The sequence below is a fragment of the Nerophis ophidion genome, linkage group LG17 (genome assembly GCF_033978795.1).
Source record: "Nerophis ophidion isolate RoL-2023_Sa linkage group LG17, RoL_Noph_v1.0, whole genome shotgun sequence".
NCBI classification, from domain to species: Eukaryota; Metazoa; Chordata; class Actinopteri; order Syngnathiformes; family Syngnathidae; genus Nerophis; species Nerophis ophidion.
In genome coordinates this window covers 17,538,719-17,609,481 of record NC_084627.1, presented here as the reverse complement: position 1 = coordinate 17,609,481, position 70,763 = coordinate 17,538,719, and the positions used below count along the sequence as shown (strand labels likewise).

The window sequence follows — 70,763 nt, the reverse complement described above, 5'->3', positions numbered from 1 at the left end:
AGTTTTAAGGTTTGGTTTTTTCACTAGATCGCAATTTCTGCCAGTCCTGATGTGTGTGCCAAGTTTGGGGAGTTTTGAAGCATTTTAAGGGGGTCAAATTGCAGCTCAAAGAGGCAAAAATAGCATTTTTTTGCGAACATTTTGCTTTGAATGAGTTTTTGCAAGATTTCTGTTGATTTTGGTTATAGACATTTTTTATTGGAAATGTAGGTCTTAGTCAGACCTACACAGAGGTTTTTGTTTCATGTCTCTACGACATTCCTGACGGAAGTTACAAGCGATTTGTTTTTGTTTTTTGCTAGGGGGCGCTAGCGCGCAATTTTCATTTTTGGGGTTTGGTTGCTTAATATGTTGGGGAGGGACACCGTACCGACGTGTGTGTCAACTTTAGTGAGTTTTGAAGCATGTTAAGGGGGTCAAATTAGGGTATTGTCTGTGTTGTATTCCTAGGGGGCGCTAGAGCACAATTTTGAGTTTTGGGGTTTGGTTTTTCCACTAGATCGCAATTTCTGCCAGTCCTGATGTGTGTGCCAAGTTTGGTGAGTTTTGAAGCATTTTAAGGGGGTCAAATTACAGCTCAAAGAGGCAAAAATGACATTTTTTAGGAAAATTTGCGCAGGGGTTCTTTGAAGGCGCGTAAAATCAAAACCTTAGAACTTATCACAATTTTGTCCGACCACTTTTTTTAAAAGGGTTCAATCTCTCTCCTGTGCGAGTTTGAAGCCGAAACGACAAACGCACTGGGAGGAGTTTCGATTTGAAAAAGGTGACGGGTTTTTACAAAACTTTTATTTTGAAGGGGTAATTGCCAACTTCCTGTTGATTATTTCTGCTAGCTGTCAATTACTAAAATGTAGGTCTTAATGAGACCTACATAGAAGTTTTTGTTTCATGTCTTTCCGGCATTCCTACCCGAAGTTACAAGCAGTTTTGTCTGTGGTTTCTTCCTGGAAGCAGTTTTTTCTGTGTTTTATTGAAAAATTGCGCTAGAGCACAATTTTGAGATTTTTTTTTTTTTTTTTTCATTAGATCACAATTTCTGCCAGTCCTGATGTGTGTTCCAAGTTTGGTGAGTTTTGAAGCATTTTAAGGGGGTCAAATTGCAGCTCAAAGAGGCAAAAATAGCGTTTTTTGGCGAAAATTTTGCTTTGAAAGGGTTTTGCAAAATTTCTGTTGATTTTAGGTATAGGAGTTTCTGATGGGGAATTTAGGTCTAGGTCAGTTCTACATAGAGGATTTTGTTTCATGTCTCTACGACATTCCTACCGGAAGTTACAAGCAGTCTGTTTTTTTTTTTTCGTAGGGGGCGCTAGCGCGCATTTTTAATTTTTGGGGTTTGGTTGCTTAATATGTGTTTTTGCCAAGCCTTACCGATGTGTGTGCCAAATTTGGTGAGTTTTGAAGCATGGTCAGTGGGTCAAATTAGGGTTCGAAGCTGCGGAATAATAATAATAATTAAAGCTGCAAGCAGCGTTGGTCGGGTCCGCCGTTGGCCGCCGCCGCCGTGTCCCGAGTCCCGATCTTAGTCAGGTTTGGTTTTTTCACTAGATCGCAATTTCTGCCAGTCCTGATGTGTGTGCCAAGTTTGGTGAGTTTTGAAGCATTTTAAGGGGGTCAAATTGCAGCTCAAAGAGGCAAAAATAGCATTTTTTTGCGAAAATTTTGCTTTGAATGAGTTTTTGCAAGATTTCTGTTGATTTTGGGTATAGACATTTTTATTGGAAATGTAGGTCTTAGTCAGACCTACACAGAGGTTTTTGTTTCATGTCTCTACGACATTCCTGACGGAAGTTACAAGCGGTTTGTTTTTGTTTTTTGCTAGGGGGCGCTAGCGCGCAATTTTAATTTTTGGGGTTGGGTTGCTTAATATGTTGGGGAGGGACACCGTACCGACGTGTGTGTCAACTTTGGTGAGTTTTGAAGCATGTTAAGGGGGTCAAATTAGGGTATTGTCTGTGTTGTATTCCTAGGGGGCGCTAGAGCACAATTTTGAGTTTTGGGGTTTGGTTTTTTCACTAGATCGCAATTTTTGCCAGTCCTGATGTGTGTGCCAAGTTTGGTGAGTTTTGAAGCATTTTAAGGGGGTCAAATTACAGCTCAAAGAGGTAAAAATGATATTTTTTTGGAAAATTTGCGCAGGGGTTCTTTGAAGGCGCGTAAAATCAAAACCTTAGAACTTATCACAACTTTGTCCGACCACTTTTTTTAAAAGGGTTCAATCTCTCTCCTGTGCGAGTTTGAAGCCAAAACGACAAACGCACTGGGAGGAGTTTCGATTTGAAAAAGGTGACGGGTTTTTACAAAACTTTTATTTTGAAGGGGTAATTGCCAACTTCCTGTTGATTATTTCTGCTAGCTGTCAATTACTAAAATGTAGGTCTTAATGAGACCTACATAGAAGTTTTTGTTTCATGTCTTTCCGGCATTCCTACCCGAAGTTACAAGCAGTTTTGTCTGTGTTTTCTTCCTGGAAGCAGTTTTTTCTGTGTTTTATTGAAAAATTGCGCTAGAGCACAATTTTGAGATTTTTTTTTTTTTTTTTTCATTAGATCACAATTTCTGCCAGTCCTGATGTGTGTTCCAAGTTTGGTGAGTTTTGAAGCATTTTAAGGGGGTCAAATTGCAGCTCAAAGAGGCAAAAATAGCGTTTTTTGGCGAAAATTTTGCTTTGAAAGGGTTTTGCAAAATTTCTGTTGATTTTAGGTATAGGAGTTTCTGATGGGGAATTTAGGTCTAGGTCAGTTCTACATAGAGGATTTTGTTTCATGTCTCTACGACATTCCTACCGGAAGTTACAAGCAGTCTGTTTTTTTTTTTTCGTAGGGGGCGCTAGCGCGCATTTTTCATTTTTGGGGTTTGGTTGCTTAATATGTGTTTTTGCCAAGCCTTACCGATGTGTGTGCCAAATTTGGTGAGTTTTGAGGCATGGTCAGTGGGTCAAATTAGAGTTCGAAGCTGCGGAAGAATAATAATAATAATTAAAGCTGCAAGCAGCGTTGGTCGGGTCCGCCGTTGGCCGCCGCCGCCGCCGCCGTGTCCCGAGTCCCGATCTTAGTCAGACCAACATAGAGGTCTTTGTTTCATGTCTCTACGACATTCCTAACAGAAGTTACAAGCAGTTTTGTCTGGAAAAAGGTGACGGCTTTTTACAAAACTTTTATTTTGAAGGGGTAATTGCCAACTTCCTGTTGATTTTAACTCAAAGATGCCACCTATCAAAATGTAGGTCTAAGTGAGACCTACACAGAGGTTTTTGTTTCATGTCTGTCCGACGTTCCTACCAGAAGTTACAGGCAGTTTTATCCGTTTCCTCTTCCTAGGAGCAGTTTTTCTGTGTTTTTTTTCAAAAATTGCAATAGAGCGCAATTTTGAGTTTTAAGGTTTGGTTTTTTCACTAGATCGCAATTTCTGCCAGTCCTGATGTGTGTGCCAAGTTTGGTGAGTTTTGAAGCATTTTAAGGGGGTCAAATTAAAGCTCAAAGAGGCAAAAATAGCGTTTTTTGCGTAAATGTTGCTTTGAATGAGTTTTTGCAAAATTTCTGTTGATTTTGGGTATAGACATTTTTTATTGGAAATGTAGGTCTTAGTCAGACCTACACAGAGGTTTTTGTTTCATGTCTCTACTACATTCCTAACGGAAGTTACAAGCAGTCTGTTTTTTGTCTCTTCCTAGGGGGCGCTAGCGCGCAATTTTCATTTTTGGGGTTTGGTTGCTTAATAAGTTGGTCTGCTGCTCCATACCGATGTGTGTGTCAATTTTGGTGAGTTTTGAAGCATGTTAAGGGGGTCAAATTAGGGTGCGAAGGTGCGAGCGCGCCTTGGGTTGCTGTCCCCGAGCCCCACGGCAGGAGAAGCCTTGCTGCCACTATTTAATGCATTGTGAAAGTAATGCAGTTGTTGTATTGAAGTGAAAATATCTAGCTTCCTGTTGATTTTTGCCAAAGTATGTTAATTATTCAAATGTAGGTCTAAGTCAGACCTACATAGTGGTTTTTGTTTCATGTCTCTACAACATTCCTACCGGAAGTTACAAGCAGTTTTGTCTTTGTTTTCTTCCTAGGAGCAGTTTGTCTGTGTTGTATTCCTAGGGGGCGCTAGAGCACAATTTTGAGTTTTGGAGTTTGGTTTTTTTATCAGCTCGCAATTGTTGCCAGTCCTGATGTGTGTGCCAAGTTTGGTGAGTTTAGAAGCATTTTAAGGGGGTCAAATTACAGCTCAAATAGGCAAAAATGACATTTTTTAGGAAAATTTGCGCAGGGGTTCTTTGAACGCGCGTAAAATCAAAACCGGAAAACTTATGACAATTTTGTCCGACCACTTTTTTTAAAAGGGTTCAATCTCTCTCCTGTGCGAGTTTGAAGCCGAAACGACAAACGCACTGGGAGGAGTTTTGATTTGAAAAAGGTGACGGGTTTTTACGAAAACTTTTATTTTGAAGGGGTAATTGCCAACTTCCTGTTGATTTTTTCTGCTAGCTGTCAATTACTAAAATGTAGGTCTAAGTAAGACCTACATAGAAGTTTTTGTTTCATGTCTTTCCGACATTCCTACCGGAAGTTACAAGTAGTTTTGTCTGTGTTTTCTTCCTAGAAGCAGTTTTTTCTGTGTTTCATTCAAAAAATTTTGTAAAGCGCAATTTTGAGTTTTATAATTTTTTTTTTTCATTAAATCACAATTTCTGCCAGTCCTGATGTGTCTGCCAAGTTTGGTGAGTTTTGAAGCATTTTAAGGGGGTCAAATTACAGCTCAAAGAGGCAAAAATAGCATTTTTTGCAAAAATTTTGCTTTGAAAGGGTTTTGCAAAATTTCTGTTGATTTTAGGTATAGGAGTTTCTGATGGGGAATTTAGGTCTAGGTCAGTTCTACATAGAGGATTTTGTTTCATGTCTCTACGACATTCCTACCGGAAGTTACAAGCAATTCTTTTTTTTTTTTTCCTAGGGGGCGCTAGAGCGCAATTTTGATTTTTCTGGTTTGGCTCCCTAATATGTTGGGGAGAAACTCCTCACCGACGCGTGTGTCAATTTTGGTGTGCTTTGAGGCATGGTCAGTGGGTCAAATACAGCGCTTTGGCGAGTATCGTTGCGGAAGAAAGAATAATAATAATAATAAGAATAATAAAACGCAGCAGATTCAATAGGGTCCTTGCCTTAGCAAAGGACATGGATGTCCTTTGCTGGCAGGGCGGACCCTAATAAAACGCAGCAGGAACAATAGGGTCCTTGCCATGGCAAAGGACAGAGTCCTTTGCTGGCAGTGCGGACCCTAATTAAAGCTGCAAGCAGCGTTGGTCGGGTCCGCCGTTGGCCGCCGCTGCCGCCGCTGTGTCCCGAGTCCCGATCTTAGTCAGACCTCCATAGAAGTTTTTGTTTCATTAGTCTACGACATTCCTAACATAATTTACAAGCAGTTTTATCAGTTTATTTTCCTAGGGGGCGCTAGAGCACAATTTTCATTTTTGGGGTTTGGTTTTTTTATTGGATGGCAATTTTCACCAGTCCTGATGTGTGTGTAAAATTTGGTGAGTTTTGAAGCATGTTAAGGGGGTCAAATTATAGATTTGCGTTTCTGGATGTTGTTGATAAATGGCTTTTGCTTGGCATTGTATAGCTTTAACTTGCACTTCGAAGCATTTTAAGGGGGTCAAATTTCAGTTCAAAGAGGCAAAAAAGGCATATTTTGCGAAAAAAATTTTTGAAGGGGTTTTTGCCAACTTCCTGTTGATTTTAGGTACAGAAGTGTTTATTGGAAATGTAGGTCTAAGTCAGACCTACACAGAGGTTTTTGTTTCATGTCTCTACGACATTCCTAACGGAAGTTACAAGCAGTCTGTTTTTTGTCTCTTCCTAGGGGGCGCTAGCGCGCAATTTTCATTTTCGGGGTTTGGTTGCTTAATAAGTTGGTCTGCCGCTCCATACCGATGTGTGTGTCAATTTTGGTGAGTTTTGAAGCATGTTAAGGGGGTCAAATTAGGGTGCGAAGGTGCGAGCGCGCCTTGGGTTACTGTCCCCGAGCCCCACGGCAGGAGAAGCCTTGCTGCCACTATTTAATGCATTGTGAAAGTAATGCAGTTGTTGTATTGAAGTGAAAATATCAAGCTTCCTGTTGATTTTTGCCAAAGTATGTTAATTATTCAAATGTAGGTCTCGGTCAGACCTACATAGTGGTTTTTGTTTCATGTCTCTCTGACATTCCTACCGGAAGTTACAAGCAGTTTTGTCTTTGTTTTCTTCCTAGGAGTAGTTTGTCTGTGTTGTATTCCTAGGGGGCGCTAGAGCACAATTTTGAGTTTTGGGGTTTGGTTTTTTCACTAGGTCGCAATTGTTGCCAGTCCTGATGTGTGTGCCAAGTTTGGTGAGTTTGGAGGCATTTTAAGGGGGTCAAATTACAGCTCAAATAGGCAAAAATGACATTTTTTCGGAAAATTTGCGCAGGGGTTCTTTGAACGCGCGTAAAATCAAAACCGGAAAACTTATCACAATTTTGTCCGACCACTTTTTTTAAAAGGGTTCAATCTCTCTCCTGTGCGAGTTTGAAGCCGAAACGACAAACGCACTGGGAGGAGTTTCGATTTGAAAAAGGTGACGGGTTTTCACGAAAACTTTTATTTTGAAGGGGTAATTGCCAACTTCCTGTTGATTTTTTCTGCTAGCTGTCAATTATTAAAATGTAGGTCTAAGTAAGACCTACATAGAAGTTTTTGTTTCATGTCTTTCCGACATTCCTACCGGAAGTTACAAGCAGTTTTGTCTGTGTTTTCTTCCTAGAAGCAGTTTTTTCTGTGTTCATTCCAAAAATTTTGTAGAGCGCAATTTTGAGTTTTAGAAATTTTTTTTTCATTAGATCACAATTTCTGCCAGTCCTGATGTGTCTGCCAAGTTTGGTGAGTTTTGAAGCATTTTAAGGGGGTCAAATTACAGCTCAAAGAGGCAAAAATAGCTTTTTTGGCGAAAATTTTGCTTTGAAAGGGTTTTGCAAAATTTCTGTTGATTTTAGGTATAGGAGTTTCTGATGGGGAATTTAGGTCTTGGTCAGTTCTACATAGGGGATTTTGTTTCATGTCTCTACGACACTCCTACCGGAAGTTACAAGCAATCCATTTTTTGTCTTTTCCTAGGGGGCGCTAGAGCGCAATTTTGATTTTTCTGGTTCGGCTCCCTAATATGTTGGGAAGAAACTCCTCACCGACGCGTGTGTCAAATTTGGTGTGCTTTGAGGCATGGTCAGTGGGTCAAAATACAGCGCATAGGCGAGTATCGGTGCGGAATAAAGAAAGAATAATAATAATTAAAGCTGCAAGCAGCGTTGGTCGGGTCCGCCGTTGGCCGCCGCCGCCGCTGCCGTGTCCCGAGTCCCGATCTTAGTCAGACCAACATAGAGGTCTTTGTTTCATGTCTCTACGACATTCCTAACAGAAGTTACAAGCAGTTTTGTCTGGAAAAAGGTGACGGCTTTTTACAAAACTTTTATTTGGAAGGGGTAATTGCCAACTTCCTGTTGATTTCAACTGAAAGATATCAATCATCAAAATGTAGGTCTAAGTGAGACCTACATTGAGGTTTTTGTTTCATGTCTGTCCGACGTTCCTACCAGAAGTTACAAGCAGTTTTATCCGTTTCCTCTTCCTAGGAGCAGTTTTTCTGTGTTTTTTTCAAAATTGCAATAGAGCGCAATTTTGAGTTTTAAAGTTTGGTTTTTTCACTAGATCGCAATTTCTGCCAGTCCTGATGTGTGTGCCAAGTTTGGTGAGTTTTGAAGCATTTTAAGGGGGTCAAATTGCAGCTCAAAGAGGCAAAAATAGCATTTTTTTGCGAAAATTTTGCTTTGAATGAGTTTTTGCAAGATTTCTGTTGATTTTGGGTATAGACATTTTTTATTGGAAATGTAGGTCTAAGTCAGACCTACACAGAGGTTTTTGTTTCATGTCTCTACGACATTCCTGACGGAAGTTACAAGCGGTTTGTTTTTGTTTTTTGCTAGGGGGCGCTAGCGCGCAATTTTCATTTTTGGGGTTTGGTTTTTTCACTAGATCGCAATTTCTGCCAGTCCTGATGTGTGTGCCAAGTTTGGTGAGTTTTGAAGCATTTTAAGGGGGTCAAATTAGGGTATTGTCTGTGTTGTATTCCTAGGGGGCGCTAGAGCACAATTTTGAGTTTTGGGGTTTGGTTTTTTCACTAGATCGCAATTTCTGCCAGTCCTGATGTGTGTGCCAAGTTTGGTGAGTTTTGAAGCATTTTAAGGGGGTCAAATTAGGGTATTGTCCGTGTTGTATTCCTAGGGGGCGCTAGAGCACAATTTTGAGTTTTGGGGTTTGGTTTTTTCACTAGATCGCAATTTCTGCCAGTCCTGATGTGTGTGCCAAGTTTGGTGAGTTTTGAAGCATTTTAAGGGGGTCAAATTACAGCTCAAAGAGGTAAAAATGATATTTTTTTGGAAAATTTGCATAGGGGTTCTTTGAAGGCGCGTAAAATCAAAACCGTAGAACTTATCACAACTTTGTCCGACCACTTTTTTTAAAAGGGTTCAATCTCTCTCCTGTGCGAGTTTGAAGCCGAAACGACAAACGCACTGGGAGGAGTTTCGATTTGAAAAAGGTGACGGGTTTTTACAAAACTTTTATTTGAAGGGGTAATTGCCAACTTCCTGTTGATTATTTCTGCTAGCTGTCAATTACTAAAATGTAGGTCTTAATGAGACCTACATAGAAGTTTTTGTTTCATGTCTTTCCGGCATTCCTACCCGAAGTTACAAGCAGTTTTGTCTGTGGTTTCTTCCTGGAAGCAGTTTTTTCTGTGTTTTATTGAAAAATTGCGCTAGAGCACAATTTTGAGATTTTTTTTTTTTTTTTTTCATTAGATCACAATTTCTGCCAGTCCTGATGTGTGTTCCAAGTTTGGTGAGTTTTGAAGCATTTTAAGGGGGTCAAATTGCAGCTCAAAGAGGCAAAAATAGCGTTTTTTGGCGAAAATTTTGCTTTGAAAGGGTTTTGCAAAATTTCTGTTGATTTTAGGTATAGGAGTTTCTGATGGGGAATTTAGGTCTAAGTCAGACCTACATAGAGGATTTTGTTTCATGTCTCTACGACATTCCTACCGGAAGTTACAAGCAGTCTGTTTTTTTTTTTTCGTAGGGGGCGCTAGCGCGCATTTTTCATTTTTGGGGTTTGGTTGCTTAATACGTGTTTTTGCCAAGCCTTACCGATGTGTGTGCCAAATTTGGTGAGTTTTGAAGCATGGTCAGTGGGTCAAATTAGGGTTCAAAGCTGCGGAAGAATAATAATAATTAAAGCTGCAAGCAGCGTTGGTCGGGTCCGCCGTTGGCCGCCGCCGCCGCCGCCGTGTCCCGAGTCCCGATCTTAGTCAGACCTCCATAGAAGTTTTTGTTTCATCAGTCTACGACATTCCTAACAGAATTTACAAGCAGTTTTATCAGTTTATTTTCCTAGGGGGCGCTAGAGCACAATTTTCATTTTTGGGGTTTGGTTTTTTTATTGGATGGCAATTTTCACCAGTCCTGATGTGTGTGTAAAATTTGGTGAGTTTTGAAGCATGTTAAGGGGGTCAAATTATAGATTTGCGTTTCTGGATGTTGTTGATAAATGGCTTTCGCTTGGCATTGTATTGCTCTAACTTGCACTTTGAAGCATTTTAAGGGGGTCAAATTTCAGTTCAAAGAGGCAAAAAAGGCATATTTGCGAAAATTTTGTTTTGAAGGGGTTTTTGCCAACTTCCTGTTGATTTTAGGTACAGCAGTGTTTATTGGAAATGTAGGTCTAAGTCAGACCTACACAGAGGTTTTTGTTTCATGTCTCTACGACATTCCTAACGGAAGTTACAAGCAGTCTGTTTTTTGTCTCTTCCTAGGGGGCGCTAGCGCGCAATTTTCATTTTCGGGGTTTGGTTGCTTAATAGGTTGGTCTGCCGCTCCATACCGATGTGTGCGTCAATTTTGGTGAGTTTTGAAGCATGTTAAGGGGGTCAAATTAGGGTGCGAAGGTGCGAGCGCGCCTTGGGTTGCTGTCCCCGAGCCCCACGGCAGGAGAAGCCTTGCTGACACTATTTAATGCATTGTGAAAGTAATGCAGTTGTTGTATTGAAGTGAAAATATCAAGCTTCCTGTTGATTTTTGCCAAAGTATGTTAATTATTCAAATGTAGGTCTAAGTCAGACCTACATAGTGGTTTTTGTTTCATGTCTCTACGACATTCCTACCGGAAGTTACAAGCAGTTTTGTCTTTGTTTTCTTCCTAGGAGTAGTTTGTCTGTGTTGTATTCCTAGGGGGCGCTAGAGCACAATTTTGAGTTTTGGGGTTTGGTTTTTTCATCAGCTCGCAATTGTTGCCAGTCCTGATGTGTGTGCCAAGTTTGGTGAGTTTTGAAGCATTTTAAGGGGGTCAAATTACAGCTCAAAGAGGTAAAAATTATCTTTTTTAGGAAAATTTGCGCAGGGGATCTTTGAAGGCGCGTAAAATCAAACCCTTAAAACTTATCACAATTTTGTCCGACCACTTTTTTTAAAAGGGTTCAATCTCTCTCCTGTGCGAGTTTGAAGCCGAAACGACAAACGCACTGGGAGGAGTTTCGATTTGAAAAAGGTTACGGGTTTTCACGAAAACTTTTATTTTGAAGGGGTAATTGCCAACTTCCTGTTGATTTTTTCTGCTAGCTGTCAATTATTAAAATGTAGGTCTAAGTAAGACCTACATAGAAGTTTTTGTTTCATGTCTTTCCGACATTCCTACCGGAAGTTACAAGCAGTTTTGTCTATGTTTTCTTCCTGGAAGCAGTTTTTTCTGTGTTTTATTCAAAAATTGCGCTAGAGCGCAATTTTGATTTTTTTTTTTTTTTTTTTTCATTAGATCGCAATTTCTGCCAGTCCTGATGTTTGTGCCAAGTTTGGTGAGTTTTGAAGCATTTTAAGGGGGTCAAATTACAGCTCAAAGAGGCAAAAATTGCATTTTTTTGTGAAAATTTGGCTTTGAATGGGTTTTTGAAAATTTTTTGTTGATTTTGGCCCCAGAAGATACAATTATGGAATTTAGGTCTAAGTCAGACCTACATAGAGGTTTTTGTTTCATGTCTCTACGACATTCCTAACGGAAGTTACAAGCAGTCTGTTTTTTTTTTCGTTTTAGGGGGCGCTAGAGCGCAATTTTGATTTTTGGGGTTTGGTTGCTTAATAAGTTGGGAAGGCCCACCGTACCGACGTGTGTGTCAACTTTGGTGAGTTTTGAAGCATGTTAAGGGGGTCAAATTAGGGTGCGAAGGAGCGGAATAAACAATAATAATAATAATTAAAGCTGCAAGCAGCGTTGGTCGGGTCCGCCGTTGGCCGCCGCCGCCGCCGCCGTGTCCCGAGTCCCGATCTTAATCAGACCTCCATAGAAGTTTTTGTTTCATCACTCTATGACATTCCTAACAGAATTTACAAGCAGTTTTGTCAGTTTTTTTCCTAGGGGGAGCTAGAGCACAATTTTCATTTTTGGGGTTTGTTTTTTTATTGGATGGCAATTTTCACCAGTCCTGATGTGTGTGTAAAATTTGGTGAGTTTTGAAGTATGTTAAGGGGGTCAAATTACAGATTGGTGTTTCTGGATGTTGTTGATAAATGGCTTTCGCTTGGCATAGTATAGCTTTAACTGGCACTTTGAAGCATTTTAAGGGGGTCAAATATCAGTTCAAAGAGGCAAAAAAGGCATTTTTTGCAAATATTTTGTTTTGAAGGGGTTTTTGTCAACTTCCTGTTGATTTTAGGTATAGAAGTGTTTAATGGAAATGTAGGTCCAAGTCAGACCTACATAGAGGTTTTTGTTTCATGTCCCTATGACATTCCTAACGGAAGTTACAAGCAGTTTTGTCTGGAAAAAGGTGACGGCTTTTTACAAAACTTTTATTTTGAAGGGGTGATTGCCAACTTCCTGTTGATTTTAACTAAAAGATGCCAATTATCAAAATGTAGGTCCAAGTGAGACCTACATTGAGGTTTTTGTTTAATGTCTGTCTGACATTCCTACCAGAAGTTACAAGCAGTTTGATCTGTTTCCTCTTCCTAGGATCAGTTTTTTCTGTGTTTTATTCAAAAATTGCAATAGAGCGCAATTTTGAGTTTAAAGGTTTGTTTTTTTCACTAGATCGCAATGTTTGCCAGTCCTGATGTGTGTGCCATGTTTGGTGAGTTTTGAAGCATTTTAAGGGGGTCAAATTTCAGTTCAAAGAGGCAGAAATTGACTTTTTTGCGAAAATTTTGTTTTGAAGGGGTTTTTGCCAACTTCCTGTTGATTTTTGCTATAGAAGTGCTTCATTGGAAATGTAGGTCTAAGTCTGATCTACATAGAGGTTTTTGTTCCATGTCTCTACGACATTCCCAACGGAAGTTACAAGCAGTCTGTTTTTTGTCTCTTCCTAGGGGGCGCTAGCGCGCAATTTTAATTTTTGGGGTTTGGTTACCTAATAAGTTGGTCTGCCGCTCCATACCGATGTGTGTGTCAAATTTGGTGAGTTTTGAAGCATGTTAAGGGGGTCAAATTAGGGTATTGTTTGTGTTGTATTCCTAGGGGGCGCTAGAGCACAATTTTGAGTTTTTGGGTTTGGTTTTTTCATTAACTCGCAATTGTTGCCAGTCCTGATGTGTGTGCCAAGTTTGGTGAGTTTTGAAGCATTTTAAGGGGGTCAAATTACAGCTCAAAGAGGCAAAAATGAAATTTTTTATGCAAATTTGCGCAGGGGTTCTTTGAAGGCGCGTAAAATCAAAACCTGAAAACTTATCACAACTTTGATCTATACTTTTAATCAGAAGGGTTCAAACTCTCTCCTGTGCGAGTTTGAAGCCGAAACGACAAACGCACTGGGAGAAGTGTCGATTTGAAAAAGGTGACGGGTTTTTACAAAACTTTTATTTTGAAGGGGTAATTGCCAACTTCCTGTTTATTTTTTCTGCTAGCTGTCAATTATTAAAATGTAGGTCTAAGTGAGACCTACATAGAAGTTTTTGTTTCATGTCTTTCCGGCATTCCTACCGGAAGTTACAAGCAGTTTTGTCCGTGGTTTCTTCCTGGAAGCAGTTTTTTCTGTGTTTTATTGAAAAATTGCGCTAGAGCGCAATTTTGAGTTTTATTATATTTTTTTTTCATTAGATTGCAATTTCTGCAAGTCCTGATGTGTCTGCCAAGTTTGGTGAGTTTTGAAGCATGTTAAGGGGGTCAAATTACAGCTCAAAGAGGCAAAAATAGCATTTTTTTGCGAAAATTTTGCTTTGAATGGGTTTTTGCAATATTTCTGTTGATTTTTGCCCCAGAACATACTATTATGAAATGTAGGTCTAAGTCAGATTTACATAGAGGTTTTCGTTTCATGTCTCTACGACATTCCTAACGGAAGTTACAATCAGTATGTTTTTTTTTTTTCATAGGGGGCGCTAGCGCGCAATTTTGTATTTTGGAGTTTGGTTGCTTAATATGTGTTTTTGCCAAGCCTTACCGATGTGTGTGCCAAATTTGGTGAGTTTTGAAGCATGTCAAGGGGGTCAAATTAGGGTGCGAAGCTGCGGAATAATAATAATAATTAAAGCTGCAAGCAGCGTTGGTCGGGTCCGCCGTTGGCCGCCGCCGCCGTGTCCCGAGTCCCGATCTTAGTCAGACCAACATAGAGGTCTTTGTTTCATGTCTCTACGACATTCCTAACAGAAGTTACAAGCAGTTTTGTCTGGAAAAAGGTGACGGCTTTTTACAAAATTTTTATTTTGAAGGGGTAATTGCCAACTTCCTGTTGATTTTAACTGAAAGATGCCACCTATTAAAATGTAGGTCTAAGTGAGACATACATAGAGGTTTTTGTTTCATGTCAGTCCGACATTCCTACCAGAAGTTACAAGCAGTTTTATCCGTTTCCTCTTCCTAGGAGCAGTTTTTCTGTGTTTTTTTCAAAAATTGCAATAGAGCGCAATTTTGAGTTTTAAGGTTTGGTTTTTTCACTAGATCGCAATTTCTGCCAGTCCTGATGTGTGTGCCAAGTTTGGTGAGTTTTGAAGCATTTTAAGGGGGTCAAATTGCAGCTCAAAGAGGCAAAAATAGCATTTTTTTGCGAAAATTTTGCTTTGAATGAGTATTTGCAAGATTTCTGTTGATTTTGGGTATAGACATTTTTTATTGGAAATGTAGGTCTTAGTCAGACCTACACAGAGGTTTTTGTTTCATGTCTCTACGACATTCCTGACGGAAGTTACAAGCGGTTTGTTTTTGTTTTTTGCTAGGGGGCGCTAGCGCGCAATTTTAATTTTAGGGGTTTGGTTGCTTAATATGTTGGGGAGGGACACCGTACCGACGTGTGTGTCAACTTTGGTGAGTTTTGAAGCATGTTAAGGGGGTCAAATTAGGGTATTGTCTGTGTTGTATTCCTAGGGGGCGCTAGAGCACAATTTTGAGTTTTGGGGTTTGGTTTTTTCACTAGATCGCAATTTTTGCCAGTCCTGATGTGTGTGCCAAGTTTGGTGAGTTTTGAAGCATTTTAAGGGGGTCAAATTACAGCTCAAAGAGGTAAAAATGATATTTTTTTGGAAAATTTGCGCAGGGGTTCTTTGAAGGCGCGTAAAATCAAAACCTTAGAACTTATCACAACTTTGTCCGACCACTTTTTTAAAAGGGTTCAATCTCTCTCCTGTGCGAGTTTGAAGCCGAAACGACAAACGCACTGGGAGGAGTTTCGATTTGAAAAAGGTGACGGGTTTTTACAAAACTTTTATTTTGAAGGGGTAATTGCCAACTTCCTGTTGATTATTTCTGCTAGCTGTCAATTACTAAAATGTAGGTCTTAATGAGACCTACATAGAAGTTTTTGTTTCATGTCTTTCCGGCATTCCCTACCCGAAGTTACAAGCAGTTTTGTCTGTGGTTTCTTCCTGGAAGCAGTTTTTTCTGTGTTTTATTGAAAAATTGCGCTAGAGCACAATTTTGAGATTTTTTTTTTTTTTTTTTCATTAGATCACAATTTCTGCCAGTCCTGATGTGTGTTCCAAGTTTGGTGAGTTTTGAAGCATTTTAAGGCGGTCAAATTGCAGCTCAAAGAGGCAAAAATAGCGTTTTTTGGCGAAAATTTTGCTTTGAAAGGGTTTTGCAAAATTTCTGTTGATTTTAGGTATAGGAGTTTCTGATGGGGAATTTAGGTCTAGGTCAGTTCTACATAGAGGATTTTGTTTCATGTCTCTACGACATTCCTACCGGAAGTTACAAGCATTTTTTTTTTTTTTTTTCGTAGGGGGCGCTAGCGCGCATTTTTCATTTTTGGGGTTTGGTTGCTTAATATGTGTTTTTGCCAAGCCTTACCGATGTGTGTGCCAAATTTGGTGAGTTTTGAAGCATGGTCAGTGGGTCAAATTAGAGTTCGAAGCTGCGGAAGAATAATAATAATAATAATAATAATTAAAGCTGCAAGCAGCGTTGGTCGGGTCCGCCGTTGGCCGCCGCCGCCGTGTCCCGGGTCCCGATCTTAGTCAAACCAACATAGAGGTTTTTATTTCATGTCTTTACGACATTTCTAACAGAAGTTACATGCAGTTTTGTCTGGGTTATTTCCTAGGGGGCGCTAAGCGCAATTTAGATTTTTGGGGTTTGGTTTTTTATTAGATGGCAGTTTTTGCCAGTCCTGATATGTGTGTAAAATTTGGTGAGTTTTGAAGCATGTTAAGGGGGTGAAATTACAGATCGGCGATTCTGGATGTTGTTGATACATGGCTTTCGGTCTGCATAACACAGCTTTAACTAGCACTTTGAAGCATTTTAAGTGGGTCAAATTACAGCTCAAAGAGGCAAAAACATCATTTTTTAGGAAAAGTTGCGCAGGGGTTTTTTGAAGGCGCGTAAAATCCAAACCGGAGCAGTAATCAAAACTTTGATCTATACTTTTAATCAGAAGTGTCCAAACTCTCTCCTGTGCGAGTTTGAAGCCGAAACGACAAACGGGCTCAGAGGAGATAACTTTTGAAGAAAGGTGACGGGTTTTCACAAAACTTTTATTTTGAAGGGGCAATTTTTAACTTCCTGTTGATTTTTGCCGAAGGATGTCAATTATTAAAATGTAGGTCTAAGTCAGACCTACCTAGAAGTTTTTGTTTCATGTCTTTCCGGCATTCCTACCGGAAGTTACAAGCAGTTTTGTCTGTGTTTTCTTCCTGGAAGCAGTTTTTTCTGTGTTTTATTGAAAAATTGCGCTAGAGCGCAATTTTGAGTTTTATTATTATTTTTTTTCATTAGATCGCAATTTCTGCCAGTCCTGATGTGTGTGCCAAGTTTGGTGAGTTTTGAAGCATTTTAAGGGGGTCAAATTGCAGCTCAAAGAGGCAAAAATAGCATTTTTGGCGAAAATTTTGCTTTGAATGAGTTTTTGGAAAATTTCTGTTGATTTTGGGTATAGGCATTTCTGATGGGGAACCTAGGTCTAAGTCAGACCTACATAGAGGTTTTCGTTCCATGTCTTTACGACATTCCTAATGGAAGTTACAAGCAGTCTGTTTTTTTTTTTTCGTAGGGGGCGCTAGCGCGCATTTTTCATTTTTGGGGTTTGGTTTTTTTATTAGATGGCAATTTTCGCCAGTTCCGATGAGTGTGTGAAATTTGGTGAGTTTTGAGGCATGGTCAGTGGGTCAAATTAGGGTTCAAAGAGGCGGCGGAATAATAATAATTAAAGCTGCAAGCAGCGTTGGTCGGGTCCGCCGCCGCCGCCGCCGTGTCCCGAGTCCCGATCTTAGTCAGACCAACATAGAGGTCTTTGTTTCATGTCTCTACGACATTCTTAACAGAAGTTACAAGCAGTTTTGTCTGGAAAAAGGTGACGGCTTTTTACAAAACTTTTATTTTGAAGGGGTAATTGCCAACTTCCTGTTGATTTTAACTGAAAGATGCCACCTATCAAAATGTAGGTCTAAGTGAGACCTACATAGAGGTTTTTGTTTCATGTCTGTCCGACGTTCCTACCAGAAGTTACAAGCAGTTTTATCCGTTTCCTCTTCCTAGGAGCAGTTTTTCTGTGTTTTTGTCAAAAATTGCAATAGAGCGCAATTTTGAGTTTTAAGGTTTGGTTTTTTCACTAGATCCCAATTTCTGCCAGTCCTGATGTGTGTGCCAAGTTTGGTGAGTTTTGAAGCATTTTAAGGGGGTCAAATAACAGCTCAAAGAGGCAAAAATAGCATTTTTTTACGAAAATTTTGCTTTGAATGAGTTTTTGCAAGATTTCTGTTGATTTTGGCTATAGACATTTTTTATTGGAAATGTAGGTCTTAGTCGGACCTACACAGAGGTTTTTGTTTCATGTCTCTACGATATTCCTAACGGAAGTTACAAGCGGTTTGTTTTTGTTTTTTGCTAGGGGGCGCTAGCGCGCAATTTTCATTTTTGGGGTTTGGTTGCTTAATATGTTGGGAAAGGACACCGTACCGACGTGTGTGTCAACTTTGGTGAGTTTTGAAGCATGTTAAGGGGGTCAAATTAGGGTATTGTCTGTGTTGTATTCCTAGGGGGCGCTAGAGCACAATTTTGAGTTTTGGGGTTTGGTTTTTCCACTAGATCGCAATTTCTGCCAGTCCTAATGTGTGTGCCAAGTTTGGTGAGTTTTGAAGCATTTTAAGGGGGTCAAATTACAGCTCAAAGAGGTAAAAATGATATTTTTTTGGAAAATTTGCGCAGGGGTTCTTTGAAGACCCGTAAAATCAAAACCTTAGAACTTATCACAACTTTGTCCGACCACTTTTTTTAAAAGGGTTCAATCTCTCTCCTGTGCGAGTTTGAAGCCGAAACGACAAACGCACTGGGAGGAGTTTCGATTTGAAAAAGGTTACGGGTTTTCACGAAAACTTTTATTTTGAAGGGGTAATTGCCAACTTCCTGTTGATTTTTTCTGCTAGCTGTCAATTATTAAAATGTAGGTCTAAGTGAGACCTACATAGAAGTTTTTGTTTCATGTCTTTCCGACATTCCTACCGGAAGTTACAAGCAGTTTTGTCTATGTTTTCTTCCTGGAAGCAGTTTTTTCTGTGTTTTATTCAAAAATTGCGCTAGAGCGCAATTTTGAGTATTTTTTTTTTTTTTTTTCATTAGATCGCAATTTCTGCCAGTCCTGATGTGTGTGCCAAGTTTGGTGAGTTTTGAAGCATTTTAAGGGGGGCAAATTACAGCTCAAAGAGGCAAAAATTGCATTTTTTGTGAAAATTTGGCTTTGAATGGGTTTTTGAAAATTTTTTGTTGATTTTGGCCCCAGAAGATACAATTATGGAATTTAGGTCTAAGTCAGACCTACACAGAGGTTTTTGTTTCATGTCTCTACGACATTCCTAACGGAAGTTACAAGCAGTCTGTTTTTTTTTTTTCCTAGGGGGCGCTAGAGCGCATTTTTGATTTTTGGGGTTTGGTTGCTTAATACGTTGTGGTGTCACGGTAGACCGACGTGTGTGTCAACTTTGGTGAGTTTTGAAGCATGTTAAGGGGGTGATGTTGGGGCGCGACGGTGCGGAATAAAGAAAGAAAGAAAGAAAGAATAATAATAAGAAACGTTACAGATTCAATAGGGTCCTTGCATGGCAAAGGACATGGATGTCCTTTGCCATTGCAGGGCGGACCCTAATTAAAGCTGCAAGCAGCGTTGGTCGGGTCCGCCGCCCCCGCCGTGTCCCGAGTCCCGATCTTAGTCAGACCTACATAGAAGTTTTTGTTTCATCACTCTACGACATTTCTAACAGAAGTTACATGCAGTTTTGTCTGGGTTTTTTCCTAGGGGGCGCTAAGCGCAATTTAGATTTTTGGGGTTTGGTTTTTTATTTGATGGCAGTTTTTGCCAGTCCTGATATGTTTGTAAAATTTGGTGAGTTTTGAAGCGTGTTAAGGGGGTGAAATTACAGATCGACGATTCTGGATGTTGTTGATAAATGGCTTTTGCTTTGCATAGTAGGGCTTTAACTTGCACTTTGAAGCATTTTAAGGGGGTCAAATTACAGTTTAAAGAGGCAAAAAAGACATTTTTTAGGAAACTTTGCGCAGGTGTTCTTTGAAGGCGCGTAAAATCAAAACTTGAGAACTTATCAAAACTTTGCTGGAGCACTTTTTTCAAAAGGGTTCAATCTCTCTCCTCTGCGAATTTGAAGCTGAAACGACAAACGCACTGGGAGGAGTTTTCGTTTGAAGAAAGGTGACGGGTTTTCACAAAACTTTTATTTTGAAGGGGTAATTGCCAACTTCCTGTTGATTTTTTCTGCAGGCTGTCAATTATTAAAATGTAGGGCTAAGTGAGACCTACATATAAGTTTTTGTTTCATGTATTTCCGGCATTCCTACCCGAAGTTACAAGCAATTTTGTTTGTGTTTTCTTCCTCGGAGCAGATTTTTCTGTGTTTTATTAAAAAATTGCGCTAGAGCGCATTTTTTGATTTTTTTTTTTTTTTTTTTCATTAGAACGCAATTTTTGCCAGTCCTGACGTGTGTGCCAAGTTTGGTGAGTTTTAAAGCATTTTAAGGGGGTCAAATTACAGCTCAAAGAGGCAAAAATTGCATTTTTTGGCGAAAATTTTGCTTTGAATGAGTTTTTGCCAAATTTCTGTAGATTTTGGGTATAGACATTTTTTATTGGAAATGTAGGTCTAAGTCAGACCTACACAGAAGTTTTTGTTTCATGTCTCTATGACATTCCTAACGGAAGTTACAAGCAGTCTGTTTTTTTTTTTTCATAGGGGGCGCTAGTGCGCAATTTTCATTTTTGGGGTTTGGGTGCCTAATAGGTTGGGAAGGTCCACCGTACCAACGTGTGTGTCAATTTTGGTGAGTTTTGGATTATGTTGAGGGGGTGAAATTGGGGTGCGAAGGAGCGGAATAAACAATAATAATAATAATTAAAGCTGCAAGCAGCGTTGGTCGGGTCCGCCGCCGCCGCCGCCGTGTCCCGAGTCCCGATCTTAGTCAGACCAACATAGAGGTCTTTGTTTCATGTCTCTACGACATTCTTAACAGAAGTTACAAGCAGTTTTGTCTGGAAAAAGGTGACGGCTTTTTACAAAACTTTTATTTTGAAGGGGTAATTGCCAACTTCCTGTTGATTTTAACTGAAAGATGCCACCTATCAAAATGTAGGTCTAAGTGAGACCTACATAGAGGTTTTTGTTTCATGTCTGTCCGACGTTCCTACCAGAAGTTACAAGCAGTTTTATCCGTTTCCTCTTCCTAGGAGCAGTTTTTCTGTGTTTTTGTCAAAAATTGCAATAGAGCGCAATTTTGAGTTTTAAGGTTTGGTTTTTTCACTAGATCGCAATTTCTGCCAGTCCTGATGTGTGTGCCAAGTTTGGTGAGTTTTGAAGCATTTTAAGGGGGTCAAATTGCAGCTCAAAGAGGCAAAAATTGCATTTTTTTGCGAAAATTTTGCTTTGAATGAGTTTTTGCAAGATCTCTGTTGATTTTGGGTATAGACATTTTTTATTGGAAATGTAGGTCTTAGTCGGACCTACACAGAGGTTTTTGTTTCATGTCTCTACGATATTCCTAACGGCAGTTACAAGCGGTTTGTTTTTGTTTTTTGCTAGGGGGCGCTAGCGCGCAATTTTCATTTTTGGGGTTTGGTTGCTTAATATGTTGGGAAAGGACACCGTACCGACGTGTGTGTCAACTTTGGTGAGTTTTGAAGCATGTTAAGGGGGTCAAATTAGGGTATTGTCTGTGTTGTATTCCTAGGGGGCGCTAGAGCACAATTTTGAGTTTTGGGGTTTGGTTTTTCCACTAGATCGCAATTTCTACCAGTCCTAATGTGTGTGCCAAGTTTGGTGAGTTTTGAAGCATTTTAAGGGGGTCAAATTACAGCTCAAAGAGGAAAAAATGATATTTTTTAGGAAAATTTGCGCAGGGGTTCTTTGAAGGTGCGTAAAATTAAAACCTTAGAACTTATCACAACTTTGTCCGACCACTTTTTTTAAAAGGGTTCAATCTCTCTCCTGTGCGAGTTTGAAGCCGAAACGACAAACGCACTGGGAGGAGTTTCGATTTGAAAAAGGTGACGGGTTTTTACAAAACCTTTATTTTGAAGGGGTAATTGCCAACTTCCTGTTGATTATTTCTGCTAGCTGTCAATTACTAAAATGTAGGTCTTAATGAGACCTACATAGAAGTTTTTGTTTCATGTCTTTCCGGCATTCCTACCCGAAGTTACAAGCAGTTTTGTCTGTGGTTTCTTCGTGGAAGCAGTTTTTTCTGTGTTTTATTGAAAAATTGCGCTAGAGCACAATTTTGAGTTTTTTTATTTTTTTTTTTCATTAGATCACAATTTTTGCCAGTCCTGATGTGTGTGCCAAGTTTGGTGAGTTTTGAAGCATTTTAAGGGGGTCAAATTGCAGCTCAAAGAGGCAAAAATAGCATTTTTTAGCGAAAATTTTGCTTTGAATGGGTTTTTGCCAAATTTCTGTTGATTTTAGGTATAGGCATTTCTGATGGGGAATCTAGGTCTAAGTCAGACCTACATAGAGGTTTTTGTTCCATGTCTTTACGACATTCCTAACGGAAGTTACAAGCAGTCTGTTTTTTTTTTTTCGTAGGGGGCGCTAGCGCGCATTTTTCATTTTTGGGGTTTGGTTGCTTAATATGTGTTTTTGCCAAGCCTTACCGATGTGTGTGCCAAATTTGGTGAGTTTTGGAGCATGGTCAGTGGGTCAAATTATGGTTCGAAGTTGCGGAAGAATAATAATAATAATAATAATAAAACGCAGCAGATTCAATAGGGTCCTTGCATGGCAAAGGACATGGATGTCCTTTGCCATTGCAGGGCGGACCCTAATAAGAAACGTTACAGATTCAATAGGGTCCTTGCATGGCAAAGGACATGGATGTCCTTTGCCATTGCAGGGCGGACCCTAATAATTAAAGCTGCAAGCAGCGTTGGTCGGGTCCGCCGTTGGCCGCCGCCGCCGTGTCCCGGGTCCCGATCTTAGTCAAACCAACATAGAGGTTTTTATTTCATGTCTCTACGACATTTCTAACAAAAGTTACATGCAGTTTTGTCTGGGTTTTTTCCTAGGGGGCGCTAAGCGCAATTTAGATTTTTGGGGTTTGGTTTTTTATTAGATGGCAGTTTTTGCCAGTCCTGATATGTGTGTAAAATTTGGTGAGTTTTGAAGCATGTTAAGGAGGTGAAATTACAGATCGCCGATTCTGGATGTTGTTGATAAATGGCTTTCGGTCTGCATAACAGAGCTTTAACTAGCACTTACAAGCATTTTAAGTGGGTCAAATTACAGTTCAAAGAGGCAAAAAAGGCATATTTTGCGAAAATTTTGTTTTGAAGGGGTTTTTGCCAACTTCCTGTTGATTTTAGGTACAGCAGTGTTTATTAGAAATGTAGGTCTAAGTCAGACCTACACAGAGGTTTTTGTTTCATGTCTCTACGACATTCCTAACGGAAGTTACAAGCAGTCTGTTTTTTGTCTCTTACTAGGGGGCGCTAGCGCGCAATTTTCATTTTCGGGGTTTGGTTGCTTAATAAGTTGGTCTGCCGCTCCATACCGATGTGTGTGTCAATTTTGGTGAGTTTTGAAGCATGTTAAGGGGGTCAAATTAGGGTGCGAAGGTGCGAGCGCGCCTTGGGTTGCTGTCCCCGAGCCCCACGGCAGGAGAAGCCTTGGTGACACTATTTAATGCATTGTGAAAGTAATGCAGTGGTTGTATTGAAGTGAAAATATCAAGCTCCCTGTTGATTTTTGCCAAAGTATGTTAATTATTCAAATGTAGGTCTAAGTCAGACCTACATAGTGGTTTTTGTTTCATGTCTCTACGACATTCCTACCGGAAGTTACAAGCAGTTTTGTCTTTGTTTTCTTCCTAGGAGTAGTTTGTCTGTGTTGTATTCCTAGGGGGCGCTAGAGCACAATTTTGAGTTTTGGGGTTTGGTTTTTTTATCAGCTCGCAATTGTTGCCAGTCCTGATGTGTGTGCCAAGTTTGGTGAGTTTTGAAGCATTTTAAGGGGGTCAAATTACAGCTCAAAGAGGTAAAAATTATCTTTTTTAGGAAAATTTGCGCAGGGGATCTTTGAAGGCGCGTAAAATCATACCCTTAAAACTTATCACAATTTTGTCCGACCACTTTTTTTAAAAGGGTTCAATCTCTCTCCTGTGCGAGTTTGAAGCCGAAACGACAAACGCACTGGGAGGAGTTTCGATTTGAAAAAGGTTACGGGTTTTCACGAAAACTTTTATTTTGAAGGGGTAATTGTCAACTTCCTGTTGATTTTTTCTGCTAGCTTTCAATTATTAAAATGTAGGTCTAAGTAAGACCTACATAGAAGTTTTTGTTTCATGTCTTTCCGACATTCCTACCGGAAGTTACAAGCAGTTTTGTCTATGTTTTCTTCCTGGAAGCAGTTTTTTCTGTGTTTTATTCAAAAAATTTTGTAGAGCGCAATTTTGAGTTTTATAATTTTTTTTTTTCATTAAATCACAATTTCTGCCAGTCCTGATGTGTGTGCCAAGTTTGGTGAGTTTTGAAGCATTTTAAGGGGGTCAAATTACTGCTCAAAGAGGCAAAAATAGCATTTTTTGTGAAAATTTTGCTTTGAAAGGGTTTTGCAAATTTTTTGTTGATTTTTGCCCCAGAAGATACAATTATGAAATTTAGGTATAAGTCAGCCCAACATAGAGGTTTTTGTTTCATGTCTCTACGACATTCCTAACGGAAGTTACAAGCAGTCTCTTTTTTTTTTCTTCCTAGGGGGCGCTATTGCGCAATTTTGATTTTTATGATTTGGCTGCCTAATATGTTGGGAAGGCATGAAAGATCGACGTGTGTGTCAAATTTGGTGAGTTTTGAAATATATTAAGAGGGTGAAATTGGGGCGCGACGGTGCGGAAGAAAGAAAGAAAGAAAGAAGAATAATAATTAAAGCTGCAAGCAGCGTTGGTCGGGTCCGCCGTTGGCCGCCGCCGCCGCTGCCGTGTCCCGAGTCCCGATCTTAGTCAGACCAACATAGAGGTCTTTGTTTCATGTCTCTACGACATTCCTAACAGAAGTTACAAGCAGTTTTGTCTGGAAAAAGGTGACGGCTTTTTACAAAACTTTTATTTGGAAGGGGTAATTGCCAACTTCCTGTTGATTTCAACTGAAAGATATCAATCATCAAAATGTAGGTCTAAGTGAGACCTACATTGAGGTTTTTGTTTCATGTCTGTCCGACGTTCCTACCAGAAGTTACAAGCAGTTTTATCCGTTTCCTCTTCCTAGGAGCAGTTTTTCTGTGTTTTTTTCAAAAATTGCAATAGAGCGCAATTTTGAGTTTTAAGGTTTGGTTTTTTCACTAGATCGCAATTTCTGCCAGTCCTGATGTGTGTGCCAAGTTTGGTGAGTTTTGAAGCATTTTAAGGGGGTCAAATTGCAGCTCAAAGAGGCAAAAATAGCATTTTTTTGCGAAAATTTTGCTTTGAATGAGTTTTTGCAAGATTTCTGTTGATTTTGGGTATAGACATTTTTTATTGGAAATGTAGGTCTAAGTCAGACCTACACAGAGGTTTTTGTTTCATGTCTCTACGACATTCCTGACGGAAGTTACAAGCGGTTTGTTTTTGTTTTTTGCTAGGGGGCGCTAGCGCGCAATTTTCATTTTTGGGGTTTGGTTGCTTAATATGTTGGGGAGGGACACCGTACCGACGTGTGTGTCAACTTTGGTGAGTTTTGAAGCATGTTAAGGGGGTCAAATTAGGGTATTGTCTGTGTTGTATTCCTAGGGGGCGCTAGAGCACAATTTTGAGTTTTGGGGTTTGGTTTTTTCACTAGATCGCAATTTTTGCCTGTCCTGATGTGTGTGCCAAGTTTGGTGAGTTTTGAAGCATTTTAAGGGGGTCAAATTACAGCTCAAAGAGGTAAAAATGATATTTTTTGGGAAAATTTGCGCAGGGGTTCTTTGAAGGCGCGTAAAATCAAAACCGTAGAACTTATCACAACTTTGTCCGACCACTTTTTTTAAAAGGGTTCAATCTCTCTCCTGTGCGAGTTTGAAGCCGAAACGACAAACGCACTGGGAGGAGTTTCGATTTGAAAAAGGTGACGGGTTTTTACAAAACTTTTATTTTGAAGGGGTAATTGCCAACTTCCTGTTGATTATTTCTGCTAGCTGTCAATTACTAAAATGTAGGTCTTAATGAGACCTACATAGAAGTTTTTGTTTCATGTCTTTCCGGCATTCCTACCCGAAGTTACAAGCAGTTTTGTCTGTGGTTTCTTCCTGGAAGCAGTTTTTTCTGTGTTTTATTGAAAAATTGCGCTAGAGCACAATTTTGAGATTTTATTTTTTTTTTTTTCATTAGATCACAATTTCTGCCAGTCCTGATGTGTGTTCCAAGTTTGGTGAGTTTTGAAGCATTTTAAGGGGGTCAAATTGCAGCTCAAAGAGGCAAAAATAGCGTTTTTTGGCGAAAATTTTGCTTTGAAAGGGTTTTGCAAAATTTCTGTTGATTTTAGGTATAGGAGTTTCTGATGGGGAATTTAGGTCTAGGTCAGTTCTACATAGAGGATTTTGTTTCATGTCTCTACGACATTCCTACCGGAAGTTACAAGCATTTTTTTTTTTTTTTTTCGTAGGGGGCGCTAGCGCGCATTTTTCATTTTTGGGGTTTGGTTGCTTAATATGTGTTTTTGCCAAGCCTTACCGATGTGTGTGCCAAATTTGGTGAGTTTTGAAGCATGGTCAGTGGGTCAAATTAGAGTTCGAAGCTGCGGAAGAATAATAATAATTAAAGCTGCAAGCAGCGTTGGTCGGGTCCGCCGTTGGCCGCCGCCGCCGTGCCCCGGGTCCCGATCTTAGTCAAACCAACATAGAGGTTTTTATTTCATGTCTCTACGACATTTCTAACAGAAGTTACATGCAGTTTTGTCTGGGTTTTTTCCTAGGGGGCGCTAAGCGCAATTTAGATTTTTGGGGTTTGGTTTTTTATTAGATGGCAGTTTTTGCCAGTCCTGATATGTGTGTAAAATTTGGTGAGTTTTGAAGCATGTTAAGGGGGTGAAATTACAGATCGACAATTCTGGATGTTGTTGATAAATGGCTTTTGCTTGGCATAGTAGGGCTTTAACTTGCACTTTGAAGCATTTTAAGTAGGTCAAATTACAGTTTAAAGAGGCAAAAAATACATTTTTTAGGAAACTTTGCGCAGAGGTTTTTTGAAGGCGCGTAAAATCCAAACCGGAGAACTTATCCAAAATTTGTTCGATCACTTTTTTTAAAAGGGTTCAATCTCTCTCCTGTGCGAGTTTGAAGCCGAAACGACAAACGCACTGGGAGGAGTTTCGATTTGAAAAAGGTGACGGGTTTTCACAAAACTTTTATTTTGAAGGGGCAATTTTTAACTTCCTGTTGATTTTTGCCGAAGGATGTCGATTATCGAAATGTAGGTCTAAGTCAGACCTACCTAGAAGTTTTTGTTTCATGTCTTTCCGACATTCCTACCGGAAGTTACAAGCAGTTTTGTCTGTGTTTTCTTCCTGGAAGCAGTTTTTTCTGTGTTTTATTAAAAAATTGCGCTACAGCGCAATTTTGAGTTTTTTTTTTTTTTTTTTTCATTAGATCGCAATTTCTGCCAGTCCTGATGTGTGTGCCAAGTTTGGTGAGTTTTGAAGTATTTTAAGGGGGGCAAATTGCAGCTCAAAGAGGCAAAAATTGCATTTTTTGTGAAAATTTGGCTTTGAATGGGTTTTTGAAAATTTTTTGTTGATTTTGGCCCCAGAAGATACAATTATGGAATTTAGATCTCAGTCAGACCTACACAGAGGTTTTTGTTTCATGTCTCTACGACATTCCTAACGGAAGTTACAAGCAGTCTGTTTTTTGTTTCCTTTTAGGGGGCGCTAGAGCGCAATTTTCATTTTTGGGGTTTGGTTGCTTAATATGTTGTGGTGTCACGGTAGACCGACGTGTGTGTCAACTTTGGTGAGTTTTGAAGCATGTTAAGGGGGTGATGTTGGGGCGCGACGGTGCGGAATAAAGAAAGAAAGAAAGAAAGAATAATAATAATAATAAGAAACGTTACAGATTCAATAGGGTCCTTGCATGGCAAAGGACATGGATGTCCTTTGCCATTGCAGGGCGGACCCTAATTAAAGCTGCAAGCAGCGTTGGTCGGGTCCGCCGTTGGCCGCCGCCGCCGTGTCCCGAGTCCCGATCTTAGTCAGACCTACATAGAAGTTTTTGTTTCATCACTCTACGACATTCCTAACAGAATTTACAAGCAGTTTTATCAGTTTATTTTCCTAGGGGACGCTAGAGCACAATTTTCATTTTTGGGGTTTGGTTTTTTTATTGGATGGCAATTTTCACCAGTCCTGATGTGTGTGTAAAATTTGGTGAGTTTTGAAGCATGTTAAGGGGGTCAAATTATAGATTAGCGTTTCTGGATGTTGTTGATAAATGGCTTTCGCTTGGCATTGTATAGCTCTAACTTGCACTTTGAAGCATTTTAAGGGGGTCAAATTTCAGTTCAAAGAGGCAAAAAAGGCATATTTTGCGAAAATTTTGTTTTGAAGGGGTTTTTGCCAACTTCCTGTTGATTTTAGGTACAGAAGTGTTTATTGGAAATGTAGGTCTTAGTCAGACCTACACAGAGGTTTTTGTTTCATGTCTCTACGACATTCCTAACGGAAGTTACAAGCAGTATGTTTTTTGTCTATTACTAGGGGGCGCTAGCGCGCAATTTTCATTTTTGGGGTTTGGTTGCTTAATAAGTTGGTCTGCCGCTCCATACCGATGTGTGTGCCAAATTTGGTGAGTTTTGAAGCATGTTAAGGGGGTCAAATTAGGGTGCGAAGGTGCGAGCGCGCCTTGGGTTGCTGTCCCCGAGCCCCACTGTCGAAGATGCCTTGGTGACACTATTTAATGCATTGTGAAAGTAATGCAGTTGTTGTATTGAAGTGAAAATATCAAGCTCCCTGTTGATTTTTGCCAAAGTATGTTAATTATTCAAATGTAGGTCTAAGTCAGACCTACATAGTGGTTTTTGTTTCATGTCTCTACGACATTCCTACCGGAAGTTACAAGCAGTTTTGTCTTTGTTTTCTTCCTAGGAGCAGTTTGTCTGTGTTGTATTCCTAGGGGGCGCTAGAGCACAATTTTGAGTTTTGGGGTTTGGTTTTTTCACTAGATCGCAATTGTTGCCAGTCCTGATGTGTGTGCCAAGTTTGGTGAGTTTTGAAGCATTTTAAGGGGGTCAAATTACAGCTCAAGGAGGCAAAAAGGACATTTTTTAGGAAACTTTGCACAGGGGTTCTTTGAACGCGCGTAAAATCAAAACCGGACAACTTATAAAAATTTTGTCCGACCACTTTTTTTAAAAGGGTTCAATCTCTCTCCTGTGCGAGTTTGAAGCCGAAACGACAAACGCACTGGGAGGAGTTTTGATTTGAAAAAGGTGACGGGTTTTCACGAAAACTTTTATTTTGAAGGGGTAATTGCCAACTTCCTGTTGATTATTTCTGCTAGCTGTCAATTACTAAAATGTAGGTCCAAGTAAGACCTACATAGAAGTTTTTGTTTCATGTCTTTCCGACATTCCTACCGGAAGTTACAAGTAGTTTTGTCTGTGTTTTCTTCCTAGAAGCAGTTTTTTCTGTGTTTCATTCAAAAAATTTTGTAGAGCGCAATTTTGAGTTTTATAATTTTTTTTTTTCATTAAATCACAATTTCTGACAGTCCTGATGTGTGTGCCAAGTTTGGTGAGTTTTGAAGCATTTTAAGGGGGTCAAATTACAGCTCAAAGAGGCAAAAATAGCATTTTTTGCGAAAATTTTGCTTTGAAAGGGTTTTGCAAAATTTCTGTTGATTTTAGGTATAGGAGTTTCTGATGGGGAATTTAGGTCTAGGTCAGTTCTACATAGAGGATTTTGTTTCATGTCTCTACGACATTCCTACCGGAAGTTACAAGCAATTCTTTTTTTTTTTTTCCTAGGGGGCGCTAGAGCGCAATTTTGATTTTTCTGGTTTGGCTCCCTAATATGTTGGGAAGAAACTCCTCACCGACGCGTGTGTCAATTTTGGTGTGCTTTGAGGCATGGTCAGTGGGTCAAATACAGCGCTTTGGCGAGTATCGTTGCGGAAGAAAGAATAATAATAATAATAATAAGAATAATAAAACGCAGCAGATTCAATAGGGTCCTTGCATGGCAAAGGACATGGATGTCCTTTGCCATTGCAGGGCGGACCCTAATTAAAGCTGCAAGCAGCGTTGGTCGGGTCCGCCGTTGGCAGCCGCCGCCGCCGCCGCCGTGTCCCGAGTCCCGATCTTAGTCAGACCAACATAGAGGTCTTTGTTTCATGTCTCTACGACATTCCTAACAGAAGTTACAAGCAGTTTTGTCTAGAAAAAGGTGATGGCTTTTTACAAAACTTTTATTTTGAAGGGGTAATTGGCAACTTCCTGTTGATTTTAACTGAAAGATGCCAATTATCAAAATGTAGGTCTAAGTCAGACCTACACAGAGGTTTTTGTTTCATGTCTCTACGACATTCCTAACGGAAGTTACAAGCAGTCTGTTTTTTGTATCTTCCTAGGGGGCGCTATCGCGCAATTTTCATTTTTGGGGTTTGGTTACCTAATATGTTGGTCTGCCGCTCCATACCGATGTGTGTGTCAAATTTGGTGAGTTTTGAAGCATGTTAAGGGGGTCAAATTAGGGTATTGTCTGTGTTGTATTCCTAGGGGGCGCTAGAGCACAATTTTGAGTTTTGGGGTTTGGTTTTTTCATCAGCTCACAATTGTTGCCAGTCCTGATGTGTGTGCCAAGTTTGGTGAGTTTTGAAGCATTTTAAGGGGGTCAAATTACAGCTCAAAGAGGTAAAAATGATATGTTTTTGGAAAATTTGCGCAGGGGTTCTTTGAAGGCGCGTAAAATCAAAACCTTAGAACTTATCACAACTTTGTCCGACCACTTTTTTTAAAAGGGTTCAATCTCTCTCCTGTGCGAGTTTGAAGCCGAAACGACAAACGCACTGGGAGGAGTTTCGATTTGAAAAAGGTGACGGGATTTTACAAAACTTTTATTTTGAAGGGGTAATTGCCAACTTCCTGTTGATTATTTCTGCTAGCTGTCAATTACTAAAATGTAGGTCTTAATGAGACCTACATAGAAGTTTTTGTTTCATGTCTTTCCGGCATTCCTACCCGAAGTTACAAGCAGTTTTGTCTGTGGTTTCTTCCTGGAAGCAGTTTTTTCTGTGTTTTATTGAAAAATTGCGCTAGAGCACAATTTTGAGATTTTTTTTTTTTTTTTTTCATTAGATCACAATTTCTGCCAGTCCTGATGTGTGTGCCAAGTTTGGTGAGTTTTGAAGCATTTTAAGGGGGTCAAATTACAGCTCAAAGAGGCAAAAATAGCGTTTTTTGGCAAAAATTTTGCTTTGAAAGGGTTTTGCAAAATTTCTGTTGATTTTAGGTATAGGAGTTTCTGATGGGGAATTTAGGTCTAGGTCAGTTCTACATAGAGGATTTTGTTTCATGTCTCTACGACATTCCTACCGGAAGTTACAAGCAGTCTGTTTTTTTTTTTTCGTAGGGGGCGCTAGCGCGCATTTTTCATTTTTGGGGTTTGGTTTTTTTATTAGATGGCAATTTTCGCCAGTTCTGATGAGTGTGTGAAATTTGGTGAGTTTTGGAGCATGGTCAGTGGGTCAAATTAAGGTTCAAAGAGGCGGCGGAATAATAAGAATTAAAGCTGCAAGCAGCGTTGGTCGGGTCCGCCGTTGGCCGCCGCCGCCGTGTCCCGAGTCCCGATCTTATTCAGACCTACATAGAAGTTTTTATTTCATCACTCTACGACATTCCTAACAGAAGTTACAAGCAGTTTTGTCTGGAAAAAGGTGACGGCTTTTTACAAAACCTTTATTTTGAAGGGGTAATTGCCAACTTCCTGTTGATTTTAACTGAAAGATGCCACCTATCAAAATGTAGGTCTAGGTGAGACCTACATTGAGGTTTTTGTTTCATGTCTGTCCGACATTCCTACCAGAAGTTATACGCAGTTTTATCTGTTTCCTCTTCCTAGGAGCAGTTTTTTCTGTGTTTTATTCAAAAATTGCGCTAGAGCGCAATTTTGAGTTTTATTTTTTTTTTTTTTCATTAGATCGTAATTTCTGCCAGTCCTGATGTGTGTGCCAAGTTTGGTGAGTTTTGAAGCATTTTAAGGGGGTCAAATTACAGCTCAAAGAGGCAAAAATAGCGTTTTTTTTCAAAAATGTTGCTTTGAATGAGTTTTTGCAAAATTTCTGTTGATTTTGGGTATAGACGTTTTTTATTGGAAATGTAGGTCTTAGTCAGACCTACACAGAGGTTTTTGTTTCATGTCTCTGCGACATTCCTAACGGAAGTTACAAGCAGTCTGTTTTTTGTCTCTTCCTAGGGGGCGCTAGCTTGCAATTTTAATTTTTGGGGTTTGCTTGCTTAATAAGTTGGTCTGCCGCTCCATACCGATGTGTGTGTCAATTTTGGTGAGTTTTGAAGCATGTTAAGGGGGTCAAATTAGGGTGCGAAAGTGCGAGCGCGCCTTGGGTTGCTGTCCCCGAGCCCCAGGGCTTAAGACGCCTTCGTCCCACTATTTAATGCATTGTGAAAGTAATGCAGTTGTTGTATTGAAGTGAAAATATCTAGCTTCCTGTTGATTTTTGCCAAAGTATGTCAATTATTCAAATGTAGGTCTAAGTCAGACCTACATAGTGGTTTTTGTTTCATGTCTCTCTGACATTCCTACCGGAAGTTACAAGCAGTTTTGTCTTTGTTTTCTTCCTAGGAGCAGTTTGTCCGTGTTGTATTCCTAGGGGGCGCTAGAGCACAATTTTGAGTTTTGGAGTTTGGTTTTTTCATCAGCTCGCAATTGTTGCCAGTCCTGATGTGTGTGCCAAGTTTGGTGAGTTTTGAAGCATTTTAAGGGGGTCAAATTACAGCTCAAATAGGCAAAAATGACATTTTTTAGGAAAATTTGCGCAGGGGTTCTTTGAACGCGCGTAAAATCAAAACCGGAAAACTTATCACAATTTTGTCCGACCACTTTTTTTAAAAGGGTTCAATCTCTCCCCTGTGCAAGTTTGAAGCCGAAACGACAAACGCACTGGGAGGAGTTTCGATTTGAAAAAGGTGACGGGTTTTCACGAAAACTTTTATTTTGAAGGGGTAATTGCCAACTTCCTGTTGATTTTTTCTGCTAGCTGTCAATTATTAAAATGTAGGTCTAAGTAAGACCTACATAGAAGTTTTTGTTTCATGTCTTTCCGACATTCCTACCGGAAGTTACAAGCAGTTTTGTCTGTGTTTTCTTCCTAGAAGCAGTTTTTTCTGTGTTTCATTCCAAAAATTTTGTAGAGCGCAATTTTGAGTTTTAGAAATTTTTTTTTTCATTAGATCACAATTTCTGCCAGTCCTGATGTGTCTGCCAAGTTTGGTGAGTTTTGAAGCATTTTAAGGGGGTCAAATTACAGCTCAAAGAGGCAAAAATAGCATTTTAGGCGAAAATTTTGCTTTGAAAGGGTTTTGCAAAATTTCTGTTGATTTTAGGTATAGGAGTTTCTGATGGGGAATTTAGGTCTAGGTCAGTTCTACATAGAGGATTTTGTTTCATGTCTCTACGACATTCCTACCGGAAGTTACAAGCAATTCTTTTTTTTTTTTTCCTAGGGGGCGCTAGAGCGCAATTTTGATTTTTCTGGTTTGGCTCCCTAATATGTTGTGAAGAATTTCCTCACCGACGCGTGTGTCAAATTTGGTGTGTTTTGAAGCATGGTCAGTGGGTCAAATACAGCGCTTTGGCGAGTATCGCTGCGGAATAAACAATAATAATAAAACGCTACAGATTCAATAGGGTCCTTGCCATGGCAAAGGACAGAGTCCTTTGCTGGCAGTGCGGACCCTAATAAGAAACGTTACAGATTCAATAGGGTCCTTGCCTTAGCAAAGGACATGGATGTCCTTTGCTGGCAGGGCGGACCCTAATAATTAAAGCTGCAAGCAGCGTTGGTCGGGTCCGCCGCCGCCGCCGCCGTGTCCCGAGTCCCGATCTTAGTCAGACCAACATAGAGGTCTTTGTTTCATGTCTCTACGACATTCTTAACAGAAGTTACAAGCAGTTTTGTCTGGAAAAAGGTGACGGCTTTTTACAAAACTTTTATTTTGAAGGGGTAATTGCCAACTTCCTGTTGATTTTAACTGAAAGATGTAGGTCTAAGTGAGACCTACATAGAGGTTTTTGTTTCATGTCTGTCCGACGTTCCTACCAGAAGTTACAAGCAGTTTTATCCGTTTCCTCTTCCTAGGAGCAGTTTTTCTGTGTTTTTGTCAAAAATTGCAATAGAGCGCAATTTTGAGTTTTAAGGTTTGGTTTTTTCATTAGATCGCAATTTCTGTCAGTCCTGATGTGTGTGCCAAGTTTGGTGAGTTTTGAAGCATTTTAAGGGGGTCAAATTGCAGCTCAAAGAGGCAAAAATAGCATTTTTTGGCGAAAATTTTGCTTTGAATGAGTTTTTGCAAGATTTCTGTTGATTTTGGGTATAGACATTTTTTATTGGAAATGTAGGTCTTAGTCGGACCTACACAGAGGTTTTTGTTTCATGTCTCTACGATATTCCTAACGGAAGTTACAAGCGGTTTGTTTTTGTTTTTTGCTAGGGGGCGCTAGCGCGCAATTTTCATTTTTGGGGTTTGGTTGCTTAATATGTTGGGAAAGGACACCGTACCAACGTGTGTGTCAACTTTGGTGAGTTTTGAAGCATGTTAAGGGGGTCAAATTAGGGTATTGTCTGTGTTGTATTCCTAGGGGGCGCTAGAGCACAATTTTGAGTTTTTGGGTTTGGTTTTTTCATTAACTCGCAATTTCTGCCAGTCCTGATGTGTGTGCCAAGTTTGGTGAGTTTTGAAGCATTTTAAGGGGGTCAAATTACAGCTCAAAGAGGTAAAAATGATATTTTTTTGGAAAATTTGCGCAGGGGTTCTTTGAAGGCGCGTAAAATCAAAACCTTAGAACTTATCACAACTTTGTCCGACCACTTTTTTTAAAAGGGTTCAATCTCTCTCCTGTGCGAGTTTGAAGCCGAAACGACAAACGCACTGGGAGGAGTTTCGATTTGAAAAAGGTGACGGGTTTTTACAAAACTTTTATTTTGAAGGGGTAATTGCCAACTTCCTGTTGATTATTTCTGCTAGCTGTCAATTACTAAAATGTAGGTCTTAATGAGACCTACATAGAAGTTTTTGTTTCATGTCTTTCCGGCATTCCTACCCGAAGTTACAAGCAGTTTTGTCTGTGGTTTCTTCCTGGAAGCAGTTTTTTCTGTGTTTTATTGAAAAATTGCGCTAGAGCACAATTTTGAGTTTTTTTACTATTTTTTTTCATTAGATCACAATTTCTGCCAGTCCTGATGTGTGTGCCAAGTTTGGTGAGTTTTGAAGCATTTTAAGGGGGTCAAATTGCAGCTCAAAGAGGCAAAAATAGCATTTTTTAGCGAAAATTTTGCTTTGAATGGGTTTTTGCCAAATTTCTGTTGATTTTAGGTATAGGCGTTTCTGATGGGGAATCTAGGTCTAAGTCAGACCTACATAGAGGTTTTTGTTCCATGTCTTTACGACATTCCTAACGGAAGTTACAAGCAGTCTGTTTTTTTTTTTTCGTAGGGGGCGCTAGCGCGCATTTTTCATTTTTGGGGTTTGGTTGCTTAATATGTGTTTTTGCCAAGCCTTACCGATGTGTGTGCCAAATTTGGTGAGTTTTGGAGCATGGTCAGTAGGTCAAATTATGGTTCGAAGTTGCGGAAGAATAATAATAATTAAAGCTGCAAGCAGCGTTGGTCGGGTCCGCCGTTGGCCGCCGCCGCCGTGTCCCGAGTCCCGATCTTAGTCAGACCTACATAGAAGTTTTTGTTTCATCACTCTACGACATTCCTAACAGAATTTACAAGCAGTTTTGTCAGTTTTTTTTCCTAGGGGGAGCTACAGCACAATTTTCATTTTTGGGGTTAGTTTTTTTATTGGATGGCAATTTTCACCAGTCCTGATGTGTGTGTAAAATTTGGTGAGATTTGAAGCATGTTAAGGGGGTCAAATTACAGATTGGCGTTTCTGGATGTTGTTGATAAATGGCTTTCGCTTGGCATAGTATAGCTTTAACTGGCACTTTGAAGCATTTTAAGGGGGTCAAATATCAGTTCAAAGAGGCAAAAAAGGCATTTTTTGCAAAAATTGTGTTTTGAAGGGGTTTTTGTCAACTTCCTGTTGATTTTAAGTATAGAAGTATTTAATGGAAATGTAGGTGTAAGTCAGACCTATATAGAGGTTTTTGTTTCATGTCCCTACGACATTCCTAACGGAAGTTACAAGCAGTTTTGTCTGGAAAAAGGTGACGGCTTTTTACAAAACTTTTATTTTGAAGGGGTAATTGCCAACTTCCTGTTGATTTTAACTGAAAGATGCCAATCATCAAAATGTAGGTATAAGTGAGAACTACATTGATGTTTTTGTTTCATGTCTGTCCGACATTCCTACCAGAAGTTACAAGCAGTTTTATCTGTTTCCTCTTCCTAGGAGCAGTTTTTCTGTGTTTCATTAAAAAATTGCAATAGAATGCAATTTTGAGTTTTAAGGTTTGGTTTCTTCACTAGATCGCAATTTCTGCCAGTCCTGTTGTGTGTGCCAAGTTTGGTGAGTTTTGAAGTATTTTAAGGGGGTCAAATTACAGCTCAAAGAGGCAAAAATAGCATTTTTTGCGAAAATGTTGCATTGAATGAGTTTTTGCAAAATTTCTGTTGATTTTGGGTATAGACGTTTTTTATTGGAAATGTAGGTCTAAGTCAGACCTACACAGAGGTTTTTGTTTCATCTCTCTACGACATTCCTAACGGAAGTTACAAGCAGTCTGTTTTTTGTCTCTTCCTAGGGGGCGCTAGCGCGCAATTTTCATTTTTGGGGTTTGGTTACCTAATAAGTTGGTCTGCCGCTCCATACCAATGTGTGTGTCAAATTTGGTGAGTTTTGAAGCATGTTAAGGGGGTCAAATTAGGGTATTGTCTGTGTTGTATTCCTAGGGGGCGCTAGAGCACAATTTTGAGTTTTGGGGTTAGGTTTTTTCACTAGATCGCAATTGTTGCCAGTCCTGATGTGTGTGCCAAGTTTGGTGAGTTTTGAAGCATTTTAAGGGGGTCAAATTACAGCTCAAAGAGGTAAAAAGGATATTTTTTTGGAAAATTTCCGCAGGGGTTCTTTGAAGGCGCGTAAAATCAAAACCGTAGAACTTATCACAACTTTGTCCGACCACTTTTTTTAAAAGGGTTCAATCTCTCTCCTGTGCGAGTTTGAAGCCGAAACGACAAACGCACCGGGAGGAGTTTCGATTTGAAAAAGGTGACAGGTTTTTACAAAACTTTTATTTTGAAGGGGTAATTGCCAACTTCCTGTTGATTATTTCTGATAGCTGTCAATTATTAAAATGTAGGTCTAAGTGAGACCTACATAGAAGTTTTTGTTTCATGTCTTTCCGACATTCCTACCGGAAGTTACAAGCAGTTTTGTCCGTGTTTTCTTCGTAAGAGCAGTTTTTTCTGTGTTTTATTCAAAAATTGCGCAAGAGCGCAATTTTGATTTTTTTTTTTTTTTTTTTTCATTAGATCTTAATTTCTGCCAGTCCTGATGTGTGTGCCAAGTTTGGTGAGTTTTGAAGCATGTTAAGGGGGTCAAATTACAGCTCAAAGAGGCAAAAATTGCATTTTTTGTGAAAATTTTGCTTTGAAAGGGTTTTGCAAAATTTCTGTTGATTTTTGCCCCAGAACATACTATTATGAAATCTAGGTCTAAGTCAGTTCTACATAGAGGATTTTGTTTCATCTCTCTACGACATTCCTAACGGAAGTTACAAGCAGTCTGTTTTTTTTTTTTCGTAGGGGGCGCTAGCGCGCATTTTTCATTTTTGGGGTTTGGTTTTTTTATTAGATGGCAATTTTCGCCAGTTCTGATGAGTTTGTGAAATTTGGTGAGTTTTGAAGCATGGTCAGTGGGTCAAATTAAGGTTCAAAGAGGCGGCGGAATAATAATAATAATTAAAGCTGCAAGCAGCGTTGGTCGGGTCCGCCGTTGGCCGCCGCCGCTGTGTCCCGAGTCCCGATCTTAGTCAGACCAACATAGAAGTTTTTGTTTCATCAGTCTACGACATTCCTAACAGAATTTACAAGCAGTTTTATCAGTTTATTTTCCTAGGGGGCGCTAGAGCACAATTTTCATTTTTGGGGTTTGGTTTTTTTATTGGATGGCAATTTTCACCAGTCCTGATGTGTGTGTAAAATTTGGTGAGTTTTGAAGCATGTTAAGGGGGTCAAATTATAGATTTGCGTTTCTGGATGTTGTTGATAAATGGCTTTCGCTTGGCATTGTATAGCTTTAACTTGCACTTTGAAGCATTTTAAGGGGGTCAAATTTCAGTTCAAAGAGGCAAAAAAGGCATATTTTGCGAAAATTTTGTTTTGAAGGGGTTTTTGCCAACTTCCTGTTGATTTTAGGTACAGAAGTGTTTATTGGAAATGTAGGTCTAAGTCAGACCTACACAGAGGTTTTTGTTTCATGTCTCTACGACATTCCTAACGGAAGTTACAAGCAGTCTGTTTTTTGTCTCTTCCTAGGGGGCGCTAGCGCGCAATTTTAATTATTGGGGTTTGGTTGCTTAATAAGTTGGTCTGCCGCTCCATACCGATGTGTGTGTCAATTTTGGTGAGTTTTGAAGCATGTTAAGGGGGTCAAATTAGGGTGCGAATGTGCGAGCGCGCCTTGGGTTGCTGTCCCCGAGCCCCACGGCAGGAGAAGCCTTGGTGACACTATTTAATGCATTGTGAAAGTAATGCAGTTGTTGTATTGAAGTGAAAATACCAAGCTTCCTGTTGATTTTTGCCAAAGTATGTTAATTATTCAAATGTAGGTCTAGGTCAGACCTACATAGTGGTTTTTGTTTCATGTCTCTACGACATTCCTACCGGAAGTTACAAGCAGGTTTGTCTTTGTTTTCTTCCTAGGAGTAGTTTGTCTGTGTTGTATTCCTAGGGGGCGCTAGAGCACAATTTTGAGTTTTGGGGTTTGGTTTTTTCACTAGGTCGCAATTGTTGCCAGTCCTGATGTGTGTGCCAAGTTTGGTGTGTTTGGAAGCATTTTAAGGGGGTCAAATTACAGCTCAAATAGGCAAAAATGACATTTTTTCGGAAAATTTGCGCAGGGGTTCTTTGAAGGCGCATAAAATCAAAACCATAAAACTTATCACAACTTTGTCCGACCACTTTTTTTAAAAGGGTCCAATCTCTCTCCTGTGCGAGTTTGAAGCCGAAACGACAAACGCACTGGGAGGAGTTTCGATTTGAAAAAGGTGACGGGTTTTTACAAAACTTTTATTTTGAAGGGGTAATTGCCAACTTCCTGTTGATTATTTCTGCTAGCTGTCAATTACTAAAATGTAGGTCTTAATGAGACCTACATAGAAGTTTTTGTTTCATGTCTTTCCGGCATTCCTACCCGAAGTTACAAGCAGTTTTGTCTGTGGTTTCTTCCTGGAAGCAGTTTTTTCTGTGTTTTATTGAAAAATTGCGCTAGAGCACAATTTTGAGATTTTTTTTTTTTTTTTTTCATTAGATCACAATTTCTGCCAGTCCTGATGTGTGTGCCAAGTTTGGTGAGTTTTGAAGCATTTTAAGGGGGTCAAATTGCAGCTCAAAGAGGCAAAAATAGCGTTTTTTGGCGAAAATTTTGCTTTGAAAGGGTTTTGCAAAATTTCTGTTGATTTTAGGTATAGGAGTTTCTGATGGGGAATTTAGGTCTAAGTCAGACCTACATAGAGGATTTTGTTTCATGTCTCTACGACATTCCTACCGGAAGTTACAAGCAGTCTGTTTTTTTTTTTTCGTAGGGGGCGCTAGCGCGCATTTTTCATTTTTGGGGTTTGGTTGCTTAATACGTGTTTTTGCCGAGCCTTACCGATGTGTGTGCCAAATTTGGTGAGTTTTGAAGCATGGTCAGTGGGTCAAATTAGGGTTCAAAGCTGCGGAAGAATAATAATAATAATTAAAGCTGCAAGCAGCGTTGGTCGGGTCCGCCGTTGGCCGCCGCCGCCGTGTCCCGGGTCCCGATCTTAGTCAAACCAACATAGAGGTTTTTATTTCATGTCTCTACGACATTTCTAACAGAAGTTACATGCAGTTTTGTCTGGGTTTTTTCCTAGGGGGCGCTAAGCGCAATTTAGATTTTTGGGGTTTGTTTTTTTATTAGATGGCAGTTTTTGCCAGTCCTGATATGTGTGTAAAATTTGGTGAGTTTTGAAGCATGTTAAGGGGGTGAAATTACAGATCGACAATTCTGGATGTTGTTGATAAATGGCTTTTGCTTGGCATAGTAGGGCTTTAACTTGCACTTTGAAGCATTTTAAGTAGGTCAAATTACAGTTTAAAGAGGCAAAAAAGACATTTTTTAGGAAACTTTGCGCAGGGGTTTTTTGAAGGCGCGTAAAATCCAAACAGGAGAACTTATCAAAAATTTGTCCGACCACTTTTTTTAAAAGGGTTCAATCTCTCTCCTGTGCGAGTTTGAAGCCGAAACGACAAACGCACTGGGAGGAGTTATGATTTGAAAAAGGTGACGGGTTTTCACGAAAACTTTTATTTTGAAGGGGTAATTGCCAACTTCCTGTTGATTTTTTCTGCTAGCTGTCAATTATTAAAATGTAGGTCTAAGTAAGACCTACCTAGAAGTTTTAGTTTCATGTCTTTCCGACATTCCTACCGGAAGTTACAAGCAGTTTTGTCTGTGTTTTCTTCCTAGAAGCAGTTTTTTCTGTGTTTCATTCAAAAAATTTTGTAGAGCGCAATTTTGAGTTTTATAAATTTTTTTTTTCATTAAATCACAATTTCTGCCAGTCCTGATGTGTCTGCCAAGTTTGGTGAGTTTTGAAGCATTTTAAGGGGGTCAAATTACAGCTCAAAGAGGCAAAAATAGCATTTTTTGCGAAAATTTTGCTTTGAAAGGGTTTTGCAAAATTTCTGTTGATTTTAGGTATAGGAGTTTCTGATGGGGAATTTAGGTCTAGGTCAGTTCTACATAGAGGATTTTGTTTCATGTCTCTACGACATTCCTACCGGAAGTTACAAGCAATTCTTTTTTTTTTTTTCCTAGGGGGCGCTAGAGCGCAATTTTGATTTTTCTGGTTTGGCTCCCTAATATGTTGGGAAGAAACTCCTCACCGACGCGTGTGTCAAATTTGGTGTGCTTTGAGGCATGGTCAGTGGGTCAAATACAGCGCTTTGGCGAGTATCGTTGCGGAAGAAAGAATAATAATAATAATAAGAATAATAAAACGCAGCAGATTCAATAGGGTCCTTGCATGGCAAAGGACATGGATGTCCTTTGCCATTGCAGGGCGGACCCTAATAATAAGAAACGTTACAGATTCAATAGGGTCCTTGCATGGCAAAGGACATGGATGTCCTTTGCCATTGCAGGGCGGACCCTAATAAAACACAGCAGATTCAATAGGGTCCTTGCCATGGCAAAGGACAGAGTCCTTTGCTGGCAGTGCGGACCCTAATTAAAGCTGCAAGCAGCGTTGGTCGGGTCCGCCGTTGGCCGCCGCCGCCGTGTCCCGAGTCCCGATCTTAGTCAGACCTCCATAGAAGTTTTTGTTTCATCACTCTACGACATTCCTAATAGAATTTACAAGCAGTTTAATCATTTAATTTTCTTAGGGGGCGCTAGAGCACAATTTTCATTTTTGGGGTTTGGTTTTTTTATTGGATGGCAATTTTCACCAGTCCTGATGTGTGTGTAAAATTAGGTGAGTTTTGAAGCATGTTAAGGGGGTCAAATTATAGATTTGCGTTTCTGGATGTTGTTGATAAAATGCTTTCGCTTGGCATTGTATAGCTCTAACTTGCACTTTGAAGCATTTTAAGGGGGTCAAATTTCAGTTCAAAGAGGCAAAAAAGTCATATTTTGCGAAAATTTTGTTTTGAAGGGGTTTTTGCCAACTTCCTGTTGATTTTCGGTACAGAAGTATGTCATTGGAAATGTAGGTCTAAGTCAGACCTACATAGAGGTTTTTGTTTCATGTCTCTACGACATTCCTAACGGAAGTTACACGCAGTCTGTTTTTTGTCTCTTCCTAGGGGGCGCTAGCGCGCAATTTGCATTTTTGGGGTTTGGTTGCTTAGTAAGTTGGTCTGCCGCTCCATACCGATGTGTGTGCCAAATTTGGTGAGTTTTGAAGCATGTTAAGGGGGTCAAATTAGGGTGCGAATGTGCGAGCGCGCCTTGGGTTGCTGTCCCCGAGCCCCACGGCAGGAGAAGCCTTGGTGACACTATTTAATGCATTGTGAAAGTAATGCAGTTGTTGTATTGAAGTGAAAATATCAAGCTTCCTGTTGATTTTGGCCAAAGTATGTTAGTTATTCAAATGTAGGTCTAAGTCAGACCTACATAGTGGTTTTTGTTTCATGTCTCTACGACATTCCTACCGGAAGTTACAAGCAGTTTTGTCTTTGTTTTCTTCCTAGGAGCAGTTTGTCTGTGTTGTATTCCTAGGGGGCGCTAGAGCACAATTTTGAGTTTTGGGGTTTGGTTTTTTCACTAGGTCGCAATTGTTGCCAGTCCTGATGTGTGTGCCAAGTTTGGTGTGTTTGGAAGCATTTTAAGGGGGTCAAATTACAGCTCAAAGAGGCAAAAATGACATTTTTTCGGAAAATTTGCGCAGGGGTTCTTTGAACGCGCGTAAAATCAAAACCGGAAAACTTATCACAATTTTGTCCGACCACTTTTTTTAAAAGGGTTCAATCTCTCTCCTGTGCGAGTTTGAAGCCGAAACGACAAACGCACTGGGAGGAGTTTCGATTTGAAAAAGGTGACGGGTTTTCACGAAAACTTTTATTTTGAAGGGGTAATTGCCAACTTCCTGTTGATTTTTTCTGCTAGCTGTCAATTATTAAAATGTAGGTCTAAGTAAGACCTACATAGAAGTTTTTGTTTCATGTCTTTCCGACATTCCTACCGGAAGTTACAAGCAGTTTTGTCTGTGTTTTCTTCCTAGAAGCACTTTTTTCTGTGTTTCATTCCAAAAATTTTGTAGAGCGCAATTTTGAGTTTTAGAAATTTTTTTTTTCATTAGATCACAATTTCTGCCAGTCCTGATGTGTCTGCCAAGTTTGGTGAGTTTTGAAGCATTTTAAGGGGGTCAAATTACAGCTCAAAGAGGCAAAAATAGCATTTTTGGCGAAAATTTTGCTTTGAAAGGGTTTTGCAAAATTTCTGTTGATTTTAGGTATAGGAGTTTCTGATGGGGAATTTAGGTCTCGGTCAGTTCTACATAGGGGATTTTGTTTCATGTCTCTACGACATTCCTACCGGAAGTTACAAGCAATCCATTTTTTGTCTTTTCCTAGGGGGCGCTAGAGCGCAATTTTGATTTTTCTGGTTCGGCTCCCTAATATGTTGGGAAGAAACTCCTCACCGACGCGTGTGTCAAATTTGGTGTGCTTTGAGGCATGGTCAGTGGGTCAAAATACAGCTCATAGGCGAGTATCGGTGCGGAAGAAAGAAAGAATAATAATTAAAGCTGCAAGCAGCGTTGGTCGGGTCCGCCGTTGGCCGCCGCCGCCGCCGCCGTGTCCCGAGTCCCATTCTTAGTCAGACCTCCATAGAAGTTTTTGTTTCATCACTCTACGACATTCCTAACAGAATTTACAAGCAGTTTTATCAGTTTATTTTCCTAGGGGGCGCTAGAGCACAATTTTCATTTTTGGGGTTTGGTTTTTTTATTGGATGGCAATTTTCACCAGTCCTGATGTGTGTGTAAAATTTGGTGAGTTTTGAAGCATGTTAAGGGGGTCAAATTATAGATTTGCGTTTCTGGATGTTGTTGATAAATGGCTTTCGCTTGGCATTGTATAGCTCTAACTTGCACTTTGAAGCATTTTAAGGGGGTCAAATTTCAGTTCAAAGAGGCAAAAAAGGCATATTTTGCGAAAAATTTGTTTTGAAGGGGTTTTTGCCAACTTCCTGTTGATTTTAGGAACAGAAGTGTTTATTGGAAATGTAGGTCTAAGTCAGACCTACACAGAGGTTTTTGTTTCATGTCTCTACGACATCCCTAACGCAAGTTACAAGCAGTTTTGTCTTTGTTTTCTTCCTAGGAGCAGTTTGTCTGTGTTGTATTCCTAGGGGGCGCTAGAGCACAATTTTGAGTTTTGGGGTTTGGTTTTTTCACTAGATCGCAATTGTTGCCAGTCCTGATGTGTGTGCCAAGTTTGGTGAGTTTTGAAGCATTTTAAGGGGGTCAAATTACAGCTCAAAGAGGCAAAAATGAAATTTTTTAGGAAACTTTGCGCAGGGGATCTTTAAAGAAGCGTAAAATCAAAACCTTAAAACTTATCAAAACTTTGATCTATACTTTTAATCAGAAGGGTTCAAACTCTCTCCTGTGCGAGTTTGAAGCCGAAACGACAAACGCACTGGGAGGAGTATCGATTTGAAAAAGGTGACGGGTTTTTACAAAAACTTTTATTTTGAAGGGGTAATTGTCAACTTCCTGTTGATTTTTTCTGCTAGCTGTCAATTACTAAAATGTAGGTCTAAGTAAGACCTACATAGAAGTTTTTGTTTCATGTCTTTCCGACATTCCTACCGGAAGTTACAAGCAGTTTTGTCTGTGTTTTCTTCCTAGAAGCAGTTTTTTCTGTGTTTTACTCAAAAATTGCGCTAGAGCGCAATTTTGAGTTTTTAAAAAAAAATTTTTCATTAGATCCCAATTTCTGCCATTCCTGATGTGTCTGCCAAGTTTGGTGAGTTTTGAAGCATTTTAAGGGGCTCAAATTACAGCTCAAAGAGGCAAAAATTGCATTTTTTGTGAAAATTTTGCTTTGAACGGGTTTTTGCAAAATGTCCGTAAATTTTTGCCCCAGAAGATACAATTATGAAATTTAGGTCGAAGTCAGACCTACATAGAGGTTTTTGTTTCATGTCTCTACGACATTCCTAACGGAAGTTACAAGCAGTCTCTTTTTTTTTTCTTCCTAGGGGGCGCTATTGCGCAATTTTGATTTTTATGATTTGGCTGCCTAATATGTTGGGAAGGCATGAAAGACCGACGTGTGTGTCAAATTTGGTGAGTTTTGAAATATGTTAAGAGGGTGAAATTGGGGCGCGACGGTGCGGAAGAAAGAAAGAAAGAAAGAAAGAAAGAAAGAATAAAACGCAGCAGGAACAATAGGGTCCTTGCCTATGGCAAAGGACTCCTGTGGAGTCCTTTGCCATAGGCAGGGCGGACCCTAATAATAAAACGCTACAGATTCAATAGGGTCCTTGCATGGCAAAGGACATGGATGTCCTTTGCCATTGCAGGGCGGACCCTAATAATAAAGAAAGAATAAAACGCAGCAGGAACAATAGGGTCCTTGCCATGGCAAAGGACAGAGTCCTTTGCTGGCAGTGCGGACCCTAATAATAAAACGGACCAGATTCAATAGGGTCCTTGCCTATGGCAAAGGACTCCTGTGGAGTCCTTTGCCATAAGCAGGGCGGACCCTAATTAAAGCTGCAAGCAGCGTTGGTCGGGTCCGCCGTTGGCCGCCGCCGCCGCCGCCGCCGTGTCCCGAGTCCCGATCTTAGTCAGACCTACATAGAAGTTTTTGTTTCATCACTCTACGACATTCCTAACAGAATTTAGAAGCAGTTTTGTCAGTTTTTTTTCGTAGGGGGAGCTAGAGCACAATTTTCATTTTTGGGGTTTGTTTTTTTATTGGATGGCAATTTTCACCAGTCCTGATGTGTGTGTAAAATTTGGTGAGTTTTGAAGCATGTTAAGGGGGTCAAATTATAGATTTGCGTTTCTGGATGTTGTTGATAAATGGCTTTCGCTTGGCATTGTATAGCTCTAACTTGCACTTTGAAGCATTTTAAGGGGGTCAAATTTCAGTTCAAAGAGGCAAAAAAGGCATATTTTGCAAAAATTTTGTTTTGAAGGGGTTTTTGCCAACTTCCTGTTGATTTTAGGTACAGAAGTGTTTATTGGAAATGTAGGTCTAAGTCAGACCTACACAGAGGTTTTTGTTTCATGTCTCTACGACATTCCTAACGGAAGTTACAAGCAGTCTGTTTTTTGTCTCTTCCTAGGGGGCGCTAGCGCGCAATTTTCATTTTTGGGGTTTGGTTGCTTAATAAGTTGGTCTGCCGCTCCATACCGACGTGTGTGTCAAATTTGGGGAGTTTTGAAGCATGTTAAGGGGGTCAAATTACAGATTGGCGTTTCTGGATGTTGTTGATAAATGGCTTTCGCTTGGCATAGTATAGCTTTAACTTGCACTTTGAAGCATTTTAAGGGGGTCAAATATCAGTTCAAAGAGGCAAAAAAGGCATATTTTGCGAAAATTTTGTTTTGAAGGGGTTTTTGCCAACTTCCTGTTGATTTTAGGTACAGCAGTGTTTATTGGAAATGTAGGTCTAAGTCAGACCTACACAGAGGTTTTTGTTTCATGTCTCTACGACATTCCTAAGGGAAGTTACAAGCAGTCTGTTTTTTGTCTCTTCCTAGGGGGCGCTAGCGCGCAATTTTCATTTTCGGGGTTTGGTTGCTTAATAAGTTGGTCTGCCGCTCCATACCGATGTGTGTGTCAATTTTGGTGAGTTTTGAAGCAAGTTAAGGGGGTCAAATTAGGGTGCGAAGGTGCGAGCGCGCCTTGGGTTGCTGTCCCCGAGCCCCACGGCAGGAGAAGCCTTGGTGACACTATTTAATGCATTGTGAAAGTAATGCAGTTGTTGTATTGAAGTGAAAATATCAAGCTCCCTGTTGATTTTTGCCAAAGTATGTTAATTATTCAAATGTAGGTCTAAGTCAGACCTACATAGTGGTTTTTGTTTCATGTCTCTACGACATTCCTACCGGAAGTTACAAGCAGTTTTGTCTTTGTTTTCTTCCTAGGAGTAGTTTGTCTGTGTTGTATTCCTAGGGGGCGCTAGAGCACAATTTTGAGTTTTGGGGTTTGGTTTTTTTATCAGCTCGCAATTGTTGCCAGTCCTGATGTGTGTGCCAAGTTTGGTGAGTTTTGAAGCATTTTAAGGGGGTCAAATTACAGCTCAAAGAGGTAAAATGTATCTTTTTTAGGAAAATTTGCGCAGGGGATCTTTGAAGGCGCGTAAAATCAAACCCTTAAAACTTATCACAATTTTGTCCGACCACTTTTTTTAAAAGGGTTCAATCTCTCTCCTGTGCGAGTTTGAAGCCGAAACGACAAACGCACTGGGAGGAGTTTCGATTTGAAAAAGGTTACGGGTTTTCACGAAAACTTTTATTTTGAAGGGGTGATTGCCAACTTCCTGTTGATTTTTTCTGCTAGCTGTCAATTATTAAAATGTAGGTCTAAGTAAGACCTACATAGAAGTTTTTGTTTCATGTCTTTCCGACATTCCTACCGGAAGTTACAAGCAGTTGTGTCTATGTTTTCTTCCTGGAAGCAGTTTTTTCTGTGTTTTATTCAAAAATTGCGCTAGAGCGCAATTTTGAGTTTTTTTTTTTTTTTTTTTCATTAGATCGCAATTTCTGCCAGTCCTGATGTGTGTGCCAAGTTTGGTGAGTTTTGAAGCATTTTAAGGGGGGCAAATTACAGCTCAAAGAGGCAAAAATTGCATTTTTTGTGAAAATTTGGCTTTGAATGGGTTTTTGAAAATTTTTTGTTGATTTTGGCCCCAGAAGATACAATTATGGAATTTAGGTCTAAGTCAGACCTACATAGAGGTTTTTGTTTCATGTCTCTACGACATTCCTAACGGAAGTTACAAGCAGTCTGTTTTTTTTTTTTCCTAGGGGGCGCTAGAGCGCATTTTTGATTTTTGGGGTTTGGTTGCCTAATATGTTGGGAAGGCATGAAAGACCGACGTGTGTGTCAAATTTGGTGAGTTTTGAAATATGTTAAGAGGGTGAAATTGGGGCGCGACGGTGCGGAAGAAAGAAAGAAAGAAAGAAAGAAAGAATAATAATAAAACGCAGCAGATTCAATAGGGTCCTTGCATGGCAAAGGACATGGATGTCCTTTGCCATTGCAGGGCGGACCCTAATAAGAATAATTAAAGCTGCAAGCAGCGTTGGTCGGGTCCGCCGTTGGCCGCCGCCGCCGCCGCCGTGTCCCGAGTCCCGATCTTAGTCAGACCAACATAGAGGTCTTTGTTTCTGATACCATGCTGATACCATCTTGGAAACAACAGCCAAAGGGGACGCTGATCGACGCCTCAAGACGATGACCACGATCATCATCAGCCTCGCTGCAGAGAGGTTTGGACTTGAGGAGAAGCGGGCAGCGAAGCCCCCCTACATCATGAACAATAGAGCGAGTAAAATCCATCAGCTCAGGCAGGAACTGAAGTGTTTAAGACAGCAGTTCAAGGTTGCACGTGAAGAGGATAGGGGGCCTCTTGCGGAACTACGTTGTATAATCCGCAAGAAGCTAATAACCTTGAGGAGAGCGGAGTGGCATAGGAGGAGGAGGAAGGAAAGGTCCAGGAGGAGAGCTGCCTTTCTGGCGAATCCCTTTGGAGTCACAAAACAGCTGCTAGGACAGAAGCGAAGCGGTAGACTGGCCTGCTCCAAAGCTGAGGTCGACCACCACCTCAAGCAAATTTACAGCGATGGATGCAGAGAACAAGACCTAGGCCCCTGCAGGTCCTTGATCAATCCACCAACACCAACGCTTGACTTCGATGGGAAAGAGCCCGGCTGGAAGGAAATCCAGGAGGTGGTCCGCAGGGCAAGGACGAGCTCTGCTCCAGGGCCCAGTGGAGTACCTTATAAGGTCTATAAGAACTGTCCAAGACTACTCCACAGACTCTGGAGAATCTTGAAGGTGATCTGGAGGAGGGGCAAGGTAGCAGACCAGTGGAGACAGGCAGAGGGTGTGTGGATCCCAAAGGAGGAGAAGTCTAAGAACATCAATCAGTTCCGAACCATCTCGTTGCTGAGTGTTGAAGGGAAGATCTTCTTCAGCCTCATGGCCAGGCGACTGACAGACTACCTCCTGAAGAACTCCTACATTGATACATCGGTCCAGAAAGGAGGGATCCCAGAGGTATCTGGATGTCTGGAGCACACAGGCGTGGTCACTCAGCTCATCAGGGAAGCCAGGGAGAATAAGGGGGACCTGGCTGTTCTGTGGCTGGACCTCGAAAATGCCTATGGATCCATACCCCACAAGCTGGTCGAAGAGGCACTGAATCGGCATCACATTCCAAAGAAGTTCAGAGACCTCATTCTGGACTACTATGCCAACTTCCATCTAAGAGTCTCCTCCGGAAAAACAACCTCCGACTGGCACAGGCTTGAAAAGGGGATCATCACTGGCTGTACGATCTCAGTCATCCTCTTTGCGCTCGCCATGAACATGCTGGTGAAGTCTGCGGAAGTTCAGTGCAGAGGTCCCCTCTCCAGGTCTGGAGTCCGGCAGCCACCCATCCGAGCCTTCATGGACGACCTGACAGTGACCACTACATCCGTCCCAGGTTGCAGGTGGATCTTGAATGGCCTTCAGGAGGTGATTTCCTGGGCTCGCATGAACTTCAAGCCGGCCAAGTCGAGGGTCCTAGTGCTAAAGAAAGGAAAGGTTACTGGCAAGTTCTGCTTCTCACTTGGCACCACCAAAATACCATCACTCACCGAGGAACCTGTGAAGAGCTTGGGAAAGGTGTTTAATTGCAGCCTGAGAGACGCAGCCTCCACAAGATCGACCAACCAAGACCTGGAGACCTGGCTGACCGTGGTGGATAAGTCTGGCCTTCCTGGCAAGTTCAAGGCCTGGATTTACCAGCACGGGATTCTCCCTCGGATCCTCTGGCCCCTCATGGTGTACGAAGTCCCCATTTCAACGGTGGAAGGCTTTGAGATGAGGGTCAGTAGGTTCCTGCGCAGGTGGCTAGGACTGCCGCGAAGCCTGAGCAGCATTGCTCTATACGGGCATAACAACAAACTGAAGCTCCCCATCAGCAGCCTGAGCGAGGAGTTCATGGTGACACGGTCCAGGGAGCTCCTACAGTATCGGGAGTCCAGTGACCCAAAGGTTGCACAGGCTGGGATTGAAGTCAGGACGGGGCGGAAGTGGAGAGCTGTCGAGGCTGTGGATGTTGCAGAGGCAAGGCTACGGCAAAAGGTTTTGGTGGGAACAGTGGCGCAGGGGAGATCTGGCTTAGGTAGCAGAAGAACACCTCGCTATGACAAGGCGCAGGGGAAAGAGAAGAGGTCACTGATCCTCGAGGAAGTGCGAGCAGGAGTTGAGGAAAGGCGAGCCTGCCAGATGGCGGGAATGCGGCAACAGGGCGCCTGGACGAGATGGGAACAAGTATCAGAGCGTAAGGTCACATGGACCGAGCTCTGGAAAGCCGAACCCCATCGAATAAAGTTCTTGATCCAGGCGGTCTACGATGTGCTGCCAAGTCCATCCAACCTCTTCACCTGGGGAAAGGTGGAGACACCAGGGTGCCCCCTCTGCCAGAGGAGAGGAACCTTGGAGCACATCCTAAGCTGTTGTCCAAAAGCCCTGGGTGAAGGGCGGTACCGCTGGCGACATGACCAGGTCCTGAAGGCCATAGCTGATGCCATCTGCAGGGGAGTCAGTCACAGCAAGAGCCTCCGCCCAGTGAAGAGTACTGCTTTCATCAGAGCTGGGGAGAAGTCAACACCGGCTGCCCGGAACACCTCGTCTGGCCTGTTGGCAACAGCACGCGACTGGGAGCTGTCAGTTGATCTGGGAAAGCAGTTGAAGTTCCCTGACGTGGTTGCTAAAACAACACTAAGGCCAGATATTGTGCTCACCTCAGTGGCCTCCAAGCAGGTAATCCTCTTGGAGCTCACAGTGCCTTGGGAGGACCGTATGGAGGAGGCCAATGAGAGGAAGAGTGCAAAGTACTCTCAGCTTGTGGAGGAGTGTCGGAGCAATGGGTGGCGAGCGATGTGCCGGCCGGTTGAAGTGGGGTGTCGAGGGTTTGTGGGCAAATCTCTCTGCAGGGCCTACAGAATGCTTGGCATCACAGGGGCCAGCCAGCAAAGGGCCATGAAGTTAGTCACAGATGCAGCAGAAGTGGCATCAAGGTGGCTGTGGATCAGGAGGGGAGAGGCGTGGCATGTAGGGCAGTAGCGCTACCTGGACACAGGCTGGGGCCTGATCAACCCTGGCTGGGTCGCCTAGGGGAGGGGGTCTGATTGTTGAAAGACCCGAAACCCCCTGTGATCCTAGGTTACATCACTGAGGATGTGTCCAGTTGCACCATTGGTGTATTTAAAAAGTTGCTTTTCTGGGACAACCAGTGACTACCAGGAACAGTCTGGTTGACCACCAAGTATAGATTGGTGACAGCTGGAGAGACAGCGGACAGCCCGGAAAGACGGCACCGGGGCAGTGAGGGGTAGCATCCCGAGCTGCACCTTCTGAGAGGAAGGAACCCACAACAAGCTACGAATCGACCTACAGGAAATATACCCCCAGGGATTCCCGAGAGGGGGGGCGGAAGAGAATCCCACTGGACGGATCAAAGGTTGACGACACATGGCAATGGTAACACGACGACGACTATGGAATGCATATGTGGGAAGGTATGCAAGAACCGACATGGCCTGCGGATCCACCAGGCCAGGATGAAGTGTATGCAGAAGGTGGTAGAATCACAGCGCACAGGAACTACGCCTGGTGAGACGCAGGAGGAGCCAGGCCCGGAGTCACCCCACAGTGCCCGGAGCCTCCAGGTGATGCAACCACCAGAAGCACACAGGACATCAGAACATCGTCGGGTAAAGTGGCCCCAAGCTAGCAAGGAGAAAGAGTGGCTCCAGTTTGATGAAGATGCTGATACCATCTTGGAAACAACAGCCAAAGGGGACGCTGATCGACGCCTCAAGACGATGACCACGATCATCATCAGCCTCGCTGCAGAGAGGTTTGGACTTGAGGAGAAGCGGGCAGCGAAGCCCCCCTACATCATGAACAATAGAGCGAGTAAAATCCATCAGCTCAGGCAGGAACTGAAGTGTTTAAGACAGCAGTTCAAGGTTGCACGTGAAGAGGATAGGGGGCCTCTTGCGGAACTACGTTGTATAATCCGCAAGAAGCTAATAACCTTGAGGAGAGCGGAGTGGCATAGGAGGAGGAGGAAGGAAAGGTCCAGGAGGAGAGCTGCCTTTCTGGCGAATCCCTTTGGAGTCACAAAACAGCTGCTAGGACAGAAGCGAAGCGGTAGACTGGCCTGCTCCAAAGCTGAGGTCGACCACCACCTCAAGCAAATTTACAGCGATGGATGCAGAGAACAAGACCTAGGCCCCTGCAGGTCCTTGATCAATCCACCAACACCAACGCTTGACTTCGATGGGAAAGAGCCCGGCTGGAAGGAAATCCAGGAGGTGGTCCGCAGGGCAAGGACGAGCTCTGCTCCAGGGCCCAGTGGAGTACCTTATAAGGTCTATAAGAACTGTCCAAGACTACTCCACAGACTCTGGAGAATCTTGAAGGTGATCTGGAGGAGGGGCAAGGTAGCAGACCAGTGGAGACAGGCAGAGGGTGTGTGGATCCCAAAGGAGGAGAAGTCTAAGAACATCAATCAGTTCCGAACCATCTCGTTGCTGAGTGTTGAAGGGAAGATCTTCTTCAGCCTCATGGCCAGGCGACTGACAGACTACCTCCTGAAGAACTCCTACATTGATACATCGGTCCAGAAAGGAGGGATCCCAGAGGTATCTGGATGTCTGGAGCACACAGGCGTGGTCACTCAGCTCATCAGGGAAGCCAGGGAGAATAAGGGGGACCTGGCTGTTCTGTGGCTGGACCTCGAAAATGCCTATGGATCCATACCCCACAAGCTGGTCGAAGAGGCACTGAATCGGCATCACATTCCAAAGAAGTTCAGAGACCTCATTCTGGACTACTATGCCAACTTCCATCTAAGAGTCTCCTCCGGAAAAACAACCTCCGACTGGCACAGGCTTGAAAAGGGGATCATCACTGGCTGTACGATCTCAGTCATCCTCTTTGCGCTCGCCATGAACATGCTGGTGAAGTCTGCGGAAGTTCAGTGCAGAGGTCCCCTCTCCAGGTCTGGAGTCCGGCAGCCACCCATCCGAGCCTTCATGGACGACCTGACAGTGACCACTACATCCGTCCCAGGTTGCAGGTGGATCTTGAATGGCCTTCAGGAGGTGATTTCCTGGGCTCGCATGAACTTCAAGCCGGCCAAGTCGAGGGTCCTAGTGCTAAAGAAAGGAAAGGTTACTGGCAAGTTCTGCTTCTCACTTGGCACCACCAAAATACCATCACTCACCGAGGAACCTGTGAAGAGCTTGGGAAAGGTGTTTAATTGCAGCCTGAGAGACGCAGCCTCCACAAGATCGACCAACCAAGACCTGGAGACCTGGCTGACCGTGGTGGATAAGTCTGGCCTTCCTGGCAAGTTCAAGGCCTGGATTTACCAGCACGGGATTCTCCCTCGGATCCTCTGGCCCCTCATGGTGTACGAAGTCCCCATTTCAACGGTGGAAGGCTTTGAGATGAGGGTCAGTAGGTTCCTGCGCAGGTGGCTAGGACTGCCGCGAAGCCTGAGCAGCATTGCTCTATACGGGCATAACAACAAACTGAAGCTCCCCATCAGCAGCCTGAGCGAGGAGTTCATGGTGACACGGTCCAGGGAGCTCCTACAGTATCGGGAGTCCAGTGACCCAAAGGTTGCACAGGCTGGGATTGAAGTCAGGACGGGGCGGAAGTGGAGAGCTGTCGAGGCTGTGGATGTTGCAGAGGCAAGGCTACGGCAAAAGGTTTTGGTGGGAACAGTGGCGCAGGGGAGATCTGGCTTAGGTAGCAGAAGAACACCTCGCTATGACAAGGCGCAGGGGAAAGAGAAGAGGTCACTGATCCTCGAGGAAGTGCGAGCAGGAGTTGAGGAAAGGCGAGCCTGCCAGATGGCGGGAATGCGGCAACAGGGCGCCTGGACGAGATGGGAACAAGTATCAGAGCGTAAGGTCACATGGACCGAGCTCTGGAAAGCCGAACCCCATCGAATAAAGTTCTTGATCCAGGCGGTCTACGATGTGCTGCCAAGTCCATCCAACCTCTTCACCTGGGGAAAGGTGGAGACACCAGGGTGCCCCCTCTGCCAGAGGAGAGGAACCTTGGAGCACATCCTAAGCTGTTGTCCAAAAGCCCTGGGTGAAGGGCGGTACCGCTGGCGACATGACCAGGTCCTGAAGGCCATAGCTGATGCCATCTGCAGGGGAGTCAGTCACAGCAAGAGCCTCCGCCCAGTGAAGAGTACTGCTTTCATCAGAGCTGGGGAGAAGTCAACACCGGCTGCCCGGAACACCTCGTCTGGCCTGTTGGCAACAGCACGCGACTGGGAGCTGTCAGTTGATCTGGGAAAGCAGTTGAAGTTCCCTGACGTGGTTGCTAAAACAACACTAAGGCCAGATATTGTGCTCACCTCAGTGGCCTCCAAGCAGGTAATCCTCTTGGAGCTCACAGTGCCTTGGGAGGACCGTATGGAGGAGGCCAATGAGAGGAAGAGTGCAAAGTACTCTCAGCTTGTGGAGGAGTGTCGGAGCAATGGGTGGCGAGCGATGTGCCGGCCGGTTGAAGTGGGGTGTCGAGGGTTTGTGGGCAAATCTCTCTGCAGGGCCTACAGAATGCTTGGCATCACAGGGGCCAGCCAGCAAAGGGCCATGAAGTTAGTCACAGATGCAGCAGAAGTGGCATCAAGGTGGCTGTGGATCAGGAGGGGAGAGGCGTGGCATGTAGGGCAGTAGCGCTACCTGGACACAGGCTGGGGCCTGATCAACCCTGGCTGGGTCGCCTAGGGGAGGGGGTCTGATTGTTGAAAGACCCGAAACCCCCTGTGATCCTAGGTTACATCACTGAGGATGTGTCCAGTTGCACCATTGGTGTATTTAAAATGTCTCTACGACATTCCTAACAGAAGTTACAAGCAGTTTTGTCTGGAAAAAGGTGACGGCTTTTTACAAAACTTTTATTTTGAAGGGGTAATTGCCAACTTCCTGTTGATTTCAACTGAAAGATGCCAATCATCAAAATGTAGGTGTAAGTGAGACCTATATAGAGTTTTTTGTTTCATGTCTGTCCGACGTTCCTACCAGAAGTTACAAGCAGTTTTATCCGTTTCCTCTTCCTAGGAGCAGTTTTTCTGTGTTTTTTTCAAAAATTGCAATAGAGCGCAATTTTGAGTTTTAAGGTTTGGTTTTTTCACTAGATCGCAATTTCTGCCAGTCCTGATGTGTGTGCCAAGTTTGGTGAGTTTTGAAGCATTTTAAGGGGGTCAAATTGCAGCTCAAAGAGGCAAAAATAGCATTTTTTTGCGAAAATTTTGCTTTGCATGAGTTTTTGCAAGATTTCTATTGATTTTGGGTATAGACATTTTTTATTGGAAATGTAGGTCTAAGTCAGACCTACACAGAGGTTTTTGTTTCATGTCTCTACGACATTCCTGACGGAAGTTACAAGCGATTTGTTTTTGTTTTTTGCTAGGGGGCGCTAGCGCGCAATTTTCATTTTTGGGGTTTGGTTGCTTAATATGTTGGGGAGGGACACCGTACCGACGTGTGTGTCAACTTTGGTGAGTTTTGAAGCATGTTAAGGGGGTCAAATTAGGGTATTGTTTGTGTTGTATTCCTAGGGGGCGCTAGAGCACAATTTTGAGTTTTTGGGTTTGGTTTTTTCATTAACTCGCAATTTCTGCCAGTCCTGATGTGTGTGCCAAGTTTGGTGAGTTTTGAAGCATTTTAAGGGGGTCAAATTACAGCTCAAAGAGGTAAAAATTATATTTTTTTGGAAAATTTGCGCAGGGGTTCTTTGAAGGCGCGTAAAATCAAAACCTTAGAACTTATCACAACTTTGTCCGACCACTTTTTTTAAAAGGGTTCAATCTCTCTCCTGTGCGAGTTTGAAGCCAAAACGACAAACGCACTGGGAGGAGTTTCGATTTGAAAAAGGTGACGGGTTTTTACAAAACTTTTATTTTGAAGGGGTAATTGCCAACTTCCTGTTGATTATTTCTGCTAGCTGTCAATTACTAAAATGTAGGTCTTAATGAGACCTACATAGAAGTTTTTGTTTCATGTCTTTCCGACATTCCTACCCGAAGTTACAAGCAGTTTTGTCTGTGGTTTCTTCCTGGAAGCAGTTTTTTCTGTGTTTTATTGAAAAATTAAGCTAGAGCGCAATTTTGAGTTTTTTTTTTTTTTTTTTTCATTAGATTGCAATTTCTGCCAGTCCTGATGTGTCTGCCAAGTTTGGTGAGTTTTGAAGCATTTTAAGGGGGTCAAATTACAGCTCAAAGAGGCAAAAATAGCATTTTTTTGCAAAAATTTTGCTTTGAATGGGTTTTTGCAAAATTTCTGTTGATTTTTGCCCGAGAACATACTATTATGAAATGTAGGTCTAAGTCAAAATTACATAGAGGTTTTCGTTTCACGTCTCTACGACATTCCTAACGGAAGTTACAAGCAGTTATTTTTTTTTTTTTCATAGGGGGCGCTAGCGCGCAATTTTGTATTTTGGGGTTTGGTTGCTTAATATGTGATTTTGCCAAGCCTTACCGATGTGTGTTTAAAATTTGGTGAGTTTTGGAGCATGGTCAGTGGGTCAAATTAGGGTTCGAAGCTGCGGAATAATAATAATAATAATAACAAGCAGCGTTGGTCGGGTCCGCCGTTGGCCGCCGCCGCCGCCTTTTGGGGTTTGGTTACCTAATAAGTTGGTCTGCCGCTCCATACCAATGTGTGTGTCAAATTTGGTGAGTTTTGAAGCATGTTAAGGGGGTCAAATTAGGGTATTGTCTGTGTTGTATTCCTAGGGGGCGCTAGAGCACACATTTGAGTTTTGAGGTTTGGTTTTTTCATTAGATCGCAATTTCTGCCAGTCCTGATGTGTGTGCCAAGTTTGGTGAGTTTTGAAGCATGTTAAGGGGGTCAAATTAGGGTATTGTCTGTGTTGTATTCCTAGGGGGCGCTAGAGCACACATTTGAGTTTTGAGGTTTGGTTTTTTCATTAGATCGCAATTTCTGCCAGTCCTGATGTGTGTGCCAAGTTTGGTGAGTTTTGAAGCATGTTAAGGGGGTCAAATTAGGGTATTGTCTGTGTTGTATTCCTAGGGGGCGCTAGAGCACACATTTGAGTTTTGAGGTTTGGTTTTTTCATCAGCTCGCAATTGTTGCCAGTCCTGATGTGTGTGCCAAGTTTGGTGAGTTTTGAAGCAGTTCAAGGGGGTCAAATTACAGCTCAAAGAGGTAAAAAGGATATTTTTTGGGAAAATTTGCGCAGGGGTTCTTTGAAGGCGCGTAAAATCAAACCCTTAAAACTTATCACAATTTTGTCCGACCACTTTTTTTAAAAGGGTTCAATCTCTCTCCTGTGCGAGTTTGAAGCCGAAACGACAAACGCACTGGGAGGAGTTTCGATTTGAAAAAGATGACGGGTTTTTACAAAACTTTTATTTTGAAGGGGTAATTGCCAACTTCCTGTTGATTATTTCTGCTAGCTGTCAATTACTAAAATGTAGGTCTTAATGAGACCTACATAGAAGTTTTTGTTTCATGTCTTTCCGGCACTCCTACCCGAAGTTACAAGCAGTTTTGTCTGTGGTTTCTTCCTGGAAGCAGTTTTTTCTGTGTTTTATTGAAAAATTGCGCTAGAGCACAATTTTGAGATTTTTTTTTTTTTTTTTTCATTAGATCACAATTTCTGCCAGTCCTGATGTGTGTGCCAAGTTTGGTGAGTTTTGAAGCATTTTAAGGGGGTCAAATTACAGCTCAAAGAGGCAAAATTAGCATTTTTTGCGAAAATTTTGCTTTGAAAGGGTTTTGCAAAATTTCTGTTGATTTTAGGTATAGGACTTTCTGATGGGGAATTTAGGTCTAGGTCAGTTCTACATAGAGGATTTTGTTTCATGTCTCTACGACATTCCTAACGGAAGTTACGAGCAATCTGTTTTTTGATTTTCGTAGGGGGCGCTAGAGCGCATTTTTCATTTTTCGGGTTTGGTTTTTTTATTAGATGGCAATTTTCGCCAGTTCTGATGAGTGTGTGAAATTTGGTGAGTTTTGGAGCATGGTCAGTGGGTCAAATTAAGGTTCAAAGAGGCGGCGGAATAATAATAATAATTAAAGCTGCAAGCAGCGTTGGTCGGGTCCGCCGTTGGCCGCCGCCGCCGCCGTCGTGTCCCGAGTCCCGATCTTAGTCAGACCCACATAGAAGTTTTTGTTTCATGTCTCTACGACATTCCTAACAGAAGTTACAAGCAGTTTTGTCTGGAAAAAGGTGACGGCTTTTTACAAAACTTTTATTTTGAAGGGGTAATTGGCAACTTCCTGTTGATTTTAACTGAAAGATGCCAATTATCAAAATGTAGGTCTAAGTCAGACCTACACAGAGGTTTTTGTTTCATGTCTCTACGACATTCCTAACGGAAGTTACAAGCAGTCCGTTTTTTGTCTCTTCCTAGGGGGCGCTAGCGCGCAATTTTCATTTTTGGGGTTTGGTTGCTTAATAAGTTGGTCTGCCGCTCCATACCGATGTGTGTGTCAATTTTGGTGAGTTTTGAACTATGTTAAGGGGGTCAAATTAGGGTGCGAAGGTGTGAGCGCCCCTTGGGTTGCTGTCCCCGAGCCCCATGGCAGGAAAAGCCTTCGTGCCACTATTTAATGCATTGTGAAAGTAATGCAGTTGTTGTATTGAAGTGAAAATATCAAGCTTCCTGTTGATTTTTGGCAAAGTATGTTAATTATTCAAATGTAGGTCTAAGTCAGACCTACATAGTGGTTTTTGTTTCATGTCTCTACGACATTCCTACCGGAAGTTACAAGCGGTTTTGTCTTTGTTTTCTTCCTAGGAGCAGTTTGTCTGTGTTGTATTCCTAGGGGGCGCTAGAGCACAATTTTGAGTTTTGGGGTTTGGTTTTTTCACTAGATCGCAATTGTTGCCAGTCCTGATGTGTGTGCCAAGTTTGGTGAGTTTTGAAGCATTTTAAGGGGGTCAAATTACAGCTCAAAGAGGTAAAAATGATATTTTTTTGGAAAATTTGCGCAGGGGTTCTTTGAAGGCGCATAAAATCAAAACCATAAAACTTATCACAACTTTGTCCGACCACTTTTTTTAAAAGGGTTCAATCTCTCTCCTGTGCGAGTTTGAAGCCGAAACGACAAACGCACTGGGAGGAGTTTCGATTTGAAAAAGGTGACGGGTTTTTACAAAACTTTTATTTTGAAGGGGTAATTGCCAACTTCCTGTTGATTATTTCTGCTAGCTGTCAATTACTAAAATGTAGGTCTTAATGAGACCTACATAGAAGTTTTTGTTTCATGTCTTTCCGGCATTCCTACCCGAAGTTACAAGCAGTTTTGTCTGTGGTTTCTTCCTGGAAGCAGTTTTTTCTGTGTTTTATTGAAAAATTGCGCTAGAGCACAATTTTGAGATTTTTTTTTTTTTTTTTTCATTAGATCACAATTTCTGCCAGTCCTGATGTGTGTGCCAAGTTTGGTGAGTTTTGAAGCATTTTAAGGGGGTCAAATTGCAGCTCAAAGAGGCAAAAATAGCGTTTTTTGGCAAAAATTTTGCTTTGAAAGGGTTGTGCAAAATTTCTGTTGATTTTAGGTATAGGAGTTTCTGATGGGGAATTTAGGTCTAGGTCAGACCTACATAGAGGATTTTGTTTCATGTCTCTACGACATTCCTACCGGAAGTTACAAGCAGTCTGTTTTTTTTTTTTCGTAGGGGGCGCTAGCGCGCATTTTTCATTTTTGGGGTTTGGTTGCTTAATACGTGTTTTTGCCAAGCCTTACCGATGTGTGTTTAAAATTTGGTGAGTTTTGGAGCATGGTCAGTGGGTCAAATTAGGGTTCAAAGTTGCGGAAGAATAATAATAATAATAATTAAAGCTGCAAGCAGCGTTGGTCGGGTCCGCCGTTGGCCGCCGCCGCCGCCGCCGTGTCCCGAGTCTTGATCTTAGTCAGACCAACATAGAGGTCTTTGTTTCATGTCTCTACGACATTCCTAACAGAAGTTACAAGCAGTTTTGTCTGGAAAAAGGTGATGGCTTTTTACAAAACTTTTATTTTGAAGGGGTAATTGGCAACTTCCTGTTGATTTTAACTGAAAGATGCCAATTATCAAAATGTAGGTCTAAGTCAGACCTACACAGAGGTTTTTGTTTCATGTCTCTACGACATTCCTAACGGAAGTTACAAGCAGTCTGTTTTTTGTATCTTCCTAGGGGGCGCTAGCGCGCAATTTTCATTTTTGGGGTTTGGTTACCTAATATGTTGGTCTGCCGCTCCATACCGATGTGTGTGTCAAATTTGGTGAGTTTTGAAGCATGTTAAGGGGGTCAAATTAGGGTATTGTCTGTGTTGTATTCCTAGGGGGCGCTAGAGCACAATTTTGAGTTTTGGGGTTTGGTTTTTTCATCAGCTCGCAATTGTTGCCAGTCCTGATGTGTGTGCCAAGTTTGGTGAGTTTTGAAGCATTTTAAGGGGGTCAAATTACAGCTCAAATAGGCAAAAATGAATTTTTTTAGGAAAATTTGCGCAGGTGTTCTTTGAACGCGCGTAAAATCAAAACCGGAAAACTTATCACAATTTTGTCCGACCACTTTTTTTAAAAGGGTTCAATCTCTCTCCTGTGCGAGTTTGAAGCCGAAACGACAAACGCACTGGGAGGAGTTTCGATTTGAAAAAGGTGACGGGATTTCACAAAACTTTTATTTTGAAGGGGTAATTGCCAACTTCCTGTTGATTATTTCTGCTAGCTGTCAATTACTAAAATGTAGGTCTTAATGAGACCTACATAGAAGTTTTTGTTTCATGTCTTTCCGGCATTCCTACCCGAAGTTACAAGCAGTTTTGTCTGTGGTTTCTTCCTGGAAGCAGTTTTTTCTGTGTTTTATTGAAAAATTGCGCTAGAGCGCAATTTTGAGATTTTTTTTTTTTTTTTTTCATTAAATCACAATTTCTGCCAGTCCTGATGTGTGTGCCAAGTTTGGTGAGTTTTGAAGCATGTTAAGGGGGTCAAATTACAGCTCAAAGAGGCAAAAATAGCGTTTTTTGGCAAAAATTTTGCTTTGAAAGGGTTTTGCAAAATTTCTGTTGATTTTAGGTATAGGAGTTTCTGATGGGGAATTTAGGTCTAGGTCAGTTCTACATAGAGGATTTTGTTTCATGTCTCTACGACATTCCTACCGGAAGTTACAAGCAGTCTGTTTTTTTTTTTTCGTAGGGGGCGCTAGCGCGCATTTTTCATTTTTGGGGTTTGGTTTTTTTATTAGATGGCAATTTTCGCCAGTTCTGATGAGTGTGTGAAATTTGGTGAGTTTTGGAGCATGGTCAGTGGGTCAAATTAAGGTTCAAAGAGGCGGCGGAATAATAAGAATAATAATAAAGAAAGAATAAAACGCAGCAGATTCAATAGGGTCCTTGCCTTAGCAAAGGACATGGATGTCCTTTGCTGGCAGGGCGGACCCTAATAATAATAAACGCAGCAGATTCAATAGGGTCCTTGCATGGCAAAGGACATGGATGTCCTTTGCCATTGCAGGGCGGACCCTAATAATAAAACGCAGCAGATTCAATAGGGTCCTTGCATGGCAAAGGACATGGATGTCCTTTGCCATTGCAGGGCGGACCCTAATAATAAAGAAAGAATAAAACGCAGCAGATTCAATAGGGTCCTTGCCTTAGCAAAGGACATGGATGTCCTTTGCTGGCAGGGCGGACCCTAATAATAAAACGCTACAGATACAATAGGGTCCTTGCCATGGCAAAGGACATGGAGTCCTTTGCTGGCAGGGCGGACCCTAATAATAATAAAACGCAGCAGATTCAATAGGGTCCTTGCATGGCAAAGGACATGGATGTCCTTTGCCATTGCAGGGCGGACCCTAATAATAATAATAAAACGCTACAGATTCAATAGGGTCCTTGCATGGCAAAGGACATGGATGTCCTTTGCCATTGCAGGGCGGACCCTAATAAAACGCAGCAGATTCAATAGGGTCCTTGCATGGCAAAGGACATGGATGTCCTTTGCCATTGCAGGGCGGACCCTAATAATAAGAAACGTTACAGATTCAATAGGGTCCTTGCATGGCAAAGGACATGGATGTCCTTTGCCATTGCAGGGCGGACCCTAATTAAATATCTCAAATAAGGGTGATATTTGCTTATTTTCTGTCTGATAAGATCATTCTTCTCACTAAGCAGATTTTATGTTAGTGTTTTGGTCTTAAATGATCTCAGTAAGATATTAGAGCTTGTCGCTGATTTTTGATGACTTATATTGAGTAAAACATGCTTGAAACTAGAATATCAAGTGTTGCAAAGCTGTGTCATCAACACTCACAAGTATAAAACTACTTTTTTTTAAGTAATTATTATTTCAAGCATGAAAAAAAAAATCGTGACTTTGACACAATTGTGTCTCATAATAAAACGGGTGCACTTTGCTGTTTTATTTTCAATGAAACAAGAGAAAACACGTACTCATATATATATATAGTACCAAATAAAATTGCTCCGAGGTCGTTAAGCACGACAAGAATTGATCCTTATATAAGGTGCATCTTATATAAGGTGCACCAGTCCAAAGCGGATCCAACACAGCAGCGAGAGTCCCGTTCACAGCGGAGCCAGCAGGAAACCATCCCAAGCGGAGGCGGATCAGCAGCGCAGAGATGTCCCCAGCCGATACACAGGCGAGCAGTACATGGCCACCGGATCGGACCGGACCCCCTCCACAAGGGAGAGTGGGACATAGAAGAAAAAGAAAAGAAGCGGCAGATCAACAGGTCTAAAAAGGAGGTATATTTAAAGGCTAGAGTATACAAATGAGTTTTAAGGTGAGACTTAAATGCTTCTACTGAGGTGGCATCTCGAACTTTTACCGGGAGGGCATTCCAGAGTACTGGAGCCCGAATGGAAAACGCTCTATAGCCCGCAGACTTTTTTTGGGCTTTGGGAATCACTAATAAGCCGGAGTCCTTTGAACGCAGATTTCTTGCCGGGACATATGGTACAATACAATCGGCAAGATAGGATGGAGCTAGACCGTGTAGTATTTTATACGTAAGTAGTAAACCCTTAAAGTCACATCTTAAGTGCACAGGAAGCCAGTGCAGGTGAGCCAGTACAGGCGTAATGTGATCAAACTTTGTTGTTCTTGTCAAAAGTCTAGCAGCCGCATTTTTTTTATTAACTCCATCAGGATCCTACAACATCAGTTGGTGAGACTGATGTTTTTTTTTTTAAACCTTTAAACCTCAAGTGACTAAGTGAATAATCTGCTGTTTTTTGCTTTTGTAGACGCCAGGCGACTTGGTGGTTAATTGCGGCGTCGAGTGCGCTACGAATTACTTTACACTTTCTCATGCACTCTAAGACATTACAACACATTTGGTAACTGTCCAGTTATTGCTTGCTTACACATAACTTTTAACGAGTCCCCTACAGCCACAGCTGTTGGTGCCAATGGCTTTGTTATATCCATACTTGCCAACCTTGAGACCTCCGAATTCGGGATATTGAGGAGGGGTTCCGTGGTTGAGGTGGGAGGGGGGGGCGGGTTTGGTGGTAGCGGGGGGTGTATATTGTTAGTGCTGCAAGGGGTTCTGGGTATTTATTCTGTTGTGTTTGTGTTGTGTTAAGGTGCGGATTTTCTCCCGAAATGTGTTTGTCATTCTTGTTTGGTGTGGGTTCACAGTGTGGAGCATATTTGTAACAGTGTTAAAGTTGTTTATACGGCCACCCTCAGTGTGACCTGTATGGCTGTTGACCAAGTATGCCTTGCATTCACTTATGAGGGTGTATAAGCCGCATAAATTATGTGACTGTTTGTACGGAGGAAAAGCGGACGTGATGACAGGATGTAGAGGAATCTAAAGGCAGTGTTTTTAAGGCACGCCCCCAATATTGTTGTCGGGTGGAAATTGGGAGAAATTCGGGAGTCTCCCGTCGCATGGACGCACTGAAATTCGGGAGTCTCCCGGGTAAATCAGGAGGGTTGGTAAGTATGGTTAGACCACACACACAGCAGGAGTTAATTGGAGCAATTTCCAGTACTAGCTTAGCATGTGGTCAGCCATGGTTTTCGTTAGTATTCGACTCCATTCACCTTTTTTCCCGAATTTCCATTCCGACACATCTTCCATGCCAGACTTTTAAAGGCGTTGTGGCCGGGTTTGGTGCGCCATGAATCGGGCATCCTTATCACTAGGCCCGTCGTAGGAGTATAAAATAAAGAACTTAGGCATGGAGACTGTTTCTACAAACATTTGTGAAAGAATGGACCGCTCTCAGTGATTTCCAGCATGGAACTGTCATAGGATGCCACTTGCGCTACAAATCTAGTCGTGGAAATTTCCTCGCTCCTAAATATTCCAAAGTCAACTGTTGGCTTTATTATAAGAAAATAAAAAGTTTGGGAACAACAGCAACTCAGCCACCAAGTGGTAGGCCACGTTAAACTGACAGAGAGGGGTCGGCGGATGCTGCAGCACATAGTGCAAACAGGTCGCCGACTTTAGCTGCTACAGAGCTTGTGACCTTCCAGTTAGCCCACGTACAGTACGCAGAAAGCTTCATGGAATCTGTTTCCATGGCCGAGCAGCTGCATCTAAGCCGCATCAGCAAGTCTAGTGCAAAGCGTGGGATGCAGTGGTGTAAAGCACATCGCCACTGGACTCTAGAACAGTGGAGACGCCTTCTCTGGTGTGATGAATCATGCTTTTCCATCTGGCAATCTGATGGACGAGTCTAGATTTAGAGGTTGCCAGGAGAACGCTACATTTCGGGCTGCTTTGTGCGGAGTGTGAAATTTGATGGAGGAGGAATTATGGTGTGGGGTTGTTTTTCAGGAGTTGGGCTTTGCCCCTTTAGTTCCAGTGAAAGGAACGTTAAATGCTCCAGGACACCTAAACATTTAGGACATTTTCATGCTCCCAACCTTGTGGGAACAGTTTGGAGAGGGGACGGCGTGGCGAAGTTGGTAGAGTGGCCGTGCCAGCAACCTGAGGGTTACTGGTTCAATCCCCACCTTTTACCATCCTAGTAGCGTCCGTTGTGTCCTTGGGCAAGACACTTCACCCTTGCTCCTGATGGGTCCTGGTTAGCACCTTGCATGGCAGCTCCCGCCATCAGTGTGTGAATGTGTGAATGTGGAAATACTGTCAAAGCGCGCTGGGCTCTGTCACGCCAAATTTCTTCTCCCTACACCCCCCCCCCCCCCCCCCCCCCATTTACTTCCGGGATCATGATTAATACATACGTTTTGTTAAGGCTATATTATGAAAATATAACGCTATATTATAAAAATATAGACGTTTTCACAGTATAATGTTAAACCCGCTCGACATCCATTGCCCACATCTGAGGTCCTCTCCAAGGTTTCTCATAGTCAGCATTGTCACTGGCGTCCCACTGGATGTGAATTCTCCCTGCCCACTGGGTGTGAGTTTTCCTTGCCCTTTTGTGGGTTCTTCCGAGGATGCCGTAGTCATAATGGTTTGTACAGTCCTTTGAGACATTTGTGATTTAGGGCTATATAAATAAACATTGATTGATTGATTGACGTTTTGTTAACGCTATATTATGAAAAAAATGAAAAAACAATATACAAACACAAGCTATGGGATGGCGCATTTACTTCCGGGGTCACGTTTCCTCTTATGGCATCCCATAGTTTGTGTTTGTAAATTGTTTTTTAAAATTTTCTATAGTATAGCGTTAACAAAACGTCTGTATTTTTATAATATAGCGTTATATTTTTATAATATAGCGTTAACAAAACGTCTGTATTAATTATGACCCCGGAAGTAAATGGGGGGTGGGGGGGGGGGGGGGGAGAAATTTAGCGTGACAGCTCCTTTAAAAAGGGGTAGAAAAACGCTATACAAATAAGTACAACCATTTACGATTTATTTGACCATTTCCAACATGACTGTGCACCAGTGCACAAAGCAAGGTCCATGAAGACATGGATGACATAGTCTGGTGTGGATGAACTTGACTGGCCTGCTCAGAGTCCTGACCAGACCCGATAGATTACCTTTGGGATGAATTGGTATGCAGACTGAGAGCCAGGCCTTCTCGACTTCACCAATGTGCTTTTGGAAGAATGGTGGAAAATTCCTATAAATACACTCTGCAACCTTGTGGACAGCCTTCCCAGAAGAGTTGAAGCTGTAATAGCTGCAAAATATTGAACCCTATGGGATATGAATGGGATGGCACTCCAAGTACATATGTGAGTCGAGGCAGGTAGCCAAATACTCTTGGCAATATACTGTATTTTCTTTTGGAAATCCTATTGAAACTTTACTGTATGTTCAAAGTCCTGCGAGTGCAGAAAAACACCACTGCTTTTGGACGCCGCCCGCTGGCACGGCACGCCGGGAAGTGTTTCAAAAAAGATGAATGGCGTCGGGAGTAAGAAACAATGGCGAACGGAAGACCGGAAACCTAAGAGTGTCTTCTGCGGGGAAGCAAAAGACCAGAACACCTGCCAGAACCTCTGACTTTACACCCTCGTATTTTACGAGGGCTTGATGAGTGGGCCTGCGGTGCCATAAATCAAAGATGGCACTCATCCTCCTTAAGCACCGCAGCTTCCCCTCCATCTCCTGCCAACCTTCCCGCCGCGACTCGTGGCTTTTGAAACGACCGGAGTCTTTTTTTTTTTTTTTTTCCCCTGCGTTTAATTACCTCACAAATTCATATTAGAGCCTGCTTTTGACCGTCACTCTCACTATTTTATTCTGTTAAGTCACCAAGTCTGTCTCAGTAGAACAGAAGAATGTATTACATCTATAAACCTCCCTTCTGAAAAAGTATTACTGTGCAGATAAACGTCAAGGAGAAGGCTAAGCTGTCCAAGATGGCCTCTGGATATCACATCCAACATGCCTTTTTTTTAATACTATTTTTGTAACCTAACCCTAATATAGCTGACTGACATTTCAATACATTTCCCTGCTGAACCCCTTTTTGGACGAAACTGTTTGGAATAGCATTTACAATTAAGTCGAAAGGTCTCATGTCATAGAATTTGTATTTTTGTTATTTTAACATCTTGAACCAGAGTTTCTCCAAAAAAAAAAGGCCTACTGAAACCCACTACTACCGACCACGCAGTCTGATAGTTTATATATCAATGATGAAATTTTAACATTGCAACACATGCCAATACGGCCGGTTTAGTTTACTAAATTGCAATTTAAAATTTTGCACGGAAGTATGATGACGCGTGCGCGTGACGTCACGCATTGTAGAGAACATTTTGGTCCAGCACCGTTCACAACTATAAGTCGTCTCTTTTCATCGCATAATTCCACAGTATTATGGACATCTGTGTTGCTGAATCTTTTGCAATTTGTTCAATTAATAATGGAGACGTCAAAGAAGAAAGATGTAGGTGGGAAGCGGTGCAGCAACACAAACACAGCCGGTGTTTCCTTGTTTACATTCCCGAAAGATGACGGTGAAGCTTTACTATGGAACAGAGCGGTCAAGCGAACATGATTCCCTACCAAATGTCAACCAGCAGGTTTTGGTGAGAAAATGGTGGTAATAGGTCGGCTCTTACTGTAGACATGAGCGGTGAGCTTGCGTCGTTCCTCCTGCACCTGTCAAAGAGGCAGCTGCGACTCTCTTGCCTCCTCCCACCGGCCGCCCCTGACCGTCGGATGTTTCCACCGTTGTTGGAGGGAATAAAAAAAAAATCTCAGCCCGGTCCGACCGGCTGCCTTCGCCTCGTCAAGAAACGTGGATTCCCTCGGAGACACTGGCGGTCACCACACCCGTGGCCACACCCCTCCGACTTTCAGGCTCTACGGTACGACCATATAATCTCACTAAAACACTAGTAACATGATAAGCAGGTAAGGAATTTTCCAGAATTATCCTAGTAAATTTGTCCAATAACATCTAAATCGCTCTGCCGTCTGTTTTTATTTTTTTATTTTTCTAGTCCTTTAAGGTCACTTTCCTCATCCACGAATCTTTCATCCTCGCTCAAATTAATGGGAAAATTATCGCTTTCTCGGCCCGAATCGCTCTCGCTGCTGGTAGCCATGATTGTAAACAATGTGAGGATGTGAGGAGCTCCACAACCCGTGATGTCACGCACACATCGTCTGCTACTTCCGGGCTACATTATACACCCCATTATACACCCACCAAACCCCGCCCACCTCAACTGATGCACGGATTGGAGGGGGGTGGTGGTGGTGGTGGTGGTAGTGGGGGTGTATAATGTAGCCCGGAAGAGTTCGGGGTACATGGGATTCTGGGTATTAGTTCTGTTGTGTTACAGTGCGGATGTTCTCCCGATATGTGTTTGTCATTCTTGTTTGGTGTGGGTACACAGTGTGGCGCATATTAGTAAGAGTGTTAAAGTTGTTTATATCACAACCCTCAGTGTAACCTGTATGGCTGTTGAACAACTATGCCGTGCAGTCGCTTGTAAGTTGAGTCAGCACCCGCACACTAGATGTGGCGGGCCGTCACTCAGATAGCATAGTATTAAAGCCGACACGACGACATGATCGAGAGGACGTTTAAGGCATTGCCATCACGGCACGTGTAACCGGCGGTCTTTTCCTCTGCGTTGTGTGTTGTTTATGGAGGACGACCGAAACCACTGCACTTTACTGATAATACAGAATACAATTGTCATCAAAACTTTGTGCCATCGTCGAGCCCCTACACAAATATAATAATGAACAAGAAATGAATTAAAGTTCTTAACAAGACAAAATATTTTCTGTCGTCGCATGGACGCCTACCTCTCCCGTTATCGTGGACAAAAAGGGAAGTTGGAAGGCGTGTCCAACACATATAAAAAGACAGGTGTCACAAGTATTATTGCAGTAGGAGGGACAACGAGACAATGGTTCCACATTGACAAAACATCAAACAATATTCAGGTATTTACATGTAACTTACATATTTTGTGTAATTATAACAATAATAAAACATTACAAAATACATTATTTACAAGGCGTAATTTGACCCTGTTACACACGCCCTCAATATTGTTGTCCGGGTGAAAATCTGAGAATGTTAACCTGGGGAGAATTCTGGGAGAGGCACCGAAATCCGGAAAACCTCCCGGAAAAATGGGGGCGTCGGCAAGTATCTAGCTGAGCCACATGCGGCTCCGGAGCCGCGGGTTGCCGACCCCTGATCTACAGAAATACAAAGAATTGCTATTTCAACATCTAGTATACACATGTAGAAGAGCTGTTTCTTTCATTCAAAAATTTCAGGTTAATTTGTATAATTAGCAAACTCATCCCGCGGGCCGGGTAAAACATTGTTCGTGGGCCCTGATCCGGCCCTAGGCACATTACAAAAAAACGAAAAACACCAGCAAAAATTTGGAAAATAGCAAAAAACTCAATGAACATAAAAAAAATTTAAAAATTGAATATATATATATATATATATATAATATAACAGAACGCATTGAAATGAGAAGGTATGTCCAAACTTTTGGCCTGTAATATATATATCTATATATATATATAATATATATATATATATATATATATGTATGTATATATATATATGTATGTATGTATGTATGTATGTATATATATATATATATGTATGTATGTATATATATATATATATATATATATATACGTATGTATATGGATGTATGTAAATATATATATATATATATATGTATGTATATATATATATATATATATATATATATATATATATATATATATATATATATATATATATATATATATATATAATATAAGGTGGCAGAGGGGTTAGTGCGTCTGCCTCACAATACGAAGGTCCTGCAGTCCTGGGTTCAAATCCAGGCTCGGGATCTTTCTGTGTGGAGTTTGCATGTTCTCCCCGTGAATGCGTGGGTTCCCTCCGGGTACCCCGGCTTCCTCCCACCTCCAAAGACATGCACCTGGGGATAGGTTGATTGGCAACACTAAATTGGCCCCAGTGTTTGAATGTGAGTGTTAATGTTGTCTGTCTATCTGTGTTGGCCCTGCGATGAGGGATGCGACTTGTCCAGGGCGTACCCCGCCTTCCGCCCGATTGTAGCTGAGATAGGCGCCAGTGCCCCCCGCGACCCCAAAAGGGAATAAGCGGTAGAAAATGGATGGATGGATATATATATATATTACAGGCCAAAAGTTAGGTAAAACCTTCTCTTTTCAATGCGTTTTCTTTATTTTTATGACTATTTACCTTGTATATTGTCACTGAAGGCATCAAAACTATGACACCTGTGAAGTGAAAACCATTTCAGGTGACTCCCTCTTGAAGCTCATCGAGAGAATGCCAAGAGTGTGCAAAGCAGTAGTCAGAGCAAAGGGTGGCTATTTTGAAGAAACTAGAATATAAAACATGTTTCCAGTTATTTCACCTTTTTTTTTGTTAAGTATATGTGTGTATTTATCGGTTTGATGCCTTCAGTAACAGTTTACATTGTAAATAGTCATGAAAATGAAGAAAAAGCATTGAATGAGAAGGTGTGTCCAATCTTTCGGCCTGCACTGTGTGTGTATATGTATATATATATATATATATATATATATATATATATATATATATATATATATATATATATATAAAACCAAACATGTCTCATTGTCTGATAGTTTCAATGTGCTAACTGCCGCGATAATAAACACAAACCTTCCAACAGCGGCAATGCATCTTTGTAATTCTTCACTAAAAAGCACATTCTAAATGATGGCTGCCTTTTAGCAAAATCAAATTTAGCTTTAATTGGATGACGGCTCCCTCGCGGGCTCTCCGGGGACATCGGGAGCGAGTGCAACGCACACACAATCAGAATAATAGCTGGAACAAATTAAAGCGGGCTAATGTGATGAGAAAACACTACAAGAACAAATGTTTATGCGCTTTTAAAACGGGAAGTTCAGGCTTTTTAGACGAGACGGAGAGGATTCAGGCGAAAAGCGACGTGATCTTATGACGCCGAAACAATTTAGCTGTCATTGCTTGCCTGCAAATTCCTGCTTTTTTTTTGCTAGATTAGAACATTTAATTGACCATCTATTGATTCTTGTTACAGTTTTATCTCACTGCAGTAAACTTCTGAAGGCAAACAGCCCTGAGATTGTACAAATTAGTATTGAACCGATTTATTTCTGAAAATATGTACGTCTGAATATGCATACATTTGGAGACGTGTCAATTTTGACCTCAATTTTGAACAAAAAAAAAGCCTGTTAATTTTGTCTGTTTTTCTGCATTTTTTCCATACAAGGAGCAATACCAATGAGGAAGAATATACATCAAGTTTTGTGAAGTATGTAAAATATGTTAATCCTTTCACATTCACTCATAAGGTAAATATCCACTTGGCGTTTAAAAATCCACAATCTTAATACATTTGTCTATTTACATAACAATACACTTGTCTATCCATTCACATATACACACGCACATACATGTAAATAATCTTCTCTCCATTCATTCCTATTTAAGGTAAATATCCGTCAATCAGTTTGAGGACACACAATCTGAATAAATATGTCCATCCATCCCATCCATTTTCTACCGCTTGTCCCTTTCAGAGTCGCAGGGGGTGCTGGAGCATATCTCAGCTGCATTCCACTCGCATTCACACACTCGGCCAATTTAGTGTTGCCAATCAACCTATCCCCTGTCTAGTCACATCCAAATGTGTCATGTCTGTGTGATCATGTTTGGTTTTTTTGG

The 70,763-nt window shown here is 41.7% G+C and overlaps 2 protein-coding genes across 2 annotated transcripts; both read left to right on the top strand.

Moving 5' to 3' along the window:
- Positions 1-47,205: 47,205 nt before the first annotated feature.
- Positions 47,206-50,140, top strand: LOC133536154 (uncharacterized). Its single transcript, XM_061876415.1, has one exon. It carries the CDS (start codon positions 47,257-47,259, stop codon positions 50,137-50,139), a length of 2,883 nt encoding a protein of 960 aa, XP_061732399.1. The 5' UTR covers positions 47,206-47,256; the 3' UTR covers position 50,140.
- A 433-nt stretch (positions 50,141-50,573) lies between these two features.
- Positions 50,574-53,799, top strand: LOC133536153 (uncharacterized). The gene has a single exon (XM_061876414.1). The coding sequence runs from the start codon at positions 50,574-50,576 to the stop codon at positions 53,781-53,783; it is 3,210 nt and encodes a 1,069-aa protein (XP_061732398.1). The 3' UTR covers positions 53,784-53,799.
- Positions 53,800-70,763: the final 16,964 nt, after the last annotated feature.

Excerpts from the sequence above, each read along its gene's own strand:
- LOC133536153 (XM_061876414.1), top strand. The coding sequence starts at position 50,574 with ATGGAATGCATATGTGGGAAGGTATGCAAGAACCGACATGGCCTGCGG.
- LOC133536154 (XM_061876415.1), top strand. The coding sequence starts at position 47,257 with ATGACCACGATCATCATCAGCCTCGCTGCAGAGAGGTTTGGACTTGAG.